The sequence below is a fragment of the Triticum aestivum genome, chromosome 4A (assembly GCF_018294505.1).
Source record: "Triticum aestivum cultivar Chinese Spring chromosome 4A, IWGSC CS RefSeq v2.1, whole genome shotgun sequence".
NCBI lineage: Eukaryota > Viridiplantae > Streptophyta > Magnoliopsida > Poales > Poaceae > Triticum > Triticum aestivum.
In genome coordinates this window covers 531,376,851-531,448,939 of record NC_057803.1, presented here as the reverse complement: position 1 = coordinate 531,448,939, position 72,089 = coordinate 531,376,851, and the positions used below count along the sequence as shown (strand labels likewise).

Genomic DNA, 72,089 nt, shown 5'->3' with positions numbered 1-72,089 from the left:
CGTGTTAGTCTTTCTCTTTTCTTTTTTACTTGAATATTCAAAAGGTATAGGATTTAGATGTGACTTTGTTAATTCTCATCTAGATGAAAGATAGCGAATCTGAAATAAATTATTTTAGGCATGTCCAGCTCTCATCTAGATGAAAAATAACTATCGTCTAACTCCTACACTATTGGATTTTATGTGAAGATCTTTTTTCTTTCTTTTATTTTTCTGTTTGGTTTATTAAATAGTGTAGGAATTAGATAAGACATTGTTAATTTTCATCTAGACGATAATTTGCAAATCCTTTACTTTTTTACTTAAGCACACATGTTTATTTGTGTTATTTTCTACTTTTTAGGGGATTTTTATCATTTTTACCTTTTGAATTTTTTGATTTACAGGTCATGGGACCATGGGGCCCCGCCTTGCTTTGGCTATCTCGCACAAATACCGTTGGCAAAATAATGTGATCCATGATAGCAACCTCCCCTCCTTAATGCGGCAAAATTAATATGCACCCATGACTCCTGGTAAAGGTCAGCACAATGTTTTTTGAGATGGTGTAAGCACACAGTTGTGTGGTTGTGCTTTGAGCAACTTGGTTTGAAACATGCATGTCATATCCTTTGCTGCTCATGCACAGCCGGCCAGATGGCAGCAAGTGCAATCACATCTATTCATGGTCTCTATCCTGTGGTCGTTTTCAGTCAAAATTTGCAGCTGCATGATGAACTGTGTCTGTAACATTTTACTGTAAAGTTGAGCTAAATTCGACTCTAAAACATATTAATATTCAAGAAACAGTTTTGATTTAATGGTGAACCTTTTCATGTAGCAAAGCATCTTAGATTAATAGTACTGAAAGGTCAATAATTTGATTATTGACAAGTTAATCCTGCAATGGACACTAATGCGCTAAGTGTTTGATCTTAGGACCCACTCTCACATTCTTAGCAATTTCACTCACCTCTAACAGTACTCTATTGGCTGATTTCTTTTTTATGGCAAGAAACAGAGAACAAGGTGGGAGTTTTTTTTTTTTGGATTAGTTTGAATTGCTTACCACACATGTCACGTGGTGAACAAGATGGGAGTTAATGCATCGCACCTAAGCGTTTTAAAGATTATTTGGTTTTCGTGATGTGCCTAATGCACCGGTAGGGAGGGAGTGGTACATGCTTACAGCTTAGGGATGGATGCTTTTATAATAGCATGATGGATATGGAGAGCGAAGTAGTGGTGCAGGGGCACCATGGTGCCCTTTATTTTGAAAAAAAATAAAACATATTTAGAAGTTCTAAAAAATTCAAAAAAATTATGTGGAAACTTGTATGTGTTCACCATGGATTCGTAAAATTTTGTTTTAAAAAAGTAATTTATAAGCTGTAAAAAAATTCCGGCCCAAAAACAAAAGAGATGCACATTTAAATTTTCTTTACACGTCATGTGTGAAAGCAAAATGTTGTGAAACTTTGCACATACGTAATATACATGTGCGTGTGTCTACAAAAAATTTCATTTTTTTGCGCTGTAGAAAACAGTTTTTCTGAAACGGGCACCATAGTGTCCGTGCACAACCTACAATTTTCGGATGGATATGCTCTTTTTCCTCTAGACTACGGACATCAATCATGCGGTTCCAAACGGTGGAACCGGTCTAGCTCTTGAGCACACCTCCGAAGCCACTCGCCACTTGAATAATACCCAAAACGAATGGCGGCTAGCTAGCTAGCTAACTAACGAATTCGTATCTGTCATACTGATCCATCGACGTTGCATTATGATTCCTCCAAATCATATACCACAGCTCATCATATTACCCACTTGGGCGATCACAGTATTCTATGCGCAAGTATACACATCCATGACTGTCCATGGATCGGATCATGTTGTGTGAGGCCTATCATTTTCGCGCTCGTTTGCTAGCTACTTTGCTTGCCGACCTAGCACAATTTGTCCCCATCACGACTAGTTTTAAACGGGGAAGATGGTGCGTTTGCACTTGCAAATTTGCATACATGTATGCATGCATCCAATTAAATATGCAAATATTAGTGTACATTGACGTGGGACGGGGCGCTCATGGCAGCCCAGTTGTGCTTTTGAATACTCACGTGTGGAGTGTGTCATCTTCCAACGACGACGACCTTGGTTGGTTTGAACATTTGGCGTCACAGGACTACACGAGAACACTTTGGAGGAGAAGACTCCATGTACAGCGAGCAACGCCTTCTATGCACCAGCACCATGTGTATCTCTTCGGACCAAAATATAAGACATTTTTGTAGGCTCACAAAAAGTCTTATATTTTCGTACGGAGGTACTAACTCTTGAAATTTTCTATATCTAAACAGTTAGCCTTCATTAACCTATTTCTTTCAACATGCAAGCATGTCACCTCATCACACAACATGCATGAAAAAATGCCCACCCCTACTAACCTATTTTTCTAAACATGCAAGCATGTCACATTGTGCAACATGCATGGAAAAAGACTCACCTCAACATGCAAATATGCATGAAAATTTCCATTACATTGTGGTATTTATATTTAATAAATATTATGCAACTATACAATAATCAAACACAACAATTCATATGTATTTTCAGTTCTACCTCCTATATCATTACTCTAAATATTCATGTTTCATACAAGGAATCTCATTGAAACATGTTGCAAACTACCCCGCAACAACGTGCAGGGTATTGTCTAGTGGAATTAGAATGTTTGGATTTTTTTGCGTGGGAATTTCCGAAAAAAATTAACAACGTTGACGCAAGAAATTACCATGCATGCGCCATGGCGCATTAATTTCATATTGAAGTTCGATCTCCATGAAAAGTTGCTATTTTCACAGTAAATTTTGACTTTTTTCAGATGTCGTGTCTGCGTGCAACCTGAAGTTGCATGCGAGCGTGGCAGAGATTTAATCATACGGCAGCGGCAGCCAATGGGAGAGGAACCCCGAGCTTCCGGGCAGGATGGAGGGCCACCAGTGATACGTGGCGGTCACCAATACGAGTGCATTGGCTGCATCTCATTCAATTCCGACCAGAAAAAAGGACTCCAACAGAGTTTTCTGAAGGAACTAAAAATTAGACCAGTATTCCTGAAACGAAATAGGAATACTTTCCCAAATTCTAAATTTCAAACCGACGCGACACTGTTGATAAATCACCATTTTCTCTCTCTTCTGTACCAGTCATCACGAGCATCGTGTAAGCCCGTATGTAGTCACATGATGTTTTTTTTTTCTTTGACAAACGTAGTCACATGATGTTGATGTTCGGTACGTATGGACTGTGGACAGATGAACGTTTCTAGCTTGATCATACCATACAATGATGGCCCTTTTGAGAACATTGATTATGCGTTTATAAAGCTATGATATGTTTGCCACCTTTTGAAATTAACACCGCGGAATAACAGAGCAGTGCATGATGCATCGGGCATTTCATGCATCATGCATGCCCAGAGTGCGACGCCACAAGCTCAATCCCGGATCTATCTACAAAATCCAAGGGGAAATAAAAGGAGTTTGCAAGAAAGCACCGCCTTGGGGTACCGGCCATGCGACGCATAGTGTCATGTGAATCCTGTAGCTTTGGGATTTGCATGGGTCACTGCTGACCTCATTTCCGAGCGCCTTTTCACCCAACCCGACGATGACCCGCTGCGAGTTGCCCGCGGTGCAGGGCTACTCCCACCTTGCTGGAGCAAAAGTGATACAATTGTTTTATTTTGTTTTCAAAACAAAAATGATAGTTGGTGGAGGCTCGTCGATTTTTATTTTAGTTTTTTGAGAAAAAAATACAATCCAGTAAATTTTTACGTAGATTGAAAACACTGGATTTTCCTGGCACAAAAAAAAGAGTACATAGGATTTTAATTTCAATTGGTAAATTTCCTATTAGTTAAAAGGGCTTCCCTGAATATATATATATATATATATATATATATATATATATAGCCAATTTCTTTTTGTGATGCAGTTAAATAACCAGGCAAATGGATTATAGCTTTTGCTTAAGAATGCCTTGCATTTTTTTAAGAATGGCTTGTAGCTTTACACAAACATAACTTATATTACAGGTGCAATGCTTTGGATCATAGAACCAATAAATTACCTAGTAACTTTTATTACTAAGAACTGCAATAAAAATATATCTCAAAAAACTTCGTGGTATCAATCTTTACAGCACGAAATAATGTCAAGACTCTAGTGAAGAAACTGCAATCATATCGGAGGAGTGATAGTATCATTTGTACACCTGCACGGAATTGACTACCTTCATACTCTCTCCGTTCCAAAATAGATGACCCAACTTTATACTAAAATTAGTACAAAGTTGGGTCATCTATTTCGAAACGGAGGGAGTAGTTTTTGAAAACACTCTTGAGCCGCCCATCCAAAAGAATGAGAAGCCATAAACATTAAATGTACTTAGTTTGAGGATGATCCCCGGGAGGTACAGGTCGTTGAACCATAAGATTTTTCCAAAGAAGGATTCAAAAGTCACTCAAATCACAGCAACAAAGGTAACAAAAAACATGAAAACAAACTGATATGTTATTTTTTTAACACAGACAGACTCATATGCGACTTCCAATTTTGAAGCTGATCATGCGGCCCGCCGATAATATTTTTCAGATCACAATAGGCTTTGCGCCCCGTTCCGTTTAGCAATGAAACATTCAATATGGAGTTACCAGGCTCAATAATCCGGTTGGCTGGTGTGTGATGTAATTATTAAACTACGAGTTTAAGGAGACATCTTTTAGGTGTTTTTTCTTTGAGAAATCTAAGATCATAGGTTTTGTTCTACATATAGGGGTGGAACTTGGTAGCGGATAATCCAATATATCCGATATTCGTATTCGAGTAAATGTCTATTCGTATTCGAAACATCTGCATCTGAACCAAAATGGAAATGGAAATTATCCGTATCTGAATTTATTTAGTGACATGTTGCTTGCCACAAAATTGTCATCAACAAAACTAAAGCTACATATGAATGAGCCTTACAACAATGGTTGGTTCTGATTTTGTGTTACTACTCCCTCAGTTTCAAAATAAGTGTCATGGTTCTAGTTCAAATTTAAACTAAAACCACGACATTAATTTTGAAATAGAGGGAGTAGCAATTTCAAAGTGGCGACATGCAAGGAAACTTGAGTCGTTTGTCTGAGTAAAAACATGTGTTCCCCGCAGCAAAAAAAAATAGCGTTCCCAAAAAAAAAACAAGTTTAGTTGCCACTCGTCTAGGGGAGACATGCATGCGGAGTCACTTGCCAACACATCGATGTAGACCACTGCCGATCACAGTCTCGGATCATGCTCTTCAGCGATCAATACCTGCACTTTCATGTGAGGGGTGGTACGTGGAGTAAAAGGTAGATGGATGAGCTTTTGTTGCGTTACACGTCCTACAGTACATGAAAGGGAGTCATGGAAAATGATTTGTGTCCGATTCCCGTCCGCAAGTTGTGTGACCACAAACACTGAGGACCCAAGATTAATTTGAGGTTTAATCGTGCAATCATTTCAAGTTTCATCAATTGTTTTCTTTTTAGGGTAAAACTTTCAATCTATTCAACAATTGTTAAAGCACAATTAGAGATGCAAACTGGTAGCTTTAGGGTTCCGGTGGCTCTATTTAGTTCAATCGAATGAACTAAAATTTCAAAAGTGATGAAATAAAAATGGCCAAGCTGTATGCTATGGGGCAGTTTGGTTCTAGCCGATGTACGCTTTGCCAAATAATGGCTGCCATTGGCGAGCCAAAAAATTGACCAACGACTAAACTACCCACGTTTCTACCAATGATTTGGCGCAAAACAAGAGGGGAAATGTTGAGGCGGACTAGCGTATCAATAATTTGGCACCCATCCAACTTCTCTCTAAGCCTGGTCAATCATATATACGTCTTCAATGTATCTATAAATTTTAAAGTATTCATGCTATATTTACATTGTTTATTTATGTTTTTAACACAATATTTATTTAGATTAACCTATTAATCTAGTGCCAGAGGCCAGTTTTTGTTTTCTATTGTTTTTGGGTTCATAGGTCAAAATTAACAGAGCCGGAACGAGCTGAATTTTTTTTATGAATGTTTTATAGAATATATCAGATTTTTGGGTGAAAAAATCATCGTAAGGTGGTACCTGAGGGCTCCACATGGCCACCTAGTGCGGCCAGGGCCCTGCCTGTGTGGGCCACCTGCGTGGGGGCTCCCTGAGGCGGTTGGAGCTCTTCTTTGCTGCAAGAAAACTAATTTATGAAAAAAAATCATGTAAAACTTTCAACCCAATCAGTATTATGGATATGTGGCAAGTTAAAAAACGTTGCTCGGCCTCAGAAACAGTTCCGAAAAACAGAGAACATATAGAGCAAAGATCCAATCTCGGAGGGGCTCTCGCCACTCCGGGAGCCATGGAGGCTAAGGATCAGAGGGGAAAACCTCTCCCACTCTATCCAGGTGGCGCCACAGTGTCGCCGGGGGAACCACCATCGCGATAATCATTTCCAACAACTTCGATGTCTTCACCGACATCTCCATCGCTTCCTTCCTCTCTATTCAGTGCTACACTCTCCTACAACCCGTTGTAATCCCTGCTACCTCTTGAGCATGCGTTGATTTTCCCTTGAAGAGGAAAGGTGATGCAGCAAAGTAGCGTAAGTATTTCCCTCAGTTTTTAAGAACCAATGTATCAATCCAGTAGGAGACTACACGCAAATCGCCTAGTACCTGCACAAACAAATAAGATCCTTGCAACCAACACGATAAAGGGGTTGTCAATCCCTTCCCGACCACTTGCAAAACTAAGATCTGGTAAAGATAATAAGATAAACATTTCTGGTATTTTTGTTTTATAGATTGGAAAGTAAAGATTGCAAAATAAACGTCGACAAAAATAGCTAGTTGACGGGAAATTAATATGATGTAAAGTAGACCCGGGGGCCATAGGTTTCACTAGTGGCTTCTCTCAAGATAACATGTATTACGGTGGGTGAACAAATTACTGCCGAGCAATTGATAGAAAAGTGCATAGTTATGACGATATCTAGGCATGATCATAAACATAGGCATCACGTCCGTGTCAAGTAGATCGAAACGATTCTGCATCTACTACTATTACTCCACACATCGACCGCTCTCCAGCATGCATCTAGACTATTAAGTTCATAAGAACAGTGTAACGCATTAGGCAAGATGACATGATGTAGAGGGATAAACCCAAGCAATATGATATAAACCCTATCTTTTTATCCTCGATGGCAATAATACAATACGTGTCGGTTCCCGTTCTGTCACTGTGATCGTGCACCGCAAGATTGAACCCAAAGCTAAGCACTTCTCCCATTGCAAGAAAGATCAATCTAGTAGGCCAAACCAAACTGATAATTTGAAGAGACTTGCAAAGATATCAAATCATGCATATAAGAATTCAGAGAAGAATCAAATATTGTTCATAGATAAACTTGATCATAAACCCACAATTCATCGGATCTCGACAAACACACCGCAAAAAAGTATTACATCGAATAGATCTCCAAGAACATCGAGGAGAACATTGTATTGAGAACCAAAGAGAGAGAAGAAGCCATCTAGCTAATAACTATGGACCCGAAGGTCTGTGATAAACTACTCACACATCATCGGAGAGGCTATGGTGTTGATGTAGAAGCCCTCCGTGATCGAATCCCCCTTCGGCAGATCGCCAAAAAAGGTCCCCAGATGGGATCTCACGGGTACAAAAGGTTGCGGTGGTGGAAAAGTGGTTTTGTGGCTCCCCTGGATGTTTTCAGGGTATAAGAGTATATATAGGCGAAAGAAGTAGGTTGGTGGAGCTACGAGGGGCCCATGAGGGTGGGGGGCGCGCCGCCTACCTCGTGGCCGCCTCGTTGCTTTCTTGACCTCCACTCCAAGTCTCCTAGACTGCGTTTGTTCCAAAAAAGATCCTCGCGAAGGTTTCATTCCGTTTGGATTCCGTTTGATATTCCTTTTCTGCGAAACACTGAAATAGGCCAAAAACAACAATTTGCACTGGGCCTTTGGTTAATAGGTTAGTCCCAAAAATAATATAAAAGTGCATAGTAAAGCCCATTAAACATCCAAAATAGATAATATAATAGCATGGAACAATCAAAAATTATAGATACGTTGGAGACGTATCAAGCATCCCCAAGCTTAATTCCCGCTCGTCCTTGAGTAGGTAAATGATAAAAATAGAATCTTTGATGTGGAATGCTACCTAACATAATTTTCAATGTAAATTTCTTTATGGTGGCATGAATATTCAGATCCAAAAGATTCAAGAAAAAAGTTTAATAATGACATAAAAACAATAATACTTCAAGTATACTAACCAAGCAATTGTGTCTTCTCAAAATAACATGGCCAAAGAAAGCTATCCCTACGAAATCATATAGTCTGGCTATGCTCTATATTCATCACGCAAAATATTTAAATCAAGCTCAACCCCGATGACAAGCCAAGCAATTGTTTCATACTTTTGATGTTCTCAGACTTTTTCAATCTTCACGCAATACATGAGAGTGAGCCATGTATATAGCACTATAGGTGGAATAGAATGGTGGTTGTGGAGAAGACAAAAAGGAGAAGACAGTCTCACATCAACTAGGCGTATCAACGGGCTATGGAAATGCCCATCAATAGATATTAATGTGAGTGCGTAGGGATTGCTATCCAACGGATGCACTAGAGCTATAAGTGTATGAAAGCTTCAACAAAGGAAACTAAGTGGGTTTGCATCCAACTTTCTTGCTCACGAAGACCTAGGGCATTTTGAGGAAGCCCATCATTGGAATATACAAGCCAAGTTTTATAATGAAAAATTCCCACTAGTATATGAAAGTGACAACATAAGAGACTCTCTATCATGAAGATCGTGGTGCTACTTTGAAGCACAAGTGTGGAAAAAGGATAGTATCATTGCCCCTTCTCTCTTTTTCTCTCATTTTTTGGGGCCTTTTCTCTTTTTTATTGCCTTTTTCTTTCTTTCTTTATTTTTTGTCCGGAGTCTCGTCCCGACTTGTGGGGGAATCATAGTCTCCATCATCCTTTCCTCACTGGGACAATGCTCTAATAATGGTGATCATCACACTTTTATTTACTTACAACTCAAGAATTACAACTCGATACTTAGAACAAAATATGACTCTATGTGAATGCCTCCGGTGGTGTACCGGGATATGAAATGAATCAAGAGTGACATGTATGAAAGAATTATGAATGGTGGCCTTGCCACAAATACAATGTCAACTACATGATCATGCAAGGCAATATGACAATGATGGAGCGTGTCATAATAAACGGAACGGTGGAAAGTTGCATGGCAATATATCTCGGAATGGCTATTGAAATGCCATAATATGTAGGTATGGTGGATTTTTTGAGGAAAGTATATGGTGGATGTATGATACTAGCGAAAGGTGCGCGATATTAGAGAGGCTAGCAATGGTGGAAGGGTGAGAGTGCGTATAATCCATGGACTCAACATTAGTCATAAAGAACTCACATACTTATTGCAAAAATCTATTAGTTATCGAAACAAAGTATTACGTGCATGCTCATAGGGGGATAGATTGGTAGGAAAAGACCATCGCTCGTCCCCGACCACCACTCATAAGGAAGACAATCAAAAAATAAATCATGCTCCGACTTCATCACATAATGGTTCACCTTACGTGCATGCTATAGGAATCACAAACTTTAACACAAGTATCTCTCAAATTCACAACTACTCAACTAGCATGACTCTAATATCACCATCTTCATATCTCAAAACAATCATCAAGTATCAAACTTCTCATAGTATTCAATGCACTTTATATGAACGATTATACCCATCTTGGATGCCTATCATATTAGGACTAATTTCTTAACCAAAGCAAATTACCATGCTGTTCTAAAAGACTCTCAAAATAATATAAGTGAAACATGAGAGATCAATAATTTCTATAAAATAAAACAACCACCGTGCTCTAAAAAGGTATAAGTGAAGCACTAGAGCAAAATTATCTAGCTCAAAAGATATAAGTGAAGAACATAGAGTATTCTAATAATTCTGATTCATGTGTCTCTCCAAAAGGTGTGTATAGTAAGGATGATTGTGGTAAACTAAAAATCAAAGACTCAAATCATACAAGATGCTCCAAGCAAAACACATATCATGTGGTGAATAAAAATATAGCCTCAAGTAAAGTTACCGATAGACGAAGACGAAAGAGGGGATGCGATCCGGGGCATCCCCAAGCTTAGGCTTTTGGTTGTCCTTGAATTTTACCTTGGGGTGCCTTGGGCATCCCCAAGCTTAGGCTCTTGCCACTCCTTGTTCCAAAATCCATCAAATCTTTACCCAAAAACTTGAAAAATTCACAACACAAAACTCAACAGAAAATCTCATAAGCTCCGTTAGTATAAGAAAACAAACCACAACTTTAAGGTACTGTAATTAACTCATTATTTATTTATATTGGTGTTAAACCTACTATATTTCAACTTCTCTATGGTTCATACCCCCTGATACTAGCCATAGATTCATCAAAATAACCAAACAGCACACGAAAAACAGAATCTGTCAAAAACAGAACAGTCTGTAGTAATCTGTAAGTATCAAATACTTCTGTAACTCCAAAAATCCTGAGAAATTAGACATCCTAAATAATTTGTATATTGACCTACTGCAGTTGGAATCAGTATTTTATCGCTCTCTGGTAAAAAAATAAAATTTTCTCGTGAGCGCATACTTTCTGTTTTTTTCAGAAAGATCAAACAACAATCACCCAAGAAGATCCTGCTTTACTTGGCACAAACACTAATTAAAACATAAAAACACAATCATAACAGAGGATAGATGATTTATTTATTACTAAACAGGAACAAAAAGCAAGGAACAAAAAATAAAATTAGGTTGCCTCCCAACAAGCGCTAGCGTTTAACGCCCCTAGCTAGGCATAAAGGTAAGAATAGATCTAGGTATTGTCATCTTTGGTATGCAATCCATATGTGGCTCTCATAATTGATCCACAAGGTAATTTAATTTTCTTTCTAGGAAAGTGTTCCATGCCTTTCCTTAACGGAAATTGGAATATAATATTTCCTTCTTTCATGTCAATAATTGCACCAATCGTTCGAAGGAAAGGTCTACCAAGAATAATAGGACATGTAGGATTACAATCTATATCAAGAACAATGACATCTCCGGGCACATAATTCCTATTTTCAACAATAAGAACATCATTAATTCTTCCCATAGGTTTCTTAATGGTGGAATCCGCAAGATGCATATTTGAAGAACAATCATCAAATTCCCGGAAACCTAACACATCACACAAAGTTTTTGGAATTATGGAAACACTAGCACCCAAATCACATAAAGCATAGCATTCATGATCTTTAATCTTAATTTTAATAGTAGGTTCCCACTCATCACAAAGTTTTCTAGGGACAGAAACTTCTAATTCAAGCTTTTCTTTATGGGATTGCATTAAAGCCTCAATGATATGTTTAGTAAAAGCTTTGTTTTGATCATAATCATGAGGATAATTTAACACGGATTGTAACAAGGAAATACAATCTATCAAAGAGAAATTATCATAATTGAATTCCTTGAAATCCAAAATAGTGGGTTCATTGCTATGTAAAGTTTTGACCTCTTCAATCCCACTTTTATTAAATTTAGCATCAAGATCTAAAAACTACGAATCATTGGGACGCCTTCTAACTAAAGTTGACTCATCTCCAGTCCCATCTTTATAAAGATTCATATTGACAAACAAAGACTTAATAGGAGACACACCAATCACATTTGGATCTTCATCATTATTATCATGAAAACTAGAAGAACACGCTTTCACAAAGCAATCTTTTTTAGCACGCATCCTAGCGGTTCTTTCTTTGCACTAATCAATGGAAATTCTCATGGCCTTGAGAGACTCACTGATATCATGCTTAGGTGGAATAGATCTAAGTTTCAAAGAATCAACATCAAGAGAAATTCTATCCATGTTCCTAGCCAACTCATCAATCTTAAGCAATTTTTCTTCAAGCAAAGCATTGAAACTCTTTTGCGAATTCATAAATTATTTAACACTAGTCTCAAAATAAGAGGGAATCTTATTGAAATTTTCATAATAATTGTCATAGGAATTACCATAATTATTAGAGGATTTGCTAGGGAACGTCCTAGAATTAAAATTTCCTCTATACGCGTTGTTACCAAAATTGTTCCTACCAACAAAATTCACATCCATAGATTCATTATTATTCTCAATCAAAGTGGACAAAGTCATATCATTAGGATCAGAAGAAGCACTCTTATTAGCAAATAATTTCACAAGTTCATCCATCTTTCCACTCAAAACATTAATCTCTTCAATAGCACGAACCTTTTTACTAGTGGATCTTTCGGTATGCCATTGAGAATAATTAACCATAATATTGTCTAGGAGTTTAGTAGCTTCTCCTAAAGTGATTTCCATAAAAGTACCTCCCGAAGCCGAATCTAACAGATTTCTAGAAGCAAAATTCAATCCAGCATAAATTTCTTGTATAATCATCCATAGATTCAATCCATGTGTAGGGCAATTATGTATCATTAATTTCATCCTCTCCCAAGCTTGTGAAACATGCTCATGGTAAAGTTGCTTAAAATTCATAATATCATTTCTAAGAGAGATGATCTTAGCGGGAGGAAAATACTTAGAGATAAAAGCATCTTTGCCCTTATTCCATGAATCAATACTATTTTTAGGCAAAGAAGAGAACCAAGTTTTAGCACGATCTCTAAGCGAAAATGGAAATAGCTTCAATTTAACAATATTATTATCCACATTTTCTTCTTTTGCATATCACACAAATCAATGAAGCTATTTAGATGGGTAGCGGCATCTTCACTAGGAAGGCCAGAAAATTGATCTTTCATAACAAGATTCAACAAAGCAGTATTAATTTCACAAGATTCAACATCGGTAGTAGGAGCAATCGGAGTGCTAATAAAATCATTATTGTTGGTGTTGGAAAAGTCACACAATTTAGTGTTATCTTGAGCCATCGTGACAAACAATCAATCCAACACACAAGCAAACAAGAGGCAAGTGAAAAGAGGCGAACGGAAAAGGGCGAATAAAACGACAAAGGTGAAGTAGGGGAGAGGAAAACGAGAGGCAAATGACAAATAATGTAATGCGAGGGATAAGAGTTTGTGATGGGTACTTGGTATGTCTTGACTTGGCGTAGATCTCCCCGGCAACGGCGCCAGAAATGGCTAGTTGTCGGGAGATCAAATCTTGACTTGACTTGGTGTAAATCTCCCCGACAACGGCGCCAGAAATCCTTCTTGCTACCTCTTAAGAATGTGTTGGTTTTTCCTTGAAGAGGAAAGGGTGATGCAGCAAAGTAGCGTAAGTATTTCCCTCAGTTTTTGAGAACCAAGGTATCAATCCAGTAGGAGACTACACGCAAATCGCCTAGTACCTGCACAAACAAATAAGAACCTTCAACCAACGCGATAAAGGTGTTGCCAATCCCTTCACGGCCACTTGCAAAAGTGAGATCACATAAAGATAATAAGATAAATATTTTTGGTATTTTTGTTTTATAGATTGGAAAGTAAAGATTACAAAATAAACGGCGACAGAAATACTAGTTGACGGGAAATTAATATGATGTAAAGTAGACCCGGGGGCCATAGGTTTCACTAGTGGCTTCTCTCAAGATAGCATGTATTACGGTGGGTGAACAAATTACTGCCGAGCAATTGATAGAAAAGTGCATAGTTATGATGATATCTAGGCATGATCATAAACATAGGCATCACGTCCGTGTCAAGTAGATCGAAACGATTCTGCATCTACTACTATTACTCCACACATCAACCGCTATCCAGCATGCATCTAGAGTATTATGTTCACGAGAACAGAGTAATGCATTAGGCAAGATGATATGATGTAGAGGGATAAACTCAATCAATATGCTATAAACCCCATCTTACCACTGATACCTTCTTGCATCATGTTTTTTACTATTATTTATAATGTTTTTGGTCATTATTCCACTTTATAATGCAATTCTAATGCCTTTTCTCTCTTAATTTGCAAGATCTACATGAAGAGGAAAAAATATCGTCAGCTGGAATTCTGGACCTAAAAGAGGTACAACAAAGATAGTTGTTCTATGGAGCTCCAAATGACTTGAAACTGTTGGGGAACGCAGTATTTCAAAAAAATTCCTACGATCATCTTTATAACCACCCAGTTACGTTGTGACGTTTGATAGCACACAAAGTGTTCCTCCGGTATTAAGAAGTTGCATAATCTCATAGTCAGAGGAATATGTATAAGTCATGAAGAAAGCAATAGCAATAAAACTATACGATCATTATGCTAAGCTAACGGGTGGGTCTTGTCCATCACATCATTCTCTAATGATGTGATCCCGTTTATCAAATGACAACACATGTCTATGGTTAGGAAACTTAACCATCTTTGATTAACGAGCTAGTCAAGTAGAGGCATACTAGGGACACTCTGTTTGTCTATGTATTCACACATGTACTAAGTTTCCGGTTAATACAATTCTAGCATGAATAATAAACAGTTATCATGATATAAGGAAATATAAATAACAATTTTATTATTTCCTCTAGGGCATATTCCTTCAGAAACTTCACAGAGATTTTTATTGAATATATAAAAAATATTGGAACGAAGATTTACCCAAGGAGGGAAAACCTGCTGCCCACAAGTCTCCCTTTGGTATTTCTTCGTTCCAATATTTTTTATATATTCAATAAAAATCTCCTAGCGCGCCCTGATGCCTTGTGGACCTCACAACTGGCCGCTAGCCCCTCCTACAATATGAAGCCATTTTTCCTAAAAAAATTAAGAGGAAGATTTTCAGGATGAAGGGCCGCCGTCTCGAGGCGGAACCTGGGCAGGAGCACTTTTGCTCTCCGGCAGAGCGATTCCGTCAGGGATACTTCCCTACGGGAGGGGGAAATCGAAGTCATTGACATCATCAATGGCCCTCTCATCATGGGAGGAGAAATATTCATCAACATCTTCACCAGCACCATCTCCTCTCAAACCCTAGTTCATCTCTTGTATTCAATCTCTCAAAACTATAGATTGGTACCTGTGGGTTGCTAGTAGTGTTGATTACATCTTGTAGTTGATGCTATTTAGTTTATTTGGTGGAGGACTATAATTTTAGATCCTTAAGCATATTCAATACACCTATGATCTTGAGAATGAATATGATTTCTGAGTAGTTGCTACTTGTGAGCTACGTTGGGATTTCCCTGAAGAGGAGAGGATGATGCAGTACAGTAGAGATAAGTATTTCCCTCAGTTAAGAACCATGGTTATCAATCCAGTACGTGTTGGGGAACGTAGCAGAAATTCAAAATTTTCCTACGTGTCACCAAGATCTATCTATGGAGAAACCAGCAACAAGGGGAAGGAGAGTGCATCTACATACCCTTGTAGATCGCTATGCGGAAGTGTTCAAGAGAACGGGTTGAAGGAGTCGTATTCGTCGTGATCCAAATCACCGGAGATCCTAGTGCCGAACGGACGGCACCTCCGTGTTCAACACACGTACAGCCCGGTGACGTCTCCCATGCCTTGATCCAACAAGGAGAGAGGGAGAGGTTGAGGAAGACTCCATCCAGCAGCAGCACAACAGCGTGGTGGTGGTGGTGGAGCGTGGTACTCCAGCAGGGCTTCGCCAAGCACCGCAAGAGACGAGGAGGAGAGAGGTAGGGCTGCTCCAGGGAGAGATCAAATCGTGTGTCTTGGGCAGCCCAAAACCCCCACTATTTATAGGAGAAGGGGAGGAGGGTGCGCCCCCTCTAGGGTTCCCACCCCTAGGGGGCGGCAGCCCTAGATGGGATGGAGGGGGGCGGCCAAGAGGGGGAGAAGGGGGCGCGCCCTAGGGTGGGCCTTAGGCCCATCTGCACCTAGGGTTTCCCCCTTCTCCTCCTAGCTGCGCCTTGGGCCTTGTGGGAGGCGCACCAGCCCACTCAGGGGCTGGTCCCTTCCCACTCTTGGCCCACGCAAGCCTCCGGGGCTGGTGGCCCCACTTGGTGGACCCCCGGGACCCTCCCGATGGTCCCGGTATGTTACCGATAAAACCCGAAACTTTTCCGGTGACCAAAACAGGACTTCCCATATATAAATCTTTACCTCCGGACCATTCCGGAACTCCTCGTGACGTCCGGGATCTCATCCGGGACTCCGAACAACATTCGGTAACCACATACAAACTTCCTTTATAACCCTAGCGTCATCGAACCTTAAGTGTGTAGACCCTACGGGTTTAGGAACCATGCAGACACGACCGAGACGTTCTCCGATCAATAACCAACAGCGGGATCTGGATACCCATGTTGGTTCCCACATGTTCCATGATGATCTTATCGGATGAACCACGATGTCGAGGATTCGATCAATCCCGTATACAATTCCCTTTGTCTAGCGGTATTGTACTTGCCCGAGATTCGATCGTCGGTATCTCGATACCTTGTTCAATCTCGTTACCGGCAAGTCTCTTTTACTCGTTCCGTAACACATCATCATGTGATCAACTCCTTGGTCACATTGTGCACATTATGATGATGTCCTACCGAGTGGGCCCAGAGATACCTCTCCATTTACACGGAGTGACAAATCCCAGTCTCGATTTGTGCCAACCCAACAGACACTTTCAGAGATACCTGTAGTGTACCTTTATAGCCACCCAGTTACGTTGTGACGTTTGGCACACCCAAAGAATTCCTCCTGTATCCGGGAGTTGCACAATCTCATGGTCTAAGGAAATGATACTTGACATTAGAAAAAGCTTTAGCATACGAACTACACGATCTTTGTGCTAGGCTTAGGATTGGGTCTTGTCCATCACATCATTCTCCTAATGATGTGATCCCGTTATCAACGACATCCAATGTCCATGGTCAGGAAACCGTAACAATCTATTGATCAACGAGCTAGTCAACTAGAGGCTTACTAGGGACATGGTGTTGTCTATGTATCCACACATGTATCTGAGTTTCCTATCAATACAATTATAGCATGGATAATAAACGATTATCATGAACAAGGAAATATAATAATAACCAATTTATTATTGCCTCTAGGGCATATTTCAAACAGTCTCCCACTTGCACTAGAGTCAATAATCTAGTTCACATCGCCATGTGATTAACACTCACAGGTCACATCGCCATGTGACCAACATCCAAAGAGTTTACTAGTGTCACTAAACTAGTTCACATCATCATGTGATTAAGACTCAATGAGTTCTGGGTTTGATCATGGTTTGCTTGTGAGAGAGGTTTTAGTCAACGGGTCTGCAACATTCAGATCCATATGTACTTCGCAAATCTCTAGGTCATATTATAAATGCTGCTTCCACCCTCCACTTGGAGCTATTCCAAATGGTTGCTCCACTATATGTATCCAGTTTGCTACTCAGAGTCATTCGGATAGGTGTTAAAGCTTGCATCGATGTAACTCTTTACGTCGAACTCTTTATCACCTCCATAACCGAGAAACATATCCTTATTCCTCTAAGGATAATTTTGACCGCTATCTGGTGATCTACTCCTAGATCATCTTTGTACCCTCTTGCCAGACATGTGGCAAGGCACACATCAGGTGCGGTACTTAGCATGGCATCCCGTATAGAGCCTATGACAAAAGCATAGGGGACGACCTTCGTCCTTCCTCTTTCTTCTGCCGTGGTCGAGCTTTAAGTCTTAACTTCATACCTTACAACTCAGGCAAGAACTCCTTCTTTGACTGATCCATCTTGAACACCTTCAAGATCATGTCAAGGTATGTGCTCATTTGAAAGTACCATTAAGTTTTTTGATCTATCCTTATAGATCTTGATGCTCAATGTTCAAGTAGCTTAATCCAGGCTTTCCATTGAAAAACACTTTCAAATAACCCTATATGCTTTCCAGAAATCCTACGTCATTTCTGATCCATAATATGTCAACAACATATACTCATCAGAAATTCTATAGTGCTCCCACTCACTTCTTTGGAAATACAAGTTTCTCATAAACTTTGTATAAACCCAAAATCTTTGATCATCTCATCAAAGCGTACATTCCAACTCCGAGATGCTTACTCCAGTCCTTAGAAGGATTGCTGGAGCTTTGCATACTTATTAGCATCTTTCAGGATTGACAAAACCTTCCTGTTGTATCACATACAACCTTTCCTCAAGAAAATCGTTGAGAAAACAATGTTTTTGACATCCTATCTGCAAGATTTCATAAACAATGCAGTAATCGCTAATATAATTCCAACAGACTCTTAGCATCGCTACGAGTGAGAAAGTCTCATCGTAGTCAACTCATTGAACTTGTCGGAAAATATCTTAACGACAAGTCGAGCTTTCTTAATGGTGATACTTACCATCATTGTCCGTCTTCCTTTTAAAATCCATATGTACCTAACAGCCTTACGACCATCAAGTAGTTATTCCAAAGTCTACACTTTGTTTTCATACATGGATCCTTTCTCGGATTTTATGGCCTCGAGCCATTTATCGGAATTCAGGCCCACCATTGCTTCTCCATAGCTCGTAGGTTCAAGACAGGATTACGTACCACTCTGAAGTAGTACGCATCCTTGTTATCCCACGAGGTTTGGTAGTGACTTGATCTGAAGTTTCATGATCACTATCATAAGCTTCCACTTCAATTGGTGTAGGTGCCACAGGAACAACTTCCTACGCCCTGCCACACACTAGTTGAAGAGACGGTTCAATAACCTCGTCAAGTCTCCACCATCCTCCCACTCAATTCTTTCGAGAGAAACTTTTCCTCGAGAAAGGACCCGATTCTAGAAACAATCCCTTATTGCTTTCGGATCTGAGACAGGAGGTATACCCAACTGTTTTGGGTGTCCTACGAAGATGCATTTATCCGCTTTGGGTTCAAGCTTATCAGCCTGAAACTTTTTCACATAAGCGTCACAGCCCCAAACTTTTAAGAAATGACAGCTTAGGTTTCTCTAAACCATAGTTCATACGGTGTCATCTCATCGGAATTACGTGGTGCCCTATTTAAAGTGAATGTGGTTGTCTCTAATGCCTAACCCATAAACTATCGTGGTAATTAGATAAGAGACATCATGGTATGCATCATATCCAATAGGGTGCAGTTATGATGTTCGGACACACCATCACACTATGGTGTTCCAGGCTGTATTAGTTGTGAAACAATTTCCACAATGTCTTAATTCTGTGCCAAACTCGTAATTCAGATATTCATCTCTATGATCATATCATAGATCTTTTATCCTCTTGTCACGATGATCATTCAACTTCACCCTGAAATTACTTGAACCTTTCAATAATTCAGACTCGTGATTCATCAAGTAAATATACTCAACATCTACTCAAATCATCAGTGAACCAAGAACATAACGATATCCACTACATGCCTCAGCACTCATTGGACTGCACACATCAAAATGTATTACTTCCAACAAGTTGCTTTCTAGTTCCATTTTACTGAAAATGAGGCTTTCAGTCATCTTGCCCATGTGGTATGATTTGCATGTCTCAAGTGATTCAAAAATCAAGTGAGTCCAAACGGTCCATTTGCATGGAGTTTCTTCATGCATATACACCAATAGACATGGTTTGCATGTCTCAAACTTTTCAAAAACGAGTGAGCCCAAAGATCCATCAACATGGAGCTTCTTCATGCGTTTTATACCGATATGACTTACATGGCAGTGCCACAAGTAGGTGGTACTATCATTACTATCTTATATCTTTTGGCATGAACATGCGTATCACTACGATTGAGATTCAATAAACCATTCATTTTAGGTGCAAGACCATTGAAGGTATTATTCAAATAAAGAGTAACCATTATTCTCCTTAAATGAATAACCGTATTGCGATAGACATAATCCAATCATGTCTATGCTCAACACAAACACAAATCTTGATGGTAGAGGGAGCGTACGATATTTGATCAACCTTGGAAATACTTCCAACACATATCGTCATCTCACCTTTTAGCTAGTCTCCGTTTATTCCGTAGCTTTTGTTTCGAGTTACTAACACTTAGTAACCGAACCGGTATCTAATACCCTGGTGCTACTAGGAGTACTAGTAAAGTACACATTAACATAATGTATATCCAATATACTTCTATTGACAACCTTCTCATCTACCAAGTATATAGGGTAATTTTGCTCCAGTGGTTGTTCCCCTTATTACAGAAGCACTTAGTCTCGGGTTTGGGTTCAACCTTGGGTTTCTTCACTAGAGCAGCAGCTGATTTGCCGTTTCATGAAGCATCCTTTTTTCCCTTGCCCTTCTTGAAACTAGTGGTTTCACCAACCATCAACAATTGATGCTCCTTCTTGATTTCTACTTTTGTGGTGTCAAACATCGCGAATATCTCAAGGATCATCATATATGTCCCCGATACATTATAGTTCATCACGAAGCTCTAGCAGCTTGGTGGTAATGACTTCGGAGAAACATCAATATCTCATTTGGAAGATCAACTCCCACTCGATTCAAATGATTGTTGTACTCAGACAATCTGAGCACAAGCTCAACAATTGAGCTTTTCTCCTTAGTTTGTAGGCTAAGAAAATCGTCGGAGGTCTTATACCTCTTGACGTGGGCACGAGCCTGAAATCCCAATTTCAGCCCTCGAAACATCTCATATGTTTCGCGACGTTTCAAAACGTCTTCGGTCCCTCAACTCTAAACCGTTTAACTGAACTATCACGTAGTTATCAAAATGTGTATGTCAGATGTTCGCAACATCCACAGATGACGTTCGAGGTTCAGCACACTGAGCGGTGCATTAAGGACATAAGCCTTCTATGAAGTAATGAGGACAATCCTCAGTTTACGGACCTAGTCCGCATAATTGCTACTATCAACTTTCAACTAAATTTTCTCTATGAACATATCTAAACAGTAGAACTGAAGCGCGAGCTACGACATAATTTGCGAAGACCTTTTGACTATGTTCTGGATAATTAAGTTCATCTTATGAACTCCCACTCAGATAGACATCCCTCTAGTCATCTAAGTGATTACATGATCCGAGTCAACTAGGCCGTGTCCGATCATCACGTGAGACGGACTAGTCATCATCGGTGAACATCTTCATGTTGATCGTATCTACCATACGACTCATGCTCGACCTTTCGGTCTCTTGTGTTCCGAGGCCATGTCTGTACATGCTAGGCTCGTCAAGTCAACCTAAGTGTTTCGCCTGTGTAAATCTGTCTTACACCCGTTGTATGTGAACGTTAGAATCTATCACACCCGATCATCACGTGGTGCTTCGAAACAACGAACTGTCACAACGGTGCACAGTTAGGGGGAACACTTTCTTGAAATTATTATGAGGGATCATCTTATTTACTACCGTCGTTCTAAGTAAACAAGATGCAAAAACATGATAAACATCACATGCAATCAAATAATAGTGACATGATATGGACAATATCATATAGCTCCTTTGATCTCCATCTTGGGGCTCCATGATCATCTTGTCACCGGCATGACACCATGATCTCCAACATCATGATCTCCATCATCGTGTCTCCATGAAGTTGTCTCGCCAACTTATTACTTCTACTACTATGGCTACCGGTTAGCAATAAAGTAAAGTAATTACATGGCGTTGTTCAATGACACGCAGGTCATACAATAAATAAAGACAACTCCTATGGCTCCTGCCGGTTGTCATAGTCATCCACATGCAAGTCGTGATTCTTATTACAAGAACATGATCAATCTCATACATCACATATATCATACATCACATCCTTTTGGCCATATCACATCACATAGCATACCCTGCAAAAACAAGTTAGACGCCCTCTAATTGTTGTTTGCATGTTTTATGTGGCTGATATGGGTTTCTAGCAAGAACGTTTCTTACCTACGCAAAAAACCACAACGTGATATGCCAATTGCTATTTACCCTTCATAAGGACCCTTTTCATCGAATCTGATCCGACTAAAGTGGGAGAGACAGACACCCGCTAGCCACCTTATGCAACTAGTGCATGTCAGTCGGTGGAACCAGTCTCACGTAAGAGTACGTGTAAGGTCAGTCCGGGCCGCTTCATCCCACAATGCCGCCGAATCAAGATTGGACTAGTAACGGTAAGCATATTGAACAAAATCAACTCCCACAACTACTTTGTGTTCTACTCGTGCAAAGAATCTATGCAATAGACCTAGCTCATGATGCCACTGTTGGGGAAAGTAGCAGAAATTCAAAATTTTCCTACGTGTCACCAAGATCTATCTATGGAGAAACCAGCAACGAGGGGAAGGAGAGTGCATCTACATACCCTTGTAGATCACTATGTGGAAGCGTTCAAGAGAACGGGTTGAAGGAGTCGTACTCGTTGTGATCCAAATCACCGGAGATCCTAGTGCCGAATGGACGGCACCTCCGCGTTCAACACACGTACAACCCGGTGACGTCTCCCATGCCTTGATCCAGCAAGGAGAGAGGGAGAGGTTGAGGAAGACTCCATCCAGCAGCAGCACAACGGCGTGGTGGTGGTGGAGGAGCGTGGTACTCCAGCAGGGCTTAGCCAAGCACCGCAAGAGACGAGGAGGAGAGAGGTAGGGCTGCGCTAGGGAGAGATCAAATCGTGTGTCTTGGGCAGCCCAAAACCCCCACTGTTTATAGGAGAAGGGGAGGAGGGTGCGCCCCCTCTAGGGTTCCCACCCCTAGGGGGCAGCAGCCCTAGATGGGATGGAGGGGGCGGCCAAGAGGGGGAGAAGGGGCGCGCCCTAGGGTGGGCCTTAGGCCCATCTGCGCCTAGGGTTTCCCCCTTCTCCTCCTAGCTGCGCCTTGGGCCTTGTGGGAGGCGCACCAGCCCACTCAGGGGCTGGTCCCTTCCCACTCTTGGCCCATGCAAGCCTCCGGGGCTGGTGGCCCCACTTGGTGGACCCCCGGGACCCTCCCGGTGGTCCCGGTATGTTACCGATAAAACCCGAAACTTTTCCGGTGACCAAAACAGGACTTCCCATATATAAATCTTTACCTCCGGACCATTCCGGAACTCCTCGTGACGTCCGGGATCTCATCCGGGACTCCGAACAACATTCGGTAACCACATACAAACTTCCTTTATAACCCTAGCGTCATCAAACCTTAAGTGTGTAGACCCTACGGGTTCAGGAACCATGCAGACATGACCGAGACGTTCTCCGGTCAATAACCAACAGCGGGATCTGGATACCCATGTTGGTTCCCAAATGTTCCACGATGATCTTCTCGGACGAACCACGATGTCGAGGATTCGATCAATCCCGTATACAATTCCCTTTGTCTAGCGGTATTGTACTTGCCCGAGATTCGATCATCGGTATCCCGATACCTTGTTCAATCTCGTTACCGGCAAGTCTCTTTTACTCGTTCCGTAACACATCATCCTGTGATCAACTCCTTGGTCACATTGTGCACATTATGATGATGTCCTATCGAGTGGGCCCAGAGATACCTCTCCGTTTACACGGAGTGACAAATCCCAGTCTCGATTCGTGCCAACCCAACAGACACTTTCGGAGATACCTGTAGTGTACCTTTATAGCCACCCAGTTATGTTGTGACGTTTGGCACACCCAAAGTATTCCTATGGTATCCGGGAGTTGCACAATCTCATGGTCTAAGGAAATGATACTTGACATTAGAAAAAGCTTTAGCATACGAACTACACGATCTTTGTGCTAGGCTTAGGATTGGGTCTTGTCCATCACATCATTCTCCTAATGATGTGATCCCGTTATCAACGACATCCAATGTCCATGGTCAGGAAACCGTAACCATCTATTGATCAACGAGCTAGTCAACTAGAGGCTTACTAGGGACATGGTGTTGTCTATGTATCCACACATGTATCTGAGTTTCCTATCAATACAATTATAGCATGGATAATAAATGATTATCATGAACAAGGAAATATAATAATAACCAATTTATTATTGCCTCTAGGGCATATTTCCAACAGTACGAGAACCACACAACACATCATTAGCAGTACCTACACAAAAACAACAAATACCTGCACCCAACGCAAACAAGGGTTGTCAATCCCTTGATGGTTAATTACAAAGATCAAATCTTGTAGTGATAGATAGATAAACAAAAACACAAAATAAAAGTAAAGTAAATAAATTGCAGCAAGGTATTTTTGGATTTTAATATATGATAAAGATAGGCCCAGGGGCCATCGTTTTCACTAGAGACTTCCCTCTTGAACATAGAATACAGTGTGTAAAGAAATTACTGTTGGGAAATTGATAGAAAAACGAATAATCATGACGATATCCAAGGAAATGATCATGTATATAGGCATCATGTCCGAGACAAGTAGACCGACTCCTGCCTGCACCTACTACTATATGCTACGTCTTGAGCTTGCGTTGGTTTTCCCCGAAGAGGAAGGGATGATGCAGCAGAGTAGCGTAAGTATTTCCCTCAGTTTTTGAGAACCAAGGTATCAATCCAGTAGGAGGCCATGCTCAAGTCCCTCGTACCTGCACAAAACGATAGCTACTCGCAACCAACGCGATTAGGGGTTGTCAATCCCTTCACAATCACTTATGAGAGTGAGATCTGATAGATATAATATTTTTGGTATAAAGATGCAAAGTAAAAAGTAAAAGCAAAGTAAAAGGAAAAGCAAGATTAAAATGATGGAGATTGATATGATGAGAATAGACCCGGGGGCCATAGGTTTCACTAGTGGCTTCTCTCAAGAGCATAAGTATTCTACGGTGGGTGAACAAATTACTGTTGAGCAATTGACAGAATTGAGCATAGTTATGAGAATATCTAGGCATGATCATGTATATAGGCATCACGTCCGTGACAAGTAGACCGAAGCGATTCTGCATCTACTACTATTACTCCACTCATCGACCGCTATCCAGCATGCATCTAGAGTATTAAGTTAAAAACAGAGTAACGCCTTAAGCAAGATGACATGATGTAGAGAGATAAATTCATGCAATATGAAATAAACCCCATCTTGTTATCCTCGATGGCAACGATACAATACGTGCCTTACTGCCCCTTCTGTCACTGGGTAAGGACACCGCAAGATCTAACCCAAAGCTAAGCACTTCTCCCATGGCAAGAACTACCAATCTAGTTGGCCAAACCAAACGGATAATTCGAAGAGACTTGCAAAGATAACCAATCATACATAAAAGAATTCAGAGAAGATTCAAATATTATTCATAGATAGACTTGATCATAAACCCACAATTCATAGGTCTCAACAAACACACCACAAAAAGAAGATTACATCGAATAGATCTCCACAAGAGAGGGGGAGAACTTTGTATTGAGATTCAAAGAGAGAGAAGAAGCCATCTAGCTACTAACTATGGACCCGAAGGTCTGAGGTACACTACTCACACTTCATCGGAGGGGCTATGATGATGTAGAAGCCCTCCGTGATGACGGCCCTCTTCCGGCGGAGCTCCGGAACAGGCCCCAAGATGGGATCTCGTGGATACAGAAAGTTGCGGCGGTGGAATTAGGTTTTTGGCTCCTGTTCTGATCGTTTGGGGGTATGTAGGTATATATAGGAGGAAGGAGTACATCGGTGGAGCACCGAGGGGCCCACGAGGCAGGGGGCGCGCCCTAAGGGGGCGCCCCCACCCTCGCGACCTCCTCTTTGACTCCCTGGAGTAGGGTCCAAGTCTCCTGGATCACGTTCAGTGAGAAAATCACGTTCCCGAAGATTTTATTCTGTTTGGACTCCGTTTGATATTCTGTTTCTCCGAAACACTGAAATAGGCAAAAACAGCAATTCTGGGCTGGGCCTCCGGTTAATAGGTTAGTCCCAAAAATAATATAAAAGTGGAAAATAAAGCCCAATATAGTCCAAAACAGTAGATAATATAACATGGAGCAATCAAAAATTATAGATACGTTGGAGACGTATCAGGCATCCCCAAGCTTAATTCCTGCTCGTCCTCGAGTAGGTAAATGATAAAAAGAGAATTTTTGATGCGAAGTTCTACTTGGCATAATTTCAATGGAAATCTTCTAAATTGTGGTATGAATATTCAGATTAGAAAGATTCAAGACAAAAGTTTATATTGACATAAAAATAATAATACTTCAAGCATACTAACAAAGCAATTATGTCTTCTCAAAATAACATGGCCAAAGAAAGTTATCCCTACAAAATCATATAGTCTGGCTATGCTCCATCTTCACCACACAAAGTATTTAAATCATGCACAACCCCGATGACAAGCCAAGCAATTGTTTCATACTCTAACTTTTTCAAAACTTTTTCAATCTTCATGCAATACATGAGCGTGAGCCATGGATATAGCACTATAGGTGGAATAGAATGGTGGTTGTGGAGAAGAAAAAAAGGAGGGGAAGATAGTCTCACATCAACTAGGTGTATCAACGGGCTATGGAGATGCCCGTCAATAGATATCAATGTGAGTGAGTAGGGATTGCCATGCAACGGATGCACTAGAGCTATAAATGTATGAAAGCTCAGCAAAAGAAACTAGTGAGTGTGCATCCAACTTGCTTGCTCACGAAGACCTAGGACACTTGAGGAGGCCCATAATTGGAATATACAAGCCTAGTTCTATAATGTAAAATTCCCACTAGTATATGAAAGTGACAACATATGAGACTCTCTATATGAAGAACATGGTGCTACTTTGAAGCACAATATATGAGACTCGCTATATCATGGTGCTACTTTGAAGCACAAGTGTGGAAAAAAGGATAGTAGCATTGCCCCTTTTTATTTATTTTCTTTTTTTGGGCCTTCTTTTTTTTCTTTGGCCTTTCTCTTTTTTTGGAACAATGCTCTATTGAATGATGATCATCACACTTTTATTTATTTACAACTCAATGATTACAACTCGATTCTAAAACAAAGTATGACTCTATATGGATGCCTCCGGCGATGTACCGGGATATGCAATGAATCAAGAGTGACAAGTATGAAAAAATTATGAACAGTGGCTTTTCCACAAATACTATGTCAACTACATGATCACGCTAAGCAATATGACAATGATGAATGTGTCATGATGAACTAGATGGTGGAAAGTTGCATGGAAATATATCTCAGAATGGCTATGGAAATGCCATAATAGGTAGGTGTGGTGGCTGTTTTGAGGAAGGTATATGGTAGGTGTATGATACCAGCGAAAAGTGCGCGGTATTAGAGAGGCTAGCAAAGGTGGAAGGGTGAGAGTGCGTATAATCCATGGACTCAACATTAGTCATAAAGAACTCATATACTTATTGCAAAAATCTAGAAGTTATCAAAGCAAAGTATTACGCACATGCTCCTAGGGGGATAGATTGGTAGGAAAAGACCATCGCTCGTCCCCGACCGCCACTCATAAGGAAGACAATCAATAAATAAATCATGCTCCGACTTCATCACATAACGGTTCACCATACGTGCATGCTACGGGAATCACAAACTTTAACACAAGTATTCTTTAAATTCACAACTACTCAACTAGCATGACTTTAATATTATCACCTCCATATCTCAAAACAATTATCATGCTTCAATCTTTTCTTAGTATTCAACACACTCAAAAGAAAGTTTCACAAATCTTGAATACCAAGCATATTATTATTAAGCAAATTACCATGCTATTGAGAGACTCTCAAAATAATTTAAGTGAAGCATGTGAGATCAATAGTTTCTTTAAAACAAATCCACCACCGTGCTCTAAAAGATCTAAGTGAAGCACATAGAGCAAAATTATAATGCTCAAAAGATATAAGTGAAGCACATAGAGAAAATTATCTAGCTCAAAAGATATAAGTGAAGCACATAGAGCAAAACTACTTAGCTCAAAAGATATAAGTGAAGCACATAGAGCAAAACTACTTAGCTCAAAAGATATAAGTGAAGCACATAGAGCAGAACTACATAGCTCAAAAGATATAAGTGAACACATAGAGTATTCTATCAAATTTTAATTCATGTATGGCTCTATCAAAAGGTGTGTACAACAAGGATGATTGTGGCATACTAAGACACAAAGATACAAATAATACACGACGCTCCAAGCAAAACACATATCATGTTGGTGAATAAAAATATAGCTCCAAGTAAATTACCGATGGAAGTGGACGAAAGAGGGGATGCCTTCCGGGGCATACCCAAGCTTTGACTTTTTGGTGTCCTTGGATTATCTTGGGTGTGCCATGGGCATCCCCAAGCTTAGGCTCTTGCAACTCCTTGTTCCATGATCCATCAAAAGAATTCACCCAAAACTTGAAAACTTCACAACACAAAACTCAAAATAGAAAACTCGTGAGCTCCGTTAGCGAAAGAAAACAAAAGACCACTTCAAGGTACTGTAATGATCTCACTATTTATTTATATTGGTGTTAAACCTACTGTATTCCAACTTCTCTATGGATTATAAACTATTTTACTAGCCATAGATTCATCAAAATAAGCAAACAACACACGAAAAACAGAATCTGTCAAAAACAGAACAGTCTGTAGTAATCTGTAGCTAGCGCAAGATCTGGAACCCCCAAAATTCTAAAATAAATTGCTGGACGTGAGGAATTTATCTATTAATCATATGCGAAAAGAATTAACTAAATATCACTCTTCAAATAAAAATGACAGCAGTTCTCGTGAGCGCTAAAGTTTCTGTTTTTTACAACAAGTTCAACAAGACTTTCCCCAAGTCTTCCCAACGGTTCTACTTGGCACAAACACTAATTAAACACAAAAAACACAACTAAAACATAGGCTAAATAATTTATTTATTACTAAACAGGTGAAAAAAGTAAGGAATAAAAATAAAATTGGGTTGCCTCCCAACAAGCGCTATCGTTTAACGCCCCTAGCTAGGCATAAAAGCGAGGATAGGTCTAAGTATTGCCGTAGTAATAAGATAGATCGGTGAAGCTCATTTCATATTCTCTATGTTCAGCAGCAAGTTTTCTTTGAGGCAAGCAAAAGTAATCAAAAGGGCTAAATTTAATAGGACAGAAGTCCCCAAGATCAATTTTAGGAGGTATACGTTCCTCTTTCGGCCCTTCGTAATGTACAACCAATTCATCATTATAAGCATTCTTTTGACAGAACTTTGTGATCCTAGACTCAAGAGAGTATCCTAGCTCATTATTTCGAATAGCCAAATCATTATTAAGTTCAGAGATTCTATCAATTAAAATATTGGTTGGCACCTTTTTTCTAAGGTTTTCATTAAAAGCAACATAGTCAGGAGATTGAAAGCGCATAATTTCTTCTTGATCGAAGAGGATAGATTCTATGGGAGGACGACCAGCGTCCACCCTATAGTGCGCAAAGATTTCTTTGGCTTCTTTTATTATAAATCTGAATTCATGAGCCAAAAAGATAGTAGCGGCACGCTTAACAGAGGAATGCTCGATATTAGAAAATTCTAGGAAAACTCTTTGTATAGATGGGTGCATATGCATAAATTGCCTTTCAAGTTCAACGATAAGCATGGCAATAGTGTCCGCAAGACTACTAGTTCTGTGGAGAATAGAACCGCCCATAGAGGGCAAAGCACCGGCACAAGTAAAGAAATCTTGAATAACTCCTTTTCCAATAATATTACCACTACCGATTCGAAATCTTTTTGTATGGTAGGTAGGGGGTTCTTCAGCAGGAGCATCAGAATTTTCCATGATATTGTTATCGCCCATATTGGCGATAACTTCCCCAATTTCAGACATAACGACAAGCAAGCAAACTAGCACACGAGCAAACAAGAGGCAAATGGGCAAAAGAGGCAAATAGAGAGGGAGGATAGAGAGAGGGCGAATAAAACGGCAAGGGTGAAGTGGGGGAGAGGAAAACGAGAGGCAAATGGCAAATAATGTAATGCGAGAGATAGGGATTGCAATGGGTACTTGGTATGTTGACTTTTTGCGTAGACTCCCCGGCAACGGCGCCAGAAATCCTTCTTGCTACATCTTGAGCTTGCGTTGGTTTTCCCCGAAGAGGAAGGGATGATGCAGCAGAGTAGCGTAAGTATTTCCCTCAATTTTTGAGAACCAAGGTATCAATCTAGTAGGAGGCCACGCTCAAGTCCCTCGTACCTGCACAAAACGATAGCTACTTACAACCAACGCGATTAGGGGTTGTCAATCCCTTCACGGTCACTTACGAGAGTGAGATCTGATAGATATAATATTTTTGGTATTTTTGGTATAAAGATGTAAAGTAAAAAGTAACAGCAAAGTAAAAAAGCAAAGCGAGATTAAAGTGATGGAGATTGATATGATGAGAATAGACCCGGGGGCCATAGGTTTCACTAGTGGCTTCTCTCAAGAGCATAAGTATTCTACGGTGGGTGAACAAATTACTGTTGAGCAATTGATAGAATTGAGCATAGTTATGAGAATATCTAGGCATGATCATGTATATAGGCATCACGTCCGTGACAAGTAGACCGAAACGATTCTGCATCTACTACTATTACTCCACTCATCGACCGCTATCCAGCATGCATCTAGAGTATTAAGTTAAAAACAGAGTAACGCCTTAAGCAAGATGACATGATGTAGAGAGATAAATTCATGCAATATGAAATAAACCCCATCTTGTTATCCTCGATGGCAACGATACAATACGTGCCTTGCTGCCCCTTCTGTCACTGGGTAAGGACACCGCAAGATCGAACCCAAAGCTAAGCACTTCTCCCATGGCAAGAACTACCAATCTAGTTGGCCAAACCAAATGGATAATTCGAAGAGACTTGCAAAGATAACCAATCATACATAAAAGAATTCAGAGAAGATTCAAATATTATTCATAGATAGACTTGATCATAAACCCACAATTCATCGGTCTCAACAAACACACCGCAAAAAGAAGATTACATCGAATAGATCTCCACAAGAGAGGGGGAGAACTTTGTATTGAGATTCAAAGAGAGAGAAGAAGCCATCTAGCTACTAACTATGGACCCGAAGGTCTGAGGTACACTACTCACACTTCATCGGAGGGGCTAGGATGATGTAGAAGCCCTCCGTGATGACGGCCCTCTTCCGGCGGAGCTCCGGAACAGGCCCCAAGATGGGATCTCATGGATACAGAAAGTTGCGGCGGTGGAATTAGGTTTTTGGCTCCTGTTCTGATCGTTTGGGGGTATGTAGGTATATATAGGAGGAAGGAGTACGTCGCTGGAGCACCGAGGGGCCCACGAGGCAGGGGGCGCCCTAGGGGGGGCGCCCCCACCCTCGCGACCTCCTCTTTGACTCCTGGAGTAGGGTCCAAGTCTCCTGGATCACGTTCGGTGAGAAAATCACATTCCCGAAAATTTTATTCCATTTGGACTCCGTTTGATATTCTATTTCTCTGAAACACTGAAATAGGCAAAAAACAGCAATTCTGGGTTGGGCCTCCGGTTAATAGGTTAATCCCAAAAATAATATAAAAGTGGAAAATAAAGACCAATAAAGTCCAAAACAGTAGATAATATAGCATGGAGCAATCAAAAATTATAGATACGTTGGAGACGTATCACTATACTCTACACATCGACCGCTATCCAGTATGCATCTAGAGTATTAAGTTCATAAAGAATGGAGTAACGCCTTAAGCAAGATGGCATGTGTTGGAAATATGCCCTAGAGGCAATAATAAATTAGTTATTATTATATTTCCTTGTTCATGATAATCGTTTATTATCCATGCTATAATTGTATTGATAGGAAACTCAGATACATGTGTGGATACATAGACAACACCATGTCCCTAGTAAGCCTCTAGTTGACTAGCTCGTTGATCAATAGATGGTTACGGTTTCCTGACCATGGACATTGGATGTCATTGATAACGGGATCACATCATTAGGAGAATGATGTGATGGACAAGACCCAATCCTAAGCCTAGCACAAGATCATGTAGTTCGTATGCTGAAGCTTTTCTAATGTCAAGTATCATTTCCTTAGACCATGAGATTGTGCAACTCCCAGATACCGTAGGAGTGCTTTGGGTGTGCCAAACGTCACAACGTAATTGGGTGGCTATAAAGGTACACTACAGGTATCTCCGAAAGTGTCTGTTGGGTTGGCACGAATCGAGACTGGGATTTGTCACTCCGTGTAAACGGAGAGGTATCTCTGGGCCCACTCGGTAGGACATCATCATAATGTGCACAATGTGATCAAGGAGTTGATCACGGGATGATGTGTTACGGAACGAGTAATGAGACTTGCCGGTAACGAGATTGAACAAGGTATCGGGATACCGACGATCGAATCTCGGGCAAGTATCATACCGCTAGACAAAGGGAATTGTATACGGGATTGATTAAGTCCTTGACATCGTGGTTCATCCGATGAGATCATCGTGGAACATGTGGGAGCCAGCATGGGTATCCAGATCCCGCTGTTGGTTATTGACCGGAGAACATCTCGGTCATGTCTACATGGTTCCCGAACCCGTAGGGTCTACACACTTACGGTTCGGTGACGCTAGGGTTATAGAGATATTAGTATGCGGTAACCCGAAAGTTTTTCGGAGTCCCGGATGAGATCCCGGACGTCACGAGGAGTTCCGGAATGGTCCGGAGGTAAAGATTTATATATAGGAAGTGCTATTTCGGCCATCGGGACAAGTTTCAGGGTCACCGGTATTGTACCGGGACCACCGGAAGGGTCCCGGGGGTCCACCAGGTGGGGCCACCTGCCCCGGGGGGCCACATGGGCTGTAGGGGGTGTGCGTTGGCCTATATGGGCCAAGGGCACCAGCCCCAAGAGGCCCATGCGCCAAGAGAAGAGGGAAAGGAAGAGTCCTAAAGGGGGAAGGCACCTCCGAGGTGCCTTGGGGAGGAGGGACTCCTCCCTGGCCGCACCCTTCCTTGGAGGAAGGGCCAAGGCTGCGCCTCCCCCCTCTCCCTTGGCCCTATATATAGTGGGGGGAAGGGAGGGCAACCATACCTAAGCCCTGGCGCCTCCCTCTCCTTCCCAATGACACATCTCCCTCCTCCCGCAGCGCTTGGCGAAGCCCTGTTGGAATCCCGCTACTTCCACCACCACGCCGTCGTGCTGCTGGATCTCCATCAACCTCTCCTTCCCCCTTGCTGGATCAAGAAGGAGGAGACGTTGCTGCTCCGTACGTGTGTTGAACGCAGAGGTGCCGTCCGTTTGGCGCTAGGATCATCGGTGATTTGGATCACGACCAGTACGACTCCATCAACCCCGTTCTCTTGAACACTTCCGTGCGCGATCTACAAGGGTATGTAGATCCACTCCTCCCTCGTTGCTAGATGACTCCATAGATTGATCTTGGTGACACGTAGGAAAATTTTGAGTTATTGCTACGTTACCCAACAGTGGCATCATGAGCTAGGTCTATGCGTAGTTTCTATGCACGAGTAGAACACAAAGTAGTTGTGTGCGTTGATTTTGTTCAATATGCTTACCGTTACTAGTCCAATCTTGATTCGGCGGCATTGTGGGATGAAGCGGCCCAGACCGACCTTACACGTACTCTTACATGAGACTGGTTCCACCGACTGACATGCACTAGTTGCATAAGGTGGCTAGCGGGTGTCTGTCTCTCCCACTTTAGTCGGATCGGATTCGATGAAAAGGGTCCTTATGAAGGGTAAATAGCAATTGGCATATCACGTTGTGGTTTTTGCGTAGGTAAGAAACGTTCTTGCTAGAAACCCATAGCAGCCACGTAAAACATGCAAACAACAATTAGAGGACGTCTAACTTGTTTTTGCAGGGTATGCTATGTGATGTGATATGGCCAAAAGGATGTGATGAATGATATATGTGATGTATGAGATTGATCATGTTCTTGTAATAGGAATCACGACTTGCATGTCGATGAGTATGACAACCGGCAGGAGCCATAGGAGTTTTCTTAATTTATTTATGACCTGCGTGTCAACATAAACGTCATGTAATTACTTTACTTTATTGCTAAAGTGTTAGCCATAGTAGTAGAAGTAATAGATGACGAGACAACTTCAAGAAGACACGATGATGGAGATCATGATGATGGAGATCATGGTGTCATGCCGGTGACAAGATGATCATGGAGCCCCAAGATGGAGATCAAAGGAGCTATATGATATTGGCCATATCATGTCACTATTATTTGATTGCATGTGATGTTTATCATGTTTTTGCATCTTGTTTACTTAGAACGACGGTAGTAAATAAGATGATCCCTCATAATAATTTCAAGAAAGTGTTCCCCCTAACTGTGCACCGCTGCGATAGTTCGTTGTTTCGAAGCACCACGTGATGATCGGGTGTGATAGATTCTAACGTTCACATACAACGGGTGTAAGACAGATTTACACACGCAAAACACTTAGGTTGACTTGATGAGCCTAGCATGTACAGACATGGCCTTGGAACAACAAGAGACCGAAAGGTCGAGCATGAGTCGTATGGTAGATACGATCAACATGAAGATGTTCACCGATGATGACTAGTCTGTCTCACGTGATGATCGGACATGGCCTAGTTGACTCGGATCATGTAATCACTTAGATGACTAGAGGGATGTCTATCTGAGTGGGAGTTCATAAGATGAACTTAATTATCCTGAACATAGTCAAAAGGTCTTCGCAAATTATGTCGTAGCGTGCGCTTCAGTTCTACTGTTTAGTTATGTTCCTAGAGAAAATTTAGTTGAAAGTTGATAGTAGCAATTATGCGGACTAGGTCCGTAAACTGAGGATTGTCCTCATTGCTTCATAGAAGGCTTATGTCCTTAATGCACCGCTCAGTGTGTTGAACCTCGAACGTTGTCTGTGGATGTTGCGAACATCTGACATACACATTTTGATAACTACGTGATAGTTCAGTTAAACGGCTTAGAGTTGAGGCACGGAAGACGTTTTGAAACGTCGCGAAACATATGAGATGTTTCGAGGGCTGAAATTGGGATTTCAGGCTCGTGCCCACGTCAAGAGGTATAAGACCTCCGACGATTTTCTTAGCCTGCAAACTAAGGGAGAAAAGCTCAATTGTTGAGCTTGTGCTCAGATTGTCTGAGTACAACAATCATTTGAATCAAGTGGGAGTTGATCTTCCAGATGAGATAGTGATGTTTCTCCAAAATCATTACCACCAAGCTGCTAGAGCTTCGTGATGAACTATAATATATCAGGGACATATATGATGATCCTTGAGATATTTGCGATGTTTGACACCACAAAAGTAGAAATCAAGAAGGAGCATCAATTGTTGATGGTTGGTGAAACCACTAGTTTCAAGAAGGGCAAGGGCAAGAAAGGGATACTTCATGAAACGACAAGTCAGTTGTTGCTCAAGTGAAGAAACCCAAAGTTGAACCCAAGCCCGAGACTAAGTGCTTCTGTAATAAAGGGGAACAGCCACTGGAGCAGAATTACCCTAGATACTTGGTAGATGAGAAGACTGTCGATAGAAGTATATTGGATATACATTATGTTAATGTGTACGTTACTAGTACTCCTAGTAGCACCAGGGTATTAGATACCGGTTCGGTTGCTAAGTGTTAATAACTCGAAATAAAAGCTACGGAATAAACAGAGACTAGCTAAAGGTGAGCTGACAATATGTGTTGGAAGTGTTTTTCAATGGAAAGCCTGGATTAAGCTACTTGAACATTGAGCATCAAGATCTATAAGGATAGATCAAAAAACTTAATGGTACTTTCAAATGAGCACATACCTTGACATGATCTTGAAGGGGTTCAAGATGGATCAGTCAAAGAAGGAGTACTTGCCTGAGTTGTAAGGTATGAAGTTAAGACTTAAAGGTCGACCACGGCAGAAGAAAGAGAAAGGACGAATGTCGTCCCCTATGCTTTTGTCATAGGCTCTATACGGTATGCCATGCTGAGTACCGCACCTGATGTGTGCCTTGCCACATATCTGGCAAGAGGGTACAAAGGTAATCTAGGAGTAGATCACCAGATAGCGGTCTAAATTATCCTTAGAGGAATGAGGATATGTTTCTCGGTTATGGAGGTGATAAAGAGTTTGACGTAAAGAGTTACGTCGATGCAAGCTTAACACCTATCCGGATAGCTCTGAGTAGAGATACCGGATACGTATAATGGAGCAACAATTTAGAATAGCTCCAAGTAGAACAGTTATTTGAAATGGCTCCAAATATAGCGTAGTAGTTGCATCTACAAGATGACATAGAGATTTGCGAAGTACATACGGATCTGAAAGATTCAGACCCGTTGACTATAACATCTCTCACAAGCATAACATGTTCAAACCCAGAACTCATCGAGTGTTAATCACATGGTAATGTGAACTAGATTATTGACTCTAGTAAACTCTTTGGGTGTTAGTCACATGGGGATGTGACCTTGAGTATTAATCACATGGTAATGTGAACTAGATTATTGACTCTAGTAAACTCTTTGGGTGTTAGTCACATGGGGATGTGACCTTGAGTGTTGGTCACATAGCGATGTGAACTGGATTATTGACTCTAGTGCAAGTGGGAGACTGTTGGAAATATGCCCTAGAGGCAATAATAAATTAGTTATTATTATATTTCCTTATTCATGATAATCGTTTATTATCCATGCTATAATTGTATTGATAGGAAACTCAGATACATGTGTGGATACATAGACAACACCATGTCCCTAGTAAGCCTCTAGTTGACTAGCTCGTTGATCAATAGATGGTTACGGTTTCCTGACCATGGACATTGGATGTCATTGATAACGGGATCACATCATTAGGAGAATGATGTGATGGACAAGACCCAATCCTAAGCCTAGCACAAGATCATGTAGTTCGTATGCTGAAGCTTTTCTAATGTCAAGTATCATTTCCTTAGACCATGAGATTGTGCAACTCCCGGATACCGTAGGAGTGCTTTGGGTGTGCCAAACGTCACAACATAACTGGGTGGCTATAAAAGTACACTACAGGTATCTCCGAAAGTGTCTGTTGGGTTGGCACGAATCGAGACTGGGATTTGTCACTCCGTGTAAACGGAGAGGTATCTCTGGGCCCACTCGGTAGGACATCATCATCATGTGCACAATGTGATCAAGGAGTTGATCACGGGATGATGTGTTACGGAACGAGTAAAGAGACTTGCCGGTAATGAGATTGAACAAGGTATCGGGATACCGACGATCGAATCTCGGGCAAGTATCATACCGCTAGACAAAGGGAATTGTATACGGGATTGATTAAGTCCTTGACATCGTGGTTCATCCGATGAGATCATCGTGGAACATGTGGGAGCCAACATGGGTATCCAGATCCCGCTTTTGGTTATTGACCAGAGAACGTCTCGGTCATGTCTACATGGTTCCCGAACCCGTAGGGTCTACACACTTAAGGTTCGGTGACGCTAGGGTTATAGAGATATTAGTATGCGGTAACCTGAAAGTTGTTCGGAGTCCCTGATGAGATCCCGGACGTCACGAGGAGTTCCGGAATGGTCCGGAGGTAAAGATTTATATATAGGAAGTGCTATTTCGGCCATCGGGACAAGTTTCGGGGTCACCAGTATTGTACCGGGACCATCGGAAGGGTCCCGGGGGTCCACTGGGTGGGGCCACCTGCCCCGGGGGGCCACATGGGCTGTAGGGGGTGCGCCTTGGCCTATATGGGCCAAGGGCACCAGCCCCAAGAGGCCCATGCGCCAAGAGAAGAGGGAAAGGAAGAGTCCTAAAGGGGGAAGGCACCTCCGAGGTGCCTTGGGGAGGAGGGACTCCTCCCTGGCCGCACCCTTCCTTGGAGGAAGGGCCAAGGCTGCGCCTCCCCCCTCTCCCTTGGCCCTATATATAGTGGGGGGAAGGGAGGGCAACCATACCTAAGCCCTGGCGCCTCCCTCTCCCTCCCAATGACACATCTCCCTCCTCCCGCAGCGCTTGACGAAGCCCTGTTGGAATCCCGCTACTTCCACCACCACGCCGTCGTGCTGCTGGATCTCCATCAACCTCTCCTTCCCCCTTGCTGGATCAAGAAGGAGGAGACGTCGCTGCTCCGTACGTGTGGTGAACGCGGAGGTGCCGTCCGTTCGGCGCTAGGATCATCGGTGATTTGGATCACGACGAGTACGACTCCATCAACCCCGTTCTCTTGAACGCTTCCGCGCGCGATCTACAAGGGTATGTAGATCCACTCCTCCCTCGTTGCTAGATGACTCCATAGATTGATCTTGGTGACACGTAGGAAAATTTTGAATTATTGCTACGTTACCCAACAACATGATGTAGACAAAGTAAATCCAATCAATATGAATAAACCCCATTGTTTTATCCTTAATGGCAATGATACAAATACGTGTCATGTCCCCTTCTGTCACTGGAATTGAGCACCGCAAGATCGAACCCATCACAAAGCACCTCTCCAATTGCAAGATAAATCAATCTAGTTGGCCAAACCAAACGAATAGATCAAAAAGAAATACAAAGCTATACAATCATGCATAAAAGAGTTCAGAGAAGACTCAAATAATATTCATGGATAATCTGATCAAAAACCCATAATTCATCAGATCCCAACAAACACACCGTAAAAATGATTACATCGAATAGATCTCCAAGAACATCGGCGAGAACATCGTATTGAAGATCAAAGTGAGAGAAGAAGCCATCTAGCTACTAGATATGGATCCATATAGGTCAGTGGTAAACTACTCATACATCGTCGGAAGGGCAGCAAAGTTGATGTAGAAGCCCTCCATGATCGATTTCCCCTCCGGCGAAGTATCGGAAAAGGCCTCCAGATGGGATCTCACGAGAACAGAAGTTTGCGGCGGCGGAAAAAGTGTTTTGGGTGGCTCTCTATTGTTTTCCCGATTTTAGAGAATTTATAGAGTCGAAATTAGGTCAAACGGAGGAACGAGGGCCCACGAGGCACCATGGCGCGCCCTGGTGGCTCGTGGCCACCTCCTTCGCCTTCTGACTTCCTCCCAAAGCTTCTAGTGTCTCTTATGTCCAGAAAAAAATCGTTAAAATGTTTCATGGCATTTGGACTTCGCTTCGTACCGATTTCTCAAAAAAACAAAAATAGGCAAGAAAAAACAACAACTAACACTTGGCACTAAGTTAATAGGTTAGTCCCAAAAATGATATATAATTGCATAATAATTGCATATAAAACATCCAAGATTGATACTATAATAGCATGGAACAATAAAAAATTATATATACGTTGGAGACGTGTCAGTAGTTATTTTTGTTCTTGAGGACATGAGAGAAGTCTTGTTATAAGTAATCACGTGAAGTTGATATTCTTTTGATATTTTGATGATATGTATGTTGTTCTTAATTTAGTAGTGTCATATGAACGTCGACTACATGACACTTCACCATACTTGGGCCTAAGAGAAGACATTGGGGAGTAATAAGTAGATGATGGGTTGCGAGAGTGACAAAAGTTTAAATCCTAGTTTATGTGTTATTTCGTAAGGGGCTGATTTGGACCCATATATTTCATGCTATGGTTAGATTTATCTTAATTCTTCTTTCATAGTTGCAGATGGTTGCAAGAGGGGATAATCTTAAGAGGGTTGCTCGTTCAAGTAAGAACAACACCCTAGCACCGTTCCACCAACATATTAAATTATCAAAGTAACAAACGTGAATCAACTAAACATGATGAACGTGACTAGACGACAATTCCCATGTGTCATTGAGAATACTTTGCTTTATATAAGAGAACTTTCCGGCTTACCCTTTGCTATAGAAAGGATTGGGCCACCTTGCTGCACTTTGTTACTGTTGCTACTTGTTACTTGTTATGAACTATCTTTCTACAAAACTATCTATTACCGCTACTTTCAGTACTTGCAGAGAATATCTTCCTGAAAACTGCTTATCATTTCTTTCTACTCCTTGTTGGGTTCGACACTCTTACTTATCTAAAGGATTATGATTGATCCCCTATACTTGTGAGTCATCATCCATCGCTTTTGCACACTCTCTATATGTATTATATTATACTTTTACTTAGACATCACCTAACCTTAATTTTTACGTTCTTTAGTTTCTAGCAAACCTATCCTTTTATACTCATTTCTTGTTTCTAGATAAAGCAAACTTTCAATGTATGTGGGATTGTATCAGTAGCAGATAGGACCTAAGAGAATACCAACCCTATCTTCTTGTGGGTTCGACACTCCATACTTACTACCTCCATCGTTGGAAAGTGCTACGGCAATTTCCCACACTTGCGGATTATCAAGCTCTTTTTTGGCGCCGTTGTCGGGAGCATAACATATGGTGAAAAGCCATTCTAAGTACTATTAATCTAGAATTACAAAAATCCTTCTGGATATACTCATGTGCGCTTGTTTGCTTCTATAATTAAGTAGATTTTATTTTCTGTTCTTAATTGCTTTCTATCTTTGCTTGTGGATAGGGAACACAAAACATGAAAAAATAGATGTACTTGGACCTTTATGCCTAGCTTAATGGATTTAAAGCAAGCACTTCCTGGGAGACAATCTAGAAGTTTTAGAGAGTCGTTTTTCTTCTTTTGTGTGATCATAAACTTTTCAAAAACAAACAAAACAAATTGGTAACCTAAAGCTTTTCCAAAAAAAGTGCAAGTGAGAAAGATGAGCATTGTGAAATTGGGGGCCGGCCTTGAACTTTGTTCACACCCATGAAAACTTTATGAATCTTGAATCACAGAAGCTTTTAAAAAAAATTATCCCCTTGTATAAATCACTGTACCATAAAAATAAAGTGTCAATGTTTGCCTTTAGGGTGTAGGAACCAAATTTTCTTTGCAGTATTTAAATTATCGTCTTTTACCCGAACATGGTAAATTTCTGAAATTTTAACATAGTACTTTCATACAAATTATTTATTATGTCCTGATTTTTTAAAAAAAATTGTAATTACAAAAGTATGCATATTAATTCGATTCAAAGGTTGTTCTGATTTTGAAAGATTGTTGTTATAGTTTTGTTATGTATTTATACTTAATATTCATTGCTTACATTGGGAGGGGGTATATGAGCGAAAGTTGGAGAGACAGAAGAGCTCAAGCTTGGGGTGCCCAAGGCATCCCCAAGAAATTATTTGAAGAGGTCTCAAGCTCCAAGCTTGGGGATGCCCTGTCCTCCCCTTCATTTTCGTCAACAACTATCTGCATGTCTCGGTTGAGCCTATATTTTTAGCGGCAAAATTGGTTGGCAAAATATACTCTTCGTTACCCCCGGGTCTAAAGGTCCAGGACCCTCCGGTCCCTTATGACAACCACTTGGCAGGGTAGGACCGCAACGTCATTCGTGCACCTGAGAGGATGACCACCTTGTTGGGATGTAGAAGGCTGCCTGCATACGGGGTTGCGAGCACCAGCACCTCGCCATTAGAGGCTGCCGGCCCGACCCAAATACCATCGCCACCGCTGCACAACTAATCCCTCTTCCTCAAGTCTCCGCTTATAGATCACATATCGCTGCCGAAGGGTATTGGAGCCGACCTCTGTGTCCCCGCCTACATTGACTAATGAAGGAAATATGCCCTAGAGGCAATAATAAAGTTATTATTTATTTCCTTATATCATGATAAATGTTTATTATTCATGCTAGAATTGTATTAACCGGAAACATAATACATGTGTGAATACATAGACAAACAGAGTGTCACTAGTATGCCTCTATTTGACTAGCTCGTTGATCAAAGATGGTTATGTTTCCTAACCATAGACATGAGTTGTCATTTGATTAATGGGATCACATCATTAGGAGAATGATGTGATTGACTTGACCCATTTTGTTAGCATAGCACTTGATCGTTTAGTTTGTTGCTATTGCTTTCTTCATGACTTATACATGTTCCTATGACTATGAGATTATGCAACTCCCGTTTACGGGAGGAACACTTTGTGTGCCACCAAACATCACAATGTAACTCGGTGATTATAAAGGTGCTCTACAGGTGTCTCCAAAGGTACTTGTTGGGTTAGCGTATTTCGAGATTAGGATTTGTCACTCCGATTGTCGGAGAGGTATCTCTGGGCCCACTCGGTAATGCACATCACTATAAGCCTTGCAAGCATTGCAACTAATGAGTTAGTTGCGGGATGATGTATTACGGAACGAGTAAAGAGACTTGCCGGTAACGAGATTGAACTAGGTATTGAGATACCGACGATCGAATCTCGGGCAAGTAACATACTGATGACAAAGGGAACAACGTATTGTCAGGACCCCGATTCCAAGTCACATCGATCTAGCCGGTAACACCTCATGTCACTTTGCGGCCTCACGCACGGTATTCCCACGGGTGTCGCCTTACCATGGCCCGGGACCGTTTGCGTCTTTTGGCTCACATATATGATAGTGTCGCTAGCATCCATATGACAGAGAACCCGGGCCGACATGGCTAGGCGTGAACCCAAAGCGGCACCAACCTATGGGGACAGGCATACATGAATCACATCGAGCATGTCGGTCAGCAGCGTGTGAGTCCGGGCTGTAGCACTGGGCTAACATGACTCCGGGAACCCGGGCTGTAGCAGGCTAGGCAGGACTCCGGATGTCACCGCGTGACATTTCCCCGAAGGAACAGACACAGGAACAAAGTGAAACACGTGCCGGCCAGTCAAGTGTCCGAGAAGTAGTGCTGGGTTAGCAGGACTCCGGTGAACCGGGCTGTAGCGGACTACTATGGCTCATGGAAGAACTAGACTACATTTCCCCATAAGAGAGGCTACCAAGGATAAACAACTAGATTGTCGGATCCCACACATACCAAGCATTTCAATCATACACACAATATGCTCGATATGTGTAAATACGGCATGGCATCACAACATAACTCTACGACTCAAGTATTTATTCATTAGGCTCCGAAGAGCCAGATAAAACAAACATGGGTCTCATGACCCAACATTCAAAGCATACAAGTCAAAGCACATGCGGAAGCTTAAACATGTCTGAGTACAAACTTCTACAAATGAAAAAGGCTGAGAAGCCTGACTATCTACCAGATCCTGCCGAGGGCACAAGATCGTAGCTGAGGTATCAAGCTAAACATCGAAGTCCACATGGAACTACTAGCGAGACTGAAGTCTCTCTACAAAACATAAAATAAGCAAACATGAGTACAAATGTACCCAACAAGACTTACATCAGAACTAACTACATATGCATCGGTATCAACAAAGGGGGTGGTGGAGTTTGACTGCAGCAAGCCAGCTTTGACTCAGTGGCTATCCTATACTACGACTGCGAGTAACTCTTTTGGAGTGGCGCACACGAGTCCACATATTCACCATATCAATACACCACTATAGATCCGCTCCCGTCTCCCTACGAGAAGGCCATCCATAGCACTCACGCTTATCTTGCACATTTTAGAGTATCCACTTTCACTTGTCTATGAACTATGTAAGGGGTCCAAGTTTCCATATCCGAGGAATCCGGCTATTCGAATAGATAATGATAACCCTGCAGGGGTGTACTTCTTCACACACGCTCTCGCCACTTATTGCCCTGTACACGTCATGTACCTCGGCAACCTTCAAGAGGAAGACGAGCGAGGGAGTCGGCCACGACCTGACTAACCAACAAGTCTCTAGTCCAGGTTTATCGCCTATTCGGGTTCCATCCGCAAGGAGATCCGGCCGGGGTGTCGCTCACGGCCCCAAACGATGTGTGCAGGGTTCCCAAGCCCACCATCCGGGTGCCACTTGGTACACCGTGCCACTGTGCCTAGTCTGTCCCAAGCCCACCTGTACCGGGTGCCACTTGGTAGACTACTAACACTACCTACAAACACCAGAAACTAGTTGCAACTCCTGGACAGAGATCGAGTTGATTAATAAGCCGAGAGGGGCCGAGTTACCGGAACCCAATGTGTGGTAGTAACTGTTCATGGATCACAAACACAGGACTCGGTTCCTAAGGATGGCTGCAATGAGACAACCCACCATGTACTCCTACATGGCCTCTCACCGCTACCTTTACCAAATCGTGTTCACACACTTAGCTCTCAACGGTAGGACATGTTCACCACACTCCAATTCATTCCCGATGAATCAGAACGGACTCAACTCTAAGCAGTAGCAGGCATGACAACAAGCATGAATGAGTAGGCACATCAGGGCTCAAACAATTCCTACTCATGCTAGTGGGTTTCATCTATTTACTGTGGCAATGACAGGTCATGCAGAGGAAAGGGGTTCAGCTACCGCATCATCTAACAGTTGAAACGGTGTTGTCCTAATGCAATAAAAGAGAGCAGGAGCGAGAGAGTGGGATTGTATCGGAATGAACAAGGGGGTTTTGCTTGCCTGGCACTTCTGAAGATATTATAGCTCTTCATTGGTGTCATCGAACTCATCGTCGGAAGCACGTCTATCGAGAGGGGACGAATACCGGCAACAGAGTGGGAGAGTACAATCAATGCAATGCAACAATATGATGCATGATCATGACATGGCAATATGTTGTTGATTGAGCTAATGCAACTAGCAACACAATTAAATGAAGTTGGTTTGAACCCAAAGTTCAAATTCAAACTCCACATGTGGTTATTTAAATACCATTCATTTGATTTGTCCTACACAGTGGCCTTAAGTTGTTCTAACATGCATGAAAATGGTACAGATGGATTTCTTGAATTTTTCTAATAATTTTTCATATATAATTTATTTCATTTGGAGTTACGGTTTGAATTTCTATGATTTTTAGAAGTTTTGGGCATTTTCTGAAAATAATAAATCAGTTAAGATTTATTTAAATTCCAGAAAGGAAATATTGCATCAGCATTAGGTCATGCTGACGTCAGCTGGTCAACATGACAGTCCAGGTCAAACCTGACAGGTGTGGCCCACCTGTCATTGACTCAGTGCTAACCAGGGTTTAGTTAAATCCTAACTAATGTAATTAGAAGGGCTGGGGCCCACAGTCAGCGAGTCAGTGGGTTAGCTAAATTTAATTAGCATCTAAACTAAATTAGCAGGGCCTCGGGCCCACATGTTAATGACCCAGGGGGGTCAAACCCTGGTCAACTCGGTCAAGCCTCCCGGCGAGACCAAACGCGGCGGAGGGCTGCGGAATTCCTCCTCCGGCGGCCAAATGGCCGGCGGAGGGCATCTGCGAGACGCGGGCACTCGTCCGCGTCGATTTGTGGCAGCGGTTGGGCCTGGGATGGCCGGAGTCATCACCGGCGTCAACCTTGGCGATCGCCGGAGCTCGGGTGAGCTCGGGGACGACGCTACGGTGGGTAGGGTGGCTTGTGCGGGGCACCTACGTGCTCTACGTGGCGCGGGGAGGTAGCTGAGCACGACGGCCGGACCGTTGGATGGCCGGAGACACGTTGGCGGCGAGTGAGGCGGCGGCTGGAGCTCGGCTTAGCGCGGGTAAGGTGCTACGCTTGGCTGACGAGCGAGCTAAGCAGCGGGGCAGACTCCTAGGAGCTCCAAGAGCACGCTGGTGCCACTGCACCGAGCGGAGATGCTCAGGAGCGAGGACCTCATCGGTCATGGCGGACGGCGGCGCTCGGGACACGCGAGGCGGTGGCTAGCGTGCAAATTATGGCACGAGGGGTGAGGGGAAAGACGGAGGAGCTCACTGGGATCCGTAGGGATGGTTAGCGGGCTCGAGGACGCGTCGAGGAGGGCACACGATCGCCGGCGATCTCGGCGGACCGAGGAAGAAGAAGGCGTCGGGGTCGGTGCTTGGAGGCGTCCGACGTCGCGTGAGTCATCGAGGAGGCGTAGACGACGGAGGCGGAGCTCATGGGCACGACAGAGGGGCGAGGGGGTGGCTCTGGTGACGACTACGGCGAACGGCGGTGCGGATGGCGCTCGGCCATCGCGGGAGAGGGTGAGGGAGACGAGGGGGAGAGAGGGGAGAGGTGCAGGGGGTGCTGGGCGTCTTCGTGGCGCTCGAATGGGGACGGGGAGGCAGCAGGAGGTGGAAGCAGGAGGTGGCCGCGGGTGCGCGCGCAGGCGACACGCCTCTGCCTACTGGCAGAGGTGAGAGACGACTGGCACAGGCCAGGTGGGCTGGGCCAGCACGGGTGAGGCCCAGGTGGGTTTCTCTCTCCCTCTTTATTTTGTTTCAGTTTTCTATTTTATTTCTCTGTTTTGAATTAGTAAAAATACTAATTCATTTTGTAAAAATCCTGAAAATAATTGTGGGCACTTTTGAAAATATTTCCAACAGCCCTCAAATGCTTTCAAGATTATTTGAACACTTAAAATATTCTATAGAATTTAAATGTCCAAATTCAAATACTTATGATTTAATCCAAAAATCCATAAATGACCTAGAAAAGTGTGCATCATTTTTGGCAGAGGTTCTAGACCAATCTAGAAATGATGAACATTTCTAAAGGCATTTTGGGTTCATTGAAAGGATTTAAGTTTGAACCTAGTTGAATTTCATTTGCTGCTAGGGTTTAACAGTCCCCATTTCAAGTTTAAAAGGAATTTAAACATGATGCAAGATGATGATGCAAAGACAAGCAAGGCTAATGCTAGGGATGTGACACGTATGTTGTTATGCGGTCTGACCGATAAAGATCTTCGTAGAATATGTAGGAGCCAATATGGGCATCCAGGTCTCGCTATTGGTTATTGACAAAAGAGGTGTCTCGGTCATGTCTACATAGTTCTCGAACCCGTAGGGTCCGCACGCTTAACGTTCGTTGACGATATAGTACTATGAGTTATGTATGTTGGTGACCGAATGTTGTTCGGAGTTTTGGATGAGATCACGGATATGACGAGGAACTCCGGAATGGTCCGGAAGTAAAGATTGATATGTGGATAGTAGTGTTTGATCTCCGGAAGGGTTCCCGAATTCACCGGAAGGGGTTCCGGATGTTTCCCTAAATGTTTGGGCACGAGAACACTTTATCTGGGCCAAAGGGGAAAGCCCACGAGGTTTTTGAAAAGTGCAAAAGGAAGTTTTGTGGAGAGCAGAGGCTAGACGCCAGGAACCCTGGCGTCTAGGGGGTAGACACCGGGAACCCTGACGTCTAGCCCTGGAGTCCGAGAAGGACTCTTGCCTTTCGGGTGAAACCGACTTTGAGGAGGCTTTTACTCCAAGTTTCGATCCCAGGGCTCAACATATAAATAGAGGGGTAGGGCTAGCACCAAAGACACATCAAGAAACACCAAGCCGTGTGTCGGCTACCCCGTCTCCTCTAGTTTATCCTCCGTCATAGTTTTCGTAGTGCTTAGGTGAAGCCCTGCGGAGATTGTTCTTCACCAACACCGTCACCACGCCGTCGTGCTGCCGGAACTCATCTACTACTTCACCCCTCTTGCTGGATCGAGAAGGCGAGGACGTCACCGAGCCGAACGTGTGCAGAACTCGGAGGTGCCGTGCTTTCGGTACTTGGATCGGTCGGATCGTGAAGACGTACGACTACATCAACCGCGTTGATATAATGCTTCCGTGAACGGTCTACGAGGGTACTTAGACAACACTCTCCCCTCTCGTTGCTATACATCACCATGATCTTGCATGTCCGTAGGAATTTTTTTGAAATTACTACGTTCCCCAACAACTAATACCGTGACTTAGCCTGACCACTAGTCTTTAGTAGAGGCGAAGTGAAGTCGTGGAAAGCAACAATTGTAGGAAGGTGGGAGGGGTGGCTGTTACGACAATGCTTGTTTTTTTCGAACAACAAAGGATCACGAGCATTTTTTTAGCAAAGAGACTATGTTCTTGATATCAGGGAAAATGAAGGACAAGCAAGGTAGTCAAAATCATGGTTTTAATTGGATCAGAACTCCAATTGTAGAATCGCAAATCATAGAATATTAACTATCAGGATCGTAGAAACATAGATTCTACTAACCAAAATTGTAAAATCAGAATGTTTAGTTTCGACCGTAAAGTCGTAGAATCGTGTAACATAATTGCAACTGTGACAACCTTAAGGACAAGATATCATTGACAGAAGCATTCCAGAAGGTTAAGCATGCGTGTGTGACTAACATAAGCTAATCTGCATGCTAAGGGCATCTCCAGCCGTTGGCCTCCAGGAGGGGCAAAAAATCGCCCCCTGGGGGCGTACCGGCGCTAAACCGTGCACTGGGGGCGTGATGCCCCCCAGTCGCGGCCCCCCACGGGTTTTTAAAATGTTCAAATTCGGCGCAAACACAATGCAAACACGGGCGAGTTCGTTTAAATTTAAACATATTTTACAAAAAAAGAAAAAAAAACTACCGCGGGCTACCCCCGCCGCCCGCCTCGCCGCCCGCCTCGCCGCCCGCCAACGTGGTTCTACATGCCGAGGAGGCTGTAGAACCGCGTGTAGTCACCGCCGTCGTCGTCGTCGTCGCCCCCGCCTCCGCCTCCGCCGTCCCTGCTGCACCCCTCCCCCGGTTGGCGCGGTGGGTTGGACGGTCTGGGGGCGTCGTCGTCGTCGCTATCGAGGACGACGACACCATCCTCGTCCTCGCGCCCACGTTTGCGGGCAGCGATCTCCTCCAGGGCCCGGCGCTGCCGGATCATCTCCTCGCGCAGGTAGTCGTCGCGCGACCACCGCATGGCGTCCTCGTCGGAGAAGCCGCGCCGGGCTATCTCCTCGTACTCCGGGGGGAGGCTGGACTCCACCTTGGGCTCGACGAGGGCGCCGGAGCTGCGGGTGCGCGCGCTGACAGGCGTGTCCTGGGGCTCCGGCTTGACGGGGCGGAGGTGGAGGCAGGGAGAGCCGCCGGAGCGGCGGGTACGCGCACTGACAGGCGTGTCCTGGGGCTCCGGCTTGACGGGGCGGAGGTGGAGGCAGGGAGAGCCGCCGGACGAGGAGGAGGACACCCCAGTCTCCATGCGCCTCGGCGTCCAGGAGCTTCCCCGGCGGCGGCGTGAGGAGGACAGGGGAGCGGGGTACTCGAGGTGCGGCGTGTTGCCGCCCTCGATGTACTCGAGGACGGACTCCAACGTGCGCCCGGGCACGCCCCACCACCGACGCCGGCCGGCGGCGTTGAACCTGCCGGAGGGCACGACGCCGTTGGTGGCCTCGAGCTGCTTGCCGTGTCGGCGGCGGAAGTACGGCTCCCAGATTGGGCTGTCGGGGACGTACCGGGGCTCCTCCCTCGCCGCACGCGGCAGGGACGAGCGGATGCGTGCGATCTCCGCACGCCGCGCCGCGCCGGTGGGTACTGGGGGCACCGGCACGCCGCATGCGCTGATCCTCCACGCCCCGGGCACCCGCATGTCCGGCGGGACCGGGTACTCGGCCTCGAAAAGGAGGCGAGTCTCGTCCTTGTGCAGATGACAGCGCCCAAATCCGTTCGCCGTCGCCTCGAAAAGGAGTAGAGTCGCTGACGTGGCGGGCCCACGGCTCTTCGCGCCAAAAACGATTCGCCCGGCGCCCCCGAGCGACCCCCGGCGCGCCGGGTTCGGGTTGGGTCCGCCGGCGCCAATTTCGGCCCGAGCCGGCGAAAACTGGGCTCTTAGGGACGCGACTGGGCCGATTTTTTGACGCCGGCAAACGAAAACACGCCTGGGGGGCCTTTTTGGGGTATGGCTGGAGATGCCCTAAGTATCTTCGCATCATTTCCGACAAAGTGTAGCCCTTCGTTTTGCGCTTTATTTTATCTTTTAATGTTTGTTTCAAGACCTCTAATTAGTTGTCAAGTTCTAGCTTTATAATATATAAAGTCGGACGCCTCTTACACATTCGCTTTAAAAATGTAATTTACCTCGAGACAACCTTTTGTAGGTAATTTACTCAAAAACTTTTTTTCAATAAAGAGAATATACTAATATCAAGAGGATATCATTTATCTCCATCCTCTGTACCAACTCAAGAGGTTGACAAGGCATCAAGAATGCACATAACCAAATTATTACGAAAGGATAAAAGCGACCAACAGTAAAATTGCAATACACATTAACCAACAATGATGGCAAACCAAGGGCAAAATGAAAAGTATTGCGACAAAAGTGCCTCCACAAAGGAAATGACGCATGAGCATTGTCGTTGTCTGATATAACCACTTAGACCACATTATAGGATTTCCTTTACCAAGGTAACAAATGCATGAACACCACCATTGCCAAGTTCAACCAGAAAAAGTCGAAACTAGAGTTTTCACCCGTGAACCTATGACATAGCTGTTAGAGGGCACCACCAAACCGAAGCCGCTATGTACTACCACCTCCCATTGATCCATCATCACACATCCTCAGAATCCCGATGTGGATCTAGCCACACAACTAGAACCATGTCTGCTCAACACATGTTGTCGAACAACGCCGAGGGACGCCCCACCATCGACATCAATCCCATGACGCCATGAGTCTAGACCACCCACATAGAGCTTACTTGGCCAATCTCGTGTGGCACCTAAGACAAGGGTTGAAGTCACGCATCGATCAGAAGCAGAGGCACAAAACCTCCAATAAGGAGGAAAATACCCGCTGACCTTTGTACCCCATAGGGGTTGCGTCACCTGGATCAAAATAGCAGACACACGCACAAATACCTTAAAGGCGGCACATCCTCTAGATCAAGACCACGACAAACTCTGCAAATCGCCTCGTGCTAAGGACCAAAAAGATGCATCATCACCACTGGACACGGTAGCCAGAAGACCCACTTTAGCCACAAATAAGTGATCGAAAAGCATCCACCAAAAATCGCCGAAAACAATGCCATGACTGGCCACCCCGCTGCACCGACAGCTTCAGCAGCATGGCTAGCCCCCGACCTCCGCATGCACGCTATCAAGGGCAACCGCCATGCACACTTTGTCCGCCAGCTTCCTCCGGTGGTGGTGAGGTAAATGGGAAGGGGATGAGACAGGGGAGGCGGCGGCTAAGGTTTCCCTCGACCGCCACCGGGAGTTACCCACGAGTTAGTTTTGATTCGAAATGCTTTTCTTGGTAAAAGGAATTTGTTACCGTAAACATTGCATGCATGATGCATATAATCGTACATTTATTCCTAGGCATTTCTCAGGTTTCCCCTTAGAAAAGACACATCACAGGACCCAGGTGCTCACGTTCCCCAGTCAGTCAGCTACAGAGAATCCGTCCCGGGCCGGTCCCTCACCGGTCACCAGCAGCCAACGGAAGGCGGCAAGAGGGGCCACATGCCACAGTTCAAACGGCACTCCCGCAAGCAACAACCTCCGCCCTTCGCTACCTTCCCTTTCCCTCGTGTCCCACCCATCATCACCGGCCAACAATCCGAAAATATTGCTCTGCCCCCTGTGCCCAGATACTGACCTCTGCATTTATGTATTTATGTATCTACTCAGCACATCTCATCTGTGCATCATTGCCGCCCACAAAAGACACAGCTCCCAGCAGCCGCCTGAAATAGCAAGCTCTTCTTCCACCTAGCGCCCAGCTCCCTCCCTCTCCTGTCAATCTCAGTTTCTCCTCTGATCTCCCTACCTTCCTCACGCCGAGCTTCGTGAGTTCTTGCTCCTTTGACTGTCTGCTTTTCCATTTGATGAGAATTCTTGGAGGGCGGGGACAAGAGAGGAAGAAGGCCAAGTTTGGTTCAGCAAAGCGTTCGAGCAGAGTGGGATCGAGTTGAGGAGATATCTGAGAGGTATATGGGTTCTAGCTATGCTCTGTTGCTCTGTTTTGTTTCATGGATTTGCATTCTTGTTGGTGTCGTAGAATATAAGTGGTTATCATGTATTCATGTTTACCTTTCTCCATGTCAACCAACGCGAGTCTTTGCTATAGAGGATTGGGCTAGCAGATCACCCCCATTCTATTTGTTCAAAGTATGTGTTAATCCCCGCAAAAAAAAAGTATATGTTAACGACATGACAGTTCGTCGAGTTTTTTCTTTCCTATGTTTCTCTTTTCACTTCAGAAAATATAGTGGACAACCCTGAGTCCCTGACATTAAAATGAAGAGTTTCTGGAGTAGCCTCATTCCTTCATAGCAACTGATCTGGCGACTCTAAATGTTTCTTCATTTGTGACGAACCCATATCCCCGTGAAAATGGACTTTTTTCTCATAATTAGGGCCCCAAAAGACCATCAAATTCATCTTTGTACAATTCAGAATTTAAAACATTTGCGGTTTTCAGCAAACCACCGGCCAGAGTTGCTTTTCATCAACTGAAATTCAGATGAATGATCCATGAAGCTTTTTGGATGGTTTCTAATTCAAAGCACACAAGTCCAAGAATTTATCGAGGACAGATGGCAAATATATCAGTTATAAAGCACAACAAATACATGTATATGCTTTTTCCTTATGATTTAAATAGGTAGGCAATTAGGGCAATCGATGATCAAAAAAAAGTACCAGATAGGAGACCTATTCAAAAAAATAGTTTCCTTCAAAAAAGATTGTACTAGTTTAACCTCAGTTTTTTTTTCATCAGTTCGAATTTTTTGAGTTAGTTTGTGTAAGAGATGTTCATAGAAACTATGGTGGTAACTGTTTTTTAAAATCATCATCATCAGTTTCCGATTGTAGATAGAAAAGGAAATATGTATGTTGACAATATTTTTTTCTTAATTTGACAAGTCAAGAAAACCAACTAATAGATGACCACTGCCCTAGCACCTGAAGTGGCAGATTAGTTCCAAAAAAAAAGATTAGGTTTCAAGTTTTCGATTCTGAAGAATTGTACAACCGGTCTATGGAATTTGCAATAAAAATATATCCTGCACACAGAATCCAAGACCACAAGCATTTGTAATATCCATGACCATGAGTTAGGTAATTCAGTCTTGAGACAAAATGAGTTGGGCTATTTCTTTTCCAAAACAATAACACGCGTATATATTCCCAAAGTGGATTTAATTCGCTGGCCAATAAGTTTTCCTTTACAGGCTGGTCACGTCGTGTCATTTATAGGTTCCACTGGTTATCCCTCGCAGCACCACGGGTTTTTGCCCACGTGTCATGTTGCGCACACAAGCCGCACAAAAACAGCAAGTGGTGAAGCATAAACCCACTGAAATTGCCTTGACCACTTTTCTCCCCGGTGTGTGCATTTCCTCATCCCACCCCATTACATCTTGGCAAGTGCTCTGCCTTTTTTTTGCCCCATTACCTGGTTAATTTAGTGGAGAAAATAGTTTTTTTTTGAGACAATAGTGGAGAAAATAGTTGATGTGTCATGCTGGCAATCTAGTGCAGTTTTGGTCCTGGTGAAAATGAGGGGGAAACAGGGGAGGGAGTGGATGGTGGTAGCTGGGAGGTCATCTTCTCTGGAACATGTAGTAATTAACAGATCAAAGCAACTTTGAGATGTCCAAATCAGATGCCAATTATACAATGTTCTGACGGCCGGTTAACTGTTTGAGGCTGACATTGGCTTTGTCCTGTGATCTTGTGCATGAGACAGAGATTCCACTCCAAAAAGAAGTCTCTTGAGGCCTTGGAGTTTTTCTTCTTCCCTTTTTTGTTGGTTTTATCTGAAGAGAGGTATGATTAGCAAACAGTAGAGCAGACATATATAGTGCACACACAAACCCATTAATGTACAGTGAGGAATGAAAATGCAAAGCAAGTACTAGTGTCATAATTAGAAGGTGAGATATGCCTCTTAAGGCTTTAGAGCTTTTTCAGATTAATACCATTTCAGAGAGTGTTTGTAGTTTGTAGACAAAAAACATCTTTTCATTTGGTTAGCAAGCAATTTCAGAATAGAAGCACTAACAACTACTCCCTCCGTTCCAAAATAGATGACTCAACTTTGTATTAACTTTGTACTAAAGTTAGTATAAAGTTGCGTCATCTATTTTGGAACGGAGGGAGTAACATATTTGCATACTCCAAGTCTCTCTGTTAACTAACAGGTTTCATCTCATGCAATTTTTCAGGTCTTCCAAAGCAAGCTCCAGGACAACACTAAATACCCATGTGATCAGTTCTTTCCAGATTTGCCAACACCAATTCTTGCAATGAGAATACGCATCCTATTCTGCCTCCATCTCACCATACTCCTCTCCCTCTCTGTGAGCTCAACCTGCCAAACTGATCCCCAAACAGAGGCACTTCTCCAATTCAAGGCCAGCTTAGCTGACCCTCTGAACTATCTTCAGACATGGACAAACGCCACGTCCCCGTGCCAGTTCCATGGCATCCAGTGCAGCGCAGGCTCGGTGACTGAGATCTCGCTGTCGAGCATGAACCTCTCCGGCACGATCTCGCCGTCCATCGCCGCGCTCAGCGGCCTGGAGCGGCTCGATCTGGACACCAATTCATTGTCAGGAGCTGTACCTTCTGAGCTAATCAGCTGCACCCAGCTCCGGTTCCTGAACCTTTCCTGGAATACCCTGACCGGAGAGCTGCCGGATTTTTCGGCGCTGACGGTGCTAGAGAGCCTGGACGTCGCGAACAATGGCTTCTCCGGCCGGTTTGCGGCGTGGGTGGGCGACATGACCGGCCTGGTGTACCTCAGCATCGGCTGCAACAACTACGATCAAGGGGAGATGCCTCCGAGCATTGGGAACCTCAAGAACCTGACGTATCTGTACCTGTCGAACTGCAGCTTGACAGGGGGGATACCCGACTCCGTCTTCGAGCTGACCCTGCTGGAGACGCTGGATTTGTCCCTGAACAATCTCGCCGGCGAGATCCCGAAGGCCATCGGCAACCTCAAGAAAGTGTGGAAGATCGAGCTGTACAAGAACATCCTCACCGGCGAGCTCCCGCCGGAGCTTGGCAGGCTCGCGGAGCTGCGGGAGATCGACGTCTCCCGTAACCAGCTCAGCGGCGGAATCCCGGCAGCATTCGCCAAGCTCAAGAACTTGGAGGTGATCCAGCTGTACCGGAACAACCTGTCCGGGGCGATCCCGGCCGAGTGGGCCGAGCTCCGGTCCCTGAAGAGCTTCTCCGTCTACGAGAACCGTTTCGCCGGCGAGTTCCCGGCGAACTTCGGCCGGTTCTCGTCGCTCGACAGCGTGGACATCTCCGAGAACGGATTCGTCGGGCCGTTCCCGAGGCACCTCTGCAACGGCAAGAGCCTCCAGTTCCTTCTCGCCCTGCAGAACGGCTTCTCCGGCGAGGTCCCGGAGGAGTACTCGGCGTGCCAAACCCTGCAAAGGTTCCGGATCAACAAGAACCAGCTCACCGGCAGCATCCCGGAGAGGTTGTGGGGGCTCCCCGCCGTCACGATCATCGACGTATCGGACAACGGGTTCACCGGGACTATATCGCCGCTGATCGGCGAGGCGCAGAATCTGAACCAGCTCTGGGTGCAGAACAACAGGCTCAGTGGCACGATCCCGGCGGAAACCGGCCGGCTCGGGCAGCTCCAGAAGCTCTACCTGTCCAACAATTCTTTCTCGGGGACAATACCGTCGCAGATTGGGAACTTGGCACAGCTGACGGCGCTGCACCTGGAAGACAACGCATTGGGTGGCGCATTGCCCGCTGATATCGGCAGCTGCTCCAGGCTCGTCGAGATCGACGTCTCCCGGAACGAGCTCACGGGCCCGATCCCCGCCTCGCTGTCGCTGCTGTCGTCTCTGAACTCACTCAACTTGTCACGCAATGCCATCACCGGGATGATCCCGGCCCAGCTTCAGGCGCTGAAGCTGAGCTCCGTCGACTTCTCAGCGAACCGGCTTACCGGCAGCGTGCCGCCCGGGCTGCTCGTGATCGCCGGCGACGAGGTGTTCGCCGGGAATCCCGGTCTCTGCGTCCATGGCTGGTCTGAGCTCGGCGCGTGTAATACGGACGACCACCACAGGGACGGCCTCGCGAGGAGATCGCTTGTCGTCCTGCCGGTCATTGTATCCGTGATGGTGCTGCTTGTGGTTGGCATACTGTTCGTGAGCTACAGAAGCTTCAAGCTCGAGGAGCAGAGGAGGAGGGACCTGGAGCGCGGCGACGGGTGCGACCAGTGGAAGCTGGAGTCGTTCCACCCGCCGGAGCTGGACGCCGACGAGATATGCGGCGTCGGGGAGGAGAACCTCGTCGGGTCGGGCGGTACGGGGCGCGTGTACCGGCTTCAGCTCAAGGACGGCGGCGGCACTGTGGCCGTGAAGCGGCTGTGGAAGGGCGACGCCGCGCGGGTCATGGCCGCGGAGATGTCCATCCTCGGTACGATCCGGCACCGGAATGTCCTCAAGCTCCACGCCTGCCTGTCGCGCGGTGAGCTCAACTTCATCGTCTACGAGTACATGCCGCGGGGCAACCTGTACCAGGCGCTCCGCCGGGAGGCCAAGGGCGGCGGCGGCGAGCCCGAGCTGGACTGGCCACGGCGGTGCGGGGTCGCGCTCGGCGCCGCCAAGGGGCTCATGTACCTCCACCACGACTGCACACCGGCGGTCATCCACCGCGACATCAAGTCCGCCAACATACTTCTCGATGAGGACTACGAGGCCAAGATCGCCGACTTCGGCATCGCCAGAGTCGCCGCCGGCAACTCCGAGGAGTTCAGCTGCTTCGCCGGAACCCACGGCTACCTCGCTCCCGGTGAGTCCGACGTTTATATTGTCTATCCAGTTAATCAACCGTGTCAGTGAGCTGCAGCTTACGATTTCTCCGTGTCTCATGTCCTCAGAGCTCGCCTACTCTCTCAAGGTGACGGAGAAGACGGACGTGTACAGCTTCGGCGTCGTGCTCATGGAGCTGGTCACCGGCCGGAGCCCGATCGACGCGCGCTTCGGCGAGGGCAAGGACGTCGTGTTCTGGCTGTCGAGCAAGCTCGGAACGCAGAGACTGGACGACGTTGTGGACCCGCGCCTCGCAGCGTCGTCCGCCAAGGGCAAGGAGGAGATGCTCAGGGTACTCAAGATCGCCATGCTCTGCACAACCAAGCTGCCGGCCGGGCGGCCGGCAATGAGGGACGTGGTGAACATGCTCACGGACGCCTGCGCGGGGTCCTGCAGCCCGCGCGGCAACCCGCCGGTGTGGAGCTGCAGCAAAAGCGCGCGCTGAATCTTAGAGTAGCCTCTGACTCCTGGGTACCAGCTATCTCTGTTTCTGTAACCAAATTCTGATGTGATCTCTTTTTTTTTGAGGGGTTTTCCGATGTGATCTTTGTGGTGTATAAGTAGGGGGTTAGGATCCTCTGCTGTAACGGAGCGTGCAGTACGTTACTGTCATGTGGACCTGGCCTCATGTGTCATCCGCATTACAACACGGTACAGTATTGCAGAGGATCTTAACCCATAAGTAGGGTCATATGTTTACAGGTATATATATTGTAAATTATTTGCCATAATATTTTGAGTGGATAATGAAATGTTTTAGACTTAAAATACATCACCCTGAGCGGTTGTTGTGCGGCTGCTATTTTACATCATCCGTTGGGGTTGGATGTCTTTTTTAGATGTAAAAGATCTCTTTTTTGATGATATAAATTTTACTTCAACAACTTTTTGATGATGTTATTAGGCCAGTATATTTCGATGAGCTGGGTGCAAATCGCCCGCGCAGGAGCGAACAGTGGGGGCAACAAGCCATTTCATTTATAAGAGCATATATAGCCGGACTTGATAAATCCGACGTCTCAAACGCCTGCGAACGTATTCGGACGTGGGCGTGTCCGCGGGCACTAATCCGACACTCCTCAAATAATATAATTCACATTCGGATACCTTAATGATTGTATCTCAAATCCATACAAACTCATGTAATTACGTCGATGCATACACGTCGTCTGGCTACTTTATCATTACTAACTAAACATTCCATCGGACTACCAAAAATTGGCATGTTTGGCTATGATGGAGTTTATCCACGGCAGCCCTTGCCTTTCCATGCGCCCTTGCCGGCTTTCTCGCGGAAATACCGGTCGAAGACGCAGTACGGATTGAGACGGTTCTGCTCGTCGCCAGAGCTGTCCTCGTTGTCACTGTCCGCCTTCTCCTCCTTTGGTGGCAATCCAGCCATGTCACGGACCGCCCGACTCTGCTCTCGGGCAAGGGTGCGTGCGTTCCTCCGCCGTCGTTTCTTCATAATGCGGGCGCATATGGCTTCCTCCTCTGCTGCCGCCCGCGCCGCCGCATCAGCCGCCGCCATTTCCGCCACGATACGGGCTTCGGCGGTCCATATCCTCTCCTTCACACGGCGGGCCGCCCGTTCCCAGCGGGACTCATTGTCTGCCCAACCGATGATAGGAAAGAAGAGGTGTTCCGGCTGCCTGGACTGCAAGGAGGGTTTGGGGCGCCCGGTTGTAGATTCTCTAACTTTTTTCTTGATAATACGCGCCTCGTCTATATTATAAAGATCATAGTAAAAACCATGTAGATACCGATATGACAAAATTGAAAAAGTAGCAGATCGCTAGCTTTGCACAAAGGAACACTAGCCAACAAAGAAGATTACAACAAGACTGAATAATCCTTGAGTTTGGCACCAACGCTCGTCACATGCATGGCATCACCACATCATCCATCAAAGAAAAAAATTGACGGATCACCTCCTTACCCTTGCTCAAAGCAGTTCCTTGCTAATATGCAGCTTTGCGTACCTCCAAGGTGGCTCACTAAAGACGAAGTCATTGCCGTTGAACGAATTAGACCAAGGCAACACCCCGAACACATTATCGACCTCCAGATCTGGCACCGCCGCATGACTAGGACGTCAGAAGAGGAAATAGTACCTGCCTTCCACCAATCACGAACCCAGCACACTGTCTGTCTTCCAGATGTCGTTGATGCATACCACTATCTGCATCCGCTCCTTGACTACCTCCCAAGATCTGGGTCGGCCTGGCGCAACGACGGAGAGTCCGAGGACACAAGTCCGCCACAAGGATGGCGTCGCCGCCACGACATCCCCTCTTGTATAGGCTACTTCCCAAATACATCACCCACCATAGAGCCGATCGCCTTGTCTAGGAAGGAATTAGAACTTCTTTATTCAGCGTCGCTGTTGCCGCCACCGCTGAAGCCAAGACTTTGAGCAACCCAAAACCTAAACCAATTAGGGCCCTATTGTTGGGAAACACAGTAATTTCAAAAAAAAAATCCTACGCACACGCAAGATCTATCATGGTGATGCATAGCAATGAAAGGGGAGAGTGTTGTCCACGTACCCTCGTAGACCGAAAGCGGAAGCGTTATGACAACGCGGTTGATGTAGTCGTACGTCTTCACGATCCGACCGATCCTCGTACCGAAAGTACGACACCTCCGCGATCTGCACATGTTCATCTCGGTGACGTCCCACAAACTCTTGATCCAGCTGAGTGTCGAGGGAGAGCTTCGTCAACACGACAGCGTGATGACGATGATGATGAAGCTACCAGCGCAGGGCTTCGCCTAAGCACTGCAACGATATGAGCGAGGTGGATTATGGTGGAGGGGGGCACCGCACACGGCTAAGACAATGATCAACTTGTGTGTCTATGGGGTGTCCCCCTCCCCGTATATAAAGGAGTGGAGGAGGGAAAGGGCCGACCCTCTCATGGTGTGCCCTAGGAGGAGTCCTACTCCCACCGGGAGTAGGATTCCCCCCTTTCCCTAGTTGGAGTAGGAGAGAAGGAAGGAGGAGAGAGGGAGAAGGAAAGGGGGGCGCCCCCCTTCCCTAGTCCAATTCGGACCCAAGGGGGAGGGGCGCGCGGCCTGCCCTGGCCGCCCCTCTCTCTCTCTCTCTCCACTAAAGCCCATTAGGGCCCATATACTCCCTGAGGGATTCCGGTAACCCCCCGGTACTCCGGTAATTGCCCGAACTTACCCGAAACCATTCTGGAGTCCAAACATAGTCGTCCAATATATCGATCTTTATGTCTCGGCCATTTTGAGACTCCTCGTCATGTACGTGATCATTTCCGGAAGGGAAAATTTTGTTTTTGCCACTCTAGATATTGCCAATTTTTCTTATGCCACTCTAGATTTTGACATTTCACTTTTGCCACTCTTAGCTTTTGACAATTATCACAATTGCCATCCTGTGGCAAAAGCAAAATAATTTTATTTAATTTTTGCCACTCTTAGCTTTTGACAATTATCACAATTGCCACTCTGAAAATTTTGCTTTTGCCACGGGAATGGCAATTGTGATAATTGTCAAAAGCTAAGAGTGGCAAAAGTGAAATGTCAAAATCTAGAGTGGCATAAGGAAAATTGGCCAAATCTAGAGTGGCAAAAACAAAATTTTCCCTTTCCGGAACTCCGAACTACCTTCGGTACATCAAACACATAAACTCATAATACCGATCGTCACAGAACTTTAAGCATGCAGACCCTACGGGTTCAAGTACTATGTATACATGACCGAGACACGTCTCCGGTCAATAACCAATAGTGGAACCTGGATGTTCATATTGGCTCCCACATGTTCTACGAAGATCTTTATCGGTCAAACTAAAAGAAATATGCCATAGAGGCAATAATAAAGTTATTATTTATTTCCTTATATCATGATAAATGTTTATTATTTATGCTAGAATTTTATTAACTGGAAACATAATACATGTGTGAATACATAGACAAACAGAGTGTCACTAGTATGCCTCTACTTGACTAGCTCATTGATCAAAGATGGTTATGTTTCCTAACCATAGACATGAGTTGTCATTTGATTAACGGGATCACATCATTAGGAGAATGATGTGATTGACTTGACCCATTCCGGTAGCATAGCACTTGATCGTTTAGTTTGTTGCTATTGCTTTCTTCATGACTTATACATGTTCCTATGACTATGAGATTATGCAACTCCCGTTTACCAGAGGAATACTTTGTGTGCTACCAAACGTCACAACGTAACTGGGTGATTATAAAGGTGCTCTACAGGTGTCTCCGAAGGTACTTGTTGGGTGGGCGTATTTCGAGATTAGGATTTGTCACTCCGATTGTCGGAGAGGTATCTCTGGGCCCTCTCGGTAATGGACATCACTTAAGCCTTGCAAGCATTGCAACTAATGAGTTAGTTGCGTGATGATGTATTACGGAACGAGTAAACAGACTTACCGGTAACGAGATTGAACTAGGTATTGAGATACCGACGATCGAATCTCGGGCAACTAACATATCGATGACAAAGGGAACAACGTATGTCGTTATGCGGTCTGACCGATAAAGATCTTCGTAGAATATGTGGGAGCCAATATTAGCATCCAGGTTCCGCTATTGGTTATTGACCGGAGACATGTCTCAGTCATGTCTACATAGTTCTCAAACCCGTAGGGTCCGCACGCTTAAAGTTTCGGTGACGATTGTATTATGAGTTTATGTGATTTGATATACCGAAGGTAGTTCGGAGTCCCGGATGAGATCGGGGACATGACGAGGATTCTCAAAATGGTCGAGACGTAAAGATCGGTATATTGGACGACTATATTCGGACATCGGAAATGTTCCGAGTGATTCGGGTATTTTTGGGGGTACCGAGGAGTTACGGGAATACGAGGAAGAAGTAATGGGCCTCATGGGCCAAGTGGTGGAAGAGAGGAGGCAGGGCGCGCGGCCCCCCTAGCCCAAATCGAATTGGACTAGGGGGCCGGACCCCCTTTCCTCCTTTTCCTCCTTCTCCTTCCTTCTCCTTATCCTCCTTCCTTTCCTCCTCCTAGTAGGAGTAGGAAAGGGGAGTCCTACTCCTACTAGGAGGAGGACTCCTCCTCCTGGCGCGCCCATAGAGGCCCGGCCGGCCTCCCCCTTGCTCCTTTATATACAGGGGCAGGGGGGCACCTCTAGACACACAAGTTGATCAGTTGATCTCTCCCAGCCGTGTGCGGTGCCCCCCTCCACCATATTCCACCTCGGTCATATCGTAGCGGTGTTTAGGCGAAGCCCTGCGTCGGTAGCAACATCATCACCATCACCATGCCGTCGTGCTGACGGAACTCTCCCGTGAAGCTCTGCTAGATCGGAGTTCGCGGGACGTCATCGAGCTGAACGTGTGCTGAACTCGGAGGTGCCGTGCGTTCGGTACTTGGATCGGCCGGATCGTGAAGACGTAAGACTACATCAACCGCGTTGTGCTAACGCTTCCGCTTTCGGTCTACGAGGGTACGTGGACAACACTCTCCCCTCTCGTTGCTATGCATCACCATGATCTTGCGTGTGCGTAGGAAAATTTTGAAATTACTACGTTCCCCATCAGTGGTATCCGAGCCAGGTTTTATGCGTAGATGTCATATGCACGAGTAGAACACAAGTGAGTTGTGGGCGATATAAGTCATACTGCTTACCAGCATGTCACACTTTGGTTCAGCGGTATTGTTGGATGAAGCGGCCCGGACCTACATTACGCGTACGCTTATGTGAGACTGGTTTTACCGCCGTGCTATGCACACAGGTGACTAGCGAGTGTCAGTTTCTCCAACTTTATTTGAACCGAGTGTGGCTACGCCCGGTCCTTGCGAAGGTTAAAACATCACCAACTTGACAAACTATCATTGTGGTTTTCGATGCGTAGGTAAGAACGGTTCTTGCTCAGCCCGTAGCAGCCACGTAAAACTTGCAACAACAAAGTAGAGGACATCTAACTTGTTTTTGTAGGGCATGTTGTGATGTGATATGATCAAGATGTGATGAGATATAAGTTGTTGTATAAGATGATCATGTTTTGTTGAAGCTATCGGCAACTGGCAGAAGCCTTATGGTTGTCCCTTTATTGCATAAGATGCAAGCGCTAAATAATTGCTTTACAATTATCGCTATGCGATAACAATAGTTGGCGAGACGACCATGTGACGACACATTGATACAGATCAAGATGATGGAGATCATGGTGTCATGCCGGTGACGATGGAAATCATGACGATACTTTGGAGATGGAGATCAAAGGCTCAAGATGATGATGGCCATATCATGTCACATATTTTGATTGCATGTGATGTTTATCTTTTATACATCTTATTTTGCTTAGTTCGACGGTAGCTTTATAAGATGATCTCTCACTAATTACCAAGGTACAAGTGTTCTCCCTGAGTATGCACTGTTGCGAAAGTTCTTGGTGTTGAGACACCACATGATGATCAGGTGTGATAGGCTCTACGTTCAAATACAACGGGTGCAAAACAGTTGCACACGCGGAATACTCAGGTTAAACTTGACGAGCCTAGCATATAACAGATATGGCCTCGGAACACGGAGACCGAAAGGTCGAGCGTGAATCATATAGTAGATATGATCAACATAGTGATGTTCACCATTGAAACTACTCCATCTCATGTGATGATCGGACATGGTTTAGTTGATTTGGATCACGTGATCACTTAGAGGATTAGAGGGATGTCTATCTAAGTGGGAGTTCTTAAGTAATATGATTAATCGAACTTTAATTTATCATGAACTTAGTCCTGGTAGTATTAGCATATCTATGTTGTAGATCAATAGCTCGCGTTTAGCTCCCCTATTTTATTTTTGATATGTTCCTAGAGAAAACTAAGTTGAAAGATGTTAGTAGCAATGATGCGGATTGGATCCGTGATCTGAGGTTTATCCTCATTGCTGCACAGAAGAATTATGTCTTTGATGCACCGCTAGGTGACAAATCTATTGCAGGAGCAGATGCAGATGTTATGAACATTTCGCTAGCTCAATATGATGACTACTTGATAGTTTAGTGCGCCATTCTTAACAGCTTAGAATTGGGACTTCAAAGACATTTTGAACGTCATGGACCATATGAGATGTTCCAGGAGTTGAAGTTAATATTTCAAGTAAATACCCGAGTTGAGAGATATGAAGTCTCCAACAAGTTCTATAGCTAAAAGATGGAGGAGAATAGCTCAAGTAGTGAGCATGTGCTCAGATTGTCTGGGTACTACAATCGCTTGAATCAAGTGGGAGTTAATCTTCCAGATAAGATAGTGATTGACAGAATTCTCTAGTCACCATCACCAAGTTAGTAGATTCGTGATGAACTATGATATGCAAGGGATAACGGAAACGATTCCCAAGCTCTTCGTAATGCTGAAATCAATGAAGGTAGAAATCAAGAAAAATATCAAGTGTTGATGGTAGACAAGACCACTAGTTTTAAGAAAAGGGCAAAGGGAAGAAGGGGAACTTCAACAAGAACGGCAAGCAAGTTGCTGCTCAAGTGAAGAAGCCCAAGTCTGGTCCTAAGTCTGAGACTAAGTGCTTCCACTGCAAAGGGAGTGGTCACTGGAAGCGGAACTGCCCCAAGTATTTGGCGGATAAGAAGGATGGCAAAGTGAACAAAGGTATATTTGATATACGGATTATTGATGTGTATTTTACTAGTGTTCGTAGCAACCCCCGGTATTTGATACTGGTTCAGTTGCTAAGAGTAGTAACTCGAAACGGGAGTTGCAGAATGAACAGAGACTAGTTAAGGGTGAAGTGACGATGTGTGTTGGAAGTGGTTCCAAGATTGATATGATCATCATCGCACACTCCCTATACTTTCGGGATTAGTGTTGAACCTAAATAAGTGTTATTTGGTGTTTGCATTGAGCATGAATATGATTTGATCATGTTTATTGCAATACGGTTATTCATTTAAGTAAGAGAATAAATTGTTGTTCTGTTTACATATATGGTTACACACCCAATGAAAATGGTTCGTTGGATCTCGATCATAGTGATACACATATTCATATATTGAAACCAAAAGATGCAAAGTTAATAATGATAGTGCAACTTATTTGTGGCACTGCCGTTTAGGTCATATTGGTGTAAAGCGCATGAAGAAACTCCATGCTGATGGACTTTTGGAATCACTTGATTATGAATCAGTTGATGTTTGCGAACCATGCCTCATGGGCAAGATGACTAAGACTCTGTTCTCCTGAACAATGCAGCAAGCAACAGATTTGTTGGAAATCATGCATACTGATGTATGTGGTCCGATGAATATTGAAGCTCGCGGCAGGTATCATTATTTTCTGATCTTCACAGATGATTTGAGCAGATATGAGTATATCTACTTGATGAAACACAAGTCTGAAACATTTGAAAAGTTCAAAGAATTTCAGAGTGAAGTGGAGAATCATCGTAACAAAATAAAAGTTTCTACGATATGATCGCAGAAGTAAAATATTTGAGTTACGAGTTTGGCCTTCAGTTAAAACAATGTGAAATAGTTTCACTACTCACGCCACCTGGAACACCACAGTGTAATGGTGTGTCCGAACGTCATAACCGTACTTTATTAGATATGGTGCGATCTATGATGTCTCTTACCGATCTACCAGTATCGTTTTGGGGTTATGCATTAGAGACAGCTGCATTCACGTTAAATTGGGCACCATCTAAATCCGTTGAGACGACACCGTATGAACTATGGTTTGGCAAGAAACCTAAGTTGTTGTTTCTTAAAGTTTGAGGTTGCAATGCTTATGTGAAAAAGTTTCAACCTGATAAGCTCAAACCCAAATCGGAGAAGTGCGTCTTCATAGGATACCCAAAAAAATGTTGGGTACTGTTGGGGAACGTAGTAATTTCAAAAAAATTCCTACGCACACGCAAGATCATGGTGATGCATAGCAACGAGAGGGGAGAGTGTGATCTATGTACCCTTGTAGATCGACAACGGAAGCGTTAACTTGGTTGATGTAGTCGTACGTCTTCACGGCCCGACCGATCAAGCACCGAAACTACGGCACCTCCGAGTTTTAGCACACGTTCAGCTCGATGACGATCCCCGGACTCCGATACAGCAAAGTGTCGGGGAAGAGTTCCGTCAGCACGATGGCGTGGTGACGATCTTGATGTACTACTGTCGCAGGGCTTCGCCTAAGCACCGCTACAATGTTATCGAGGACTATGGTGGAAGGGGGCACCGCACACGGCTAAGAATATGATCACGTGGATCAACTTGTGTCTCTAGGGGTGCCCCTTGCCTCCGTATATAAAGGCTCAAAGGGGGGGGGCAAGAGGAGGCGCGCCAGGAGGAGTCCTACTCCCTCCGGGAGTAGGACTCCCCCCCTTTCCTAGTTGGAATAGGATTCGCGGAGGGGGGAAAGAGGAGAGAGAGGAGGAAGGGGGGCCGGCCCCCTGTCCTTGTCCTATTCGGACCAAGGGGGGGAGGGGCGCACGTCTCATCTCTGGCCACCTCTCCTCTCTTCCACTAAGGCCCACTAAGGCCCATATACCTCCGGGGGGGGGGGGGGGGGGGGTTCCGGTAACCCTCCGGCTCTCCAGTTTTCTCCGAAATCACCTGGAACACTTCCGGTGTCCGAATATAGCCGTCCAATATATCAATCTTTATGTCTCGACCATTTCGAGACTCCTTGTCATGTCCGTGATCACATCTGGGACTCCAAACTAACTTCGGTACATCAAAACTCATAAACTCATAATATAACTGTCATTGAAACCTTAAGCGTGCGGACCCTACGGGTTCGAGAACAATGTAGACATGACCGAGACACGTCTCCGGTCAATAACCAATAGCGGAACCTGGATGCTCATATTGGCTCCTACATATTCTACGAAGATCTTTATCGGTCAGACCGCATAACAACATACGTTGTTCCCTTTGTCATCGGTATGTTACTTGCCCGAGATTCGATAGTCGGTATCCTATACCTAGTTCAATCTCGTTACCGGCAAGTCTCTTTACTCGTTCCGTAATACATCATCTCGCAACTAACTCATTAGTTGCAATGCTTGCAAGGCTTATGTGATGTGCATTACCGAGAAGGCCTAGAGATACCTCTCCGACAATCGGAGTGACAAATCCTAATCTCAAAATACGCCAACCCAACATGTACCTTTGGAGACACCTGTAGAGCACCTATATAATCACCCATTTACGTTGTGATGTATGGTAGCACACAAAGTGTTCCTCCGGCAAACGGGAGTTGCATAATCTCATAGTCATAGGAACATGTATAAGTCATGAAGAAAGCAATAGCAACATACTAAACGATCGGGTGCTAAGCTAATGGAATGGGTCATGTCAATCAGATCATTCACCTAATGATGTGATCCCGTTAATCAAATAACAACTCTTTGTTCATGGTCAGGAAACATAACCATCTTTGATTAACGAGCTAGTCAAGTAGAGGCATACTAGTGACACTCTGTTTGTCTATATATTCACACATGTATTATGTTTCCGGTTAATACAATTCTAGCATGAATAATAAACATTTATCATGATATAAGGAAATAAATAATAACTTTATTATTGCCTCTAGGGCATATTTCCTTCAGTCTCCCACTTGCACTGGAGTCAATAATCTAGATTACACAGTAATGATTCTAACACCCATGGAGCCTTGGTGCTGATCATGTTTTGCTTATGGAAGAGGCTTAGTCAATGGGTCTGCAACATTCAGATCCGTATGTATCTTGCAAATCTTTATGTCTCCCACCTGGACTAGATCCCGGATGGAATTGAAGCGTCTCTTGATGTGCTTGGTTTTCTTGTGAAATCTGGATTCCTTTGCCAAGGCAATTGCACCAGTATTGTCACAAAAGATTTTCATTGGACCCGATGCACTAGGTATGACACCTAGATCGGATATGAACTCCTTCATCCAGACTCCTTCATTTGCTGCTTCCAAAGCAGCTATGTACTCCGCTTCACATGTAGATCCCGCCACAACGCTTTGTTTAGAACTGCACCAACTGACAGCTCCACCGTTTAATGTAAACACGTATCCGGTTTGCGATTTAGAATCGTCCGGATCAGTGTCAAAGCTTGCATCAACGTAACCTTTTACGATGAGCTCTTTGTCACCTCCATATATGAGAAACATATCCTTAGTCCTTTTCAGGTATTTCAGGATGTTCTTGACCGCTGTCCAGTGATCCACTCCTGGATCACTTTGGTACCTCCCTGCTAGACTTATAGCAAGGCACACATCAGGTCTGGTACATAGCAATGCATACATGATAGAGCCTATGGCTAAAGCATAGGGACATCTTTCATTTTCTCTCTATCTTCTGCAGTTGTCGGGCATTGAGTCTTACTCAACTTCACACCTTGTAACATAGGCAAGAACCCTTTCTTTGCTTGATCCATTTTGAACTTCTTCAAAACTTTGTCAAGGTATGTGCTTTGTGAAAGTCCAATTAAGCGTCTTGATCTATCTCTATAGATCTTAATGCCTAATATGTAAGCAGCTTCACCGAGATCTTTCATTGAAAAACTCTTATTCAAGTATCCCTTTATGCTATCCAGAAATTCTATACTATTTCCAATTAGTAATATGTCATCCACATATAATATCAGAAATGCTACAGAGCTCCCACTCACTTTCTTGTAAATACAGGCTTCTCCAAAAGTCTGTATAAAACCAAATGCTTTGATCACACTATCAAAGCGTTTATTCCAACTCCGAGAGGCTTGCACCAGTCCATAAATGGATCGCTAGAGCTTGCACACTTTGTTAGCTCCCTTTGGATCGACAAAACCTTCTGGTTGCATCATATACAACTCTTCTTCCAGAAATCCATTCAGGAATGCAGTTTTGACATCCATCTGCCAAATTTCATAATCATAAAATGCGGCAATTGCTAACATGATTCAGACAGACTTAAGCATCACTACGGGTGAGAAGGTCTCATCGTAGTCAATCCCTTGAACTAGCCGAAAACCATTTGCGACAAGTCGAGCTTTGTAGATAGTAATATTACCGTCAGCGTCAGTCTTCTTCTTGAAGATCCATTTATTCTCAATTGCTTGCCGATCATCGGGCAAGTCAACCAAAGTCCATACTTTGTTCTCATACATGGATCCCATCTCAGATTTCATGGCTTCAAGCCATTTTGCGGAATCTGGGCTCACCATCGCTTCTTCATAGTTCATAGGTTCATCATGATCTAGTAGCATGACTTCCAGAACAGGATTACCGTACCACTCTGGCGCGGATCTCACTCTGGTTGATCTACGAGGTTCAGTAGTATCTTGTTCTGAAGTTTCATGATCATCATCATTAGCTTCCTCACTAACTAGTGTAGGTGTCACAGAAACAGGTTTCTGTGATGTACTACTTTCCAATAAGGGAGTAGGTACAGTTACCTCGTCAAGTTCTACTTTCCTCCCACTCACATCTTTAGAGAGAAACTCCTTCTCCAGAAAGTTTCCGAATTTAGCAACAAAAGTCTTGCCTTCGGATCTGTGATAGAAGGTGTATCCAATAGTTTCCTTTGGATATCCTATGAAGAAACATTTCTCCGATTTGGGTTCGAGCTTATCAGGTTGAAGTTTTTTCACACAAGCATCACAGCCCTAAACTTTCAGAAACGACAACTTTGGTTTCTTGCCAAACCACAGTTCATAAGGCGTCGTCTCAACGGATTTTGATGGTGCCCTATTTAATGTGAATGCGGCCGTCCCTAGAGCGTATCCCCAAAACGATAGCTGTAAATCAGTAAGAGACATCATAGATCGCACCATATCTAGTAAAGTACGATTACGACATTCGGACACACCATTACGCTGTGGTGTTCCGGGTGGCGTGAGTTGCGAAACTATTCCGCATTGTTTCAAATGTACACCAAACTCGTAACTCAAATATTCTCCTCCACGATCAGATCGTAGAAACTTTATTTTCTTGTTACGATGATTTTCAACTTCACTCTGAAATTCTTTGAACTTTTCAAACATTTCAGACTTATGTTTCATTAAGTAGATATACCCATATCTGCTTAAGTCATCTGTGAAGGTGAGAAAATAATGATATCCGCCACGAGCTTCAACGTTCATCGGACCACATACATCTGTATGTATGATTTCCAACAAATCTGTTGCTCTCTCCATAGTACAGGAGAATGGTGTTTTTGTCATCTTACCCATAAGGCACGGTTCGCAAGTACCAAGTGATTCATAATCAAGTGGTTCCAAAAGCCCATCAGTATGGAGTTTCTTCATGCGCTTTATACCGATATGACCCAAACGGCAGTGCCACAAATAAGTTGCACTATCATTATCAACTCTGCATCTTTTGGCTTCAACACTATGAATATGTGTGTCACTACTATCGAGATTCAATAAAAATAGACCACTCTTTAAGGGTGCATGACCATAAAAGATATTACTCATATAAATAGAACAACCATTATTCTCAGATTTAAATGAATAACCGTCTCGCATCAAACAAGATCCAGATATAATGTTCATGCTTAACGCTGGCACCAAATAACAATTATTTAGGTCTAATATTAATCCCGAAGGTAGAAGTAGAGGTAGCGTGCCGACTGCGATCACATCGACTTTGGAACCGTTTCCCACGCGCATCGTCACCTCGTCCTTAGCCAATCTTCGCTTAATCTATTGTCCCCGTTTCGAGTTGCAAATATTAGCAACAGAACCAGTATCGAATACCCAGGTGCTACTGCGAGCATTAGTAAGGTACACATCAATAACATGTATATCACATATACCTTTGTTCACCTTGCCATCCTTCTTATCCGCCAAATACTTGGGGCAGTTCCGCTTCTAGTGACCAGTCTGCTTGCAGTAGAAGCACTCAGTTTCAGGCTTAGGTCCAGGTTTGGGTTTCTTCTCTTGAGTAGCAACTTGCTTGCTGTTCCTTTTGAAGTTCCCCTTCTTCTTCCCTTTGCCTTTTTTCTTGAAACTAGTGGTCTTGTTGACCATCAACACTTGATGCTCCTTTTTGATTTCTACCTCCGCAACTTTCAGCATTGCGAAGAGCTCGGGAATAGTCTTATTCATCCCTTGCATATTATAGTTCATCACGAATCTCTTGTAGCTTGGTGGCAGTGATTGGAGAATTCTGTCAATGACGCAATCATCTGGAAGATTAACTCCCATTTGAATCAAGTGATTATTATACCCAGACATTTTGAGTATATGCTCACTGACAGAACTGTTCTCCTCCATCTTTTGGAGACTTCATATCTCTCAATCCGGGCATTTGCTTGAAATATTAACTTCAACTCCTGGAACATCTCATATGCTCCACGACGTTCAAAACGTCGTTGAAGTCCCGGTTCTAAGCCGTAAAGCATGGCACACTGAACTATCGAGTAGTCATCAGCTTTGCTCTGCCAAATGTTCACAACATCTGGTGTTGCTCCAGCAGTAGGCCTGGCACCCAGCGGTGCTTCCAGGACGTAATTCTTCTATGCAGCAATGAGGATAATCCTCAAGTTACGGACCCAGTCCGTGTAATTGCTACCATCATCTTTCAACTTTGCTTTCTCAAGGAACGCATTAAAATTCAACGGAACAACAGCACGGGCCATTTATCTACAATCATACATAAACAAGCAAGATACTATCAGGTACTAAGTTCATGATAAATTTAGGTTCAATTAATCATATTACTTAAAGAACTCCCACTTAGATAGACATCCCTCTAATCCTCTAAGTGATTACGTGATCCAAATCAACTAAACCATGTCCGATCATCACGTGAGATGGAGTAGTTTCATTGGTGAACATCACTATGTTGATCATATCTACTATATGATTCACGCTCGACCTTTCGGTCTCCGTGTTCCGAGGCCATATCTGTATATGCTTGGCTCGTCAAGTATAACCTGAGTATTCCGCGTGTGCAACTGTTTTGCACCCGTTGTATTTGAACGTAGATCCTATCACACCCGATCATCACGTGGTGTCTCGGCATGAAGAACTTTCGCAACGGTGCATACTCAGGGAGAACACTTCTTGATAATTATGTGAGAGATCATCTTATAATGCTACCGTCAATCAAAGCAAGATAAGATGCATAAAAGAGAAACATCACATGCAATCAATATAAGTGATATGATATGGCCATCATCATCTTGTGCTTGTGATCTCCATCTCCGAAGCACCGTCATGATCACCATCGTCACCGGCGCGACACCTTGATCTCCATCGTAGCATCGTTGTCGTCTCACCAATCTCATGCTTCCACGACTATCGCTACCGCTTAGTGATAAAGTAAAGCATTACAGCGCGATTTCATTGCATACAATAAAGCGACAACCATATGGCTACTGCCAGTTGCCGATAACTCGGTTACAAAACATGATCATCTCATACAATAAAATTTAGCATCATGTCTTGACCATATCACATCACAACATGCCCTGCAAAAACAAGTTAGACGTCCTCTACTTTGTTGTTGCATGTTTTACGTGGCTGCTATGGGCTTAAGCAAGAACCAATCTTACCTACGCATCAAAACCACAACGATAGTTTGTCAAGTTGGTGCTGTTTTAACCTTCACAAGGACCGGGCGTAGCCACACTCGGTTCAACTAAAGTTGGAGAAACTGTCACCCGCAAGCCACCTATGTGCAAAGCACGTCGGGAGAACCAGTCTCGCGTAAGCATACGCGTAATGTCGGT

At 44.0% G+C, this 72,089-nt stretch overlaps 1 protein-coding gene across 1 annotated transcript; it reads left to right on the top strand.

Moving 5' to 3' along the window:
• The first annotated feature begins 51,228 nt into the window (after positions 1 to 51,228).
• On the top strand, positions 51,229 to 57,165 carry LOC123086736 (receptor protein-tyrosine kinase CEPR2). Its single transcript, XM_044508511.1, has 3 exons — positions 51,229 to 51,536; positions 53,781 to 56,382; positions 56,471 to 57,165. Exons 2-3 carry the CDS (start codon positions 53,862 to 53,864, stop codon positions 56,845 to 56,847), a joined length of 2,898 nt encoding a protein of 965 aa, XP_044364446.1. The 5' UTR covers positions 51,229 to 51,536; positions 53,781 to 53,861; the 3' UTR covers positions 56,848 to 57,165.
• The last annotated feature ends 14,924 nt before the right edge of the window (positions 57,166 to 72,089 follow it).

Excerpts from the sequence above, each read along its gene's own strand:
- LOC123086736 (XM_044508511.1), top strand. The coding sequence starts at position 53,862 with ATGAGAATACGCATCCTATTCTGCCTCCATCTCACCATACTCCTCTCC. Across the intron at positions 56,383-56,470 it reads CCACGGCTACCTCGCTCCCG|AGCTCGCCTACTCTCTCAAG; the intron begins GTGAGTCCGACG and ends TCATGTCCTCAG.